Source organism: Magallana gigas, chromosome 5 (assembly GCF_963853765.1).
Source record: "Magallana gigas chromosome 5, xbMagGiga1.1, whole genome shotgun sequence".
Classification (NCBI taxonomy): Eukaryota; Metazoa; Mollusca; class Bivalvia; order Ostreida; family Ostreidae; genus Magallana; species Magallana gigas.
The window spans coordinates 13,325,305-13,386,252 of record NC_088857.1 but is presented as its reverse complement, the minus strand read 5'-3'; the positions used below and the strand labels follow the sequence as shown (position 1 = coordinate 13,386,252).

At 34.6% G+C, this 60,948-nt stretch overlaps 7 protein-coding genes across 12 annotated transcripts in view; 5 read left to right on the top strand and 2 right to left on the bottom strand.

Annotated features, from left to right (window-relative positions):
• Positions 1 to 264: 264 nt before the first annotated feature.
• LOC105343468 (atrial natriuretic peptide receptor 1) lies at positions 265 to 14,688 on the top strand. The gene is made up of 24 exons (XM_034471014.2): positions 265 to 600; positions 1,829 to 1,938; positions 2,564 to 2,698; positions 3,257 to 3,487; positions 3,701 to 3,912; positions 4,282 to 4,395; positions 4,528 to 4,660; positions 5,032 to 5,168; positions 5,328 to 5,439; positions 7,048 to 7,129; positions 7,390 to 7,486; positions 7,807 to 8,091; positions 9,347 to 9,451; positions 9,958 to 10,029; positions 10,131 to 10,296; positions 11,348 to 11,506; positions 11,813 to 12,011; positions 12,257 to 12,397; positions 12,495 to 12,618; positions 13,001 to 13,069; positions 13,165 to 13,327; positions 13,484 to 13,594; positions 13,733 to 13,824; positions 14,183 to 14,688. The coding sequence occupies exons 1-24, from the start codon at positions 392 to 394 to the stop codon at positions 14,504 to 14,506; spliced, it is 3,582 nt and encodes a 1,193-aa protein (XP_034326905.2). The 5' UTR covers positions 265 to 391; the 3' UTR covers positions 14,507 to 14,688.
• Positions 14,689 to 22,124: 7,436 nt separating this feature from the next.
• On the bottom strand, positions 22,125 to 26,408 carry LOC105348591 (M-phase inducer phosphatase). Of its 2 annotated transcripts, XM_011458105.4 has the most exons (10): positions 26,099 to 26,408; positions 25,061 to 25,110; positions 24,768 to 24,932; positions 24,618 to 24,680; positions 24,232 to 24,393; positions 23,622 to 23,780; positions 23,243 to 23,341; positions 22,956 to 23,077; positions 22,746 to 22,863; positions 22,125 to 22,608 (listed from the first exon to the last, which is right to left on the bottom strand). In XM_011458105.4, exons 2-10 carry the CDS (start codon positions 25,088 to 25,090, stop codon positions 22,477 to 22,479), a joined length of 1,050 nt encoding a protein of 349 aa, XP_011456407.3. In that variant the 5' UTR covers positions 25,091 to 25,110; positions 26,099 to 26,408; the 3' UTR covers positions 22,125 to 22,476. The 2 variants fall into 2 exon arrangements, with proteins under 2 accessions (XP_011456407.3, XP_034326782.2); XM_034470891.2 differs by lacking the exon at positions 26,099 to 26,408 and having other exon boundaries at positions 25,061 to 25,599.
• A 1,895-nt stretch (positions 26,409 to 28,303) lies between these two features.
• LOC105348590 (protein lin-9 homolog) lies at positions 28,304 to 37,403 on the top strand. Of its 4 annotated transcripts, none has more exons than XM_034470783.2 (16): positions 28,304 to 28,379; positions 29,128 to 29,163; positions 29,974 to 30,011; positions 30,156 to 30,257; positions 30,395 to 30,522; positions 30,671 to 30,796; positions 31,186 to 31,343; positions 31,585 to 31,718; positions 32,003 to 32,125; positions 32,308 to 32,409; positions 33,718 to 33,798; positions 33,975 to 34,085; positions 34,430 to 34,525; positions 34,835 to 34,918; positions 35,410 to 35,504; positions 36,826 to 37,403. In XM_034470783.2, exons 1-16 carry the CDS (start codon positions 28,361 to 28,363, stop codon positions 36,926 to 36,928), a joined length of 1,536 nt encoding a protein of 511 aa, XP_034326674.1. In that variant the 5' UTR covers positions 28,304 to 28,360; the 3' UTR covers positions 36,929 to 37,403. The 4 variants fall into 4 exon arrangements, with proteins under 4 accessions (XP_034326674.1, XP_034326639.1, XP_034326605.1 ...); XM_034470748.2 differs by having other exon boundaries at positions 33,972 to 34,085; XM_034470714.2 differs by having other exon boundaries at positions 33,960 to 34,085.
• Positions 37,404 to 37,486: 83 nt separating this feature from the next.
• On the bottom strand, positions 37,487 to 44,617 carry LOC105348588 (uncharacterized). The gene is made up of 10 exons (XM_034470617.2): positions 44,406 to 44,617; positions 44,081 to 44,229; positions 43,713 to 43,852; positions 43,469 to 43,590; positions 43,186 to 43,321; positions 42,617 to 42,702; positions 41,697 to 41,846; positions 39,092 to 39,194; positions 38,673 to 38,729; positions 37,487 to 38,569 (listed from the first exon to the last, which is right to left on the bottom strand). Exons 1-10 carry the CDS (start codon positions 44,595 to 44,597, stop codon positions 37,854 to 37,856), a joined length of 1,851 nt encoding a protein of 616 aa, XP_034326508.2. The 5' UTR covers positions 44,598 to 44,617; the 3' UTR covers positions 37,487 to 37,853.
• Positions 44,618 to 47,348: 2,731 nt separating this feature from the next.
• LOC136275438 (histamine H1 receptor-like) lies at positions 47,349 to 49,230 on the top strand. The gene has a single exon (XM_066084654.1). The coding sequence runs from the start codon at positions 47,442 to 47,444 to the stop codon at positions 49,161 to 49,163; it is 1,722 nt and encodes a 573-aa protein (XP_065940726.1). The 5' UTR covers positions 47,349 to 47,441; the 3' UTR covers positions 49,164 to 49,230.
• A 451-nt stretch (positions 49,231 to 49,681) lies between these two features.
• Positions 49,682 to 52,924, top strand: LOC105348587 (carbonyl reductase [NADPH] 3). Its single transcript, XM_034470541.2, has 2 exons — positions 49,682 to 49,822; positions 51,854 to 52,924. Exon 2 carries the CDS (start codon positions 51,855 to 51,857, stop codon positions 52,707 to 52,709), a length of 855 nt encoding a protein of 284 aa, XP_034326432.2. The 5' UTR covers positions 49,682 to 49,822; position 51,854; the 3' UTR covers positions 52,710 to 52,924.
• A 7,128-nt stretch (positions 52,925 to 60,052) lies between these two features.
• Positions 60,053 to 60,948, top strand: part of LOC105348584 (protein PIF) — a 7,157-nt gene continuing 6,261 nt past the window's right edge. Inside the window, exons 1-2 of one of the 2 annotated variants that reach the window (XM_066083985.1) lie at positions 60,053 to 60,488; positions 60,726 to 60,737. In XM_066083985.1, coding sequence (XP_065940057.1) covers positions 60,053 to 60,488; positions 60,726 to 60,737 — 448 coding nt within the window. The remainder of the gene's footprint in view (positions 60,489 to 60,725; positions 60,738 to 60,948) is intronic. The other variant, XM_066083986.1, reaches the window with a different exon arrangement.

The window sequence follows — 60,948 nt, the reverse complement described above, 5'->3', positions numbered from 1 at the left end:
CATATCTACATGTTCTGATGCCCTGCTTAACATGAGACGGGACTTATTTGTTTTGCTTGAGAGAACGATTCATCAATTTGACAATGGTTGTACCCGTACCATTAACGCGATACATTCTGTCATGGCGTCTGTTGACATACCGGATCATCATTCACCAAAACAAACAGCGAATAATCAAAATCTTAGCAGTCGTGTTTGATTTATCCAATGGAACTAATTTCAAATAACGTTTAAGAAGAGTCACATTTGAGCTAAAATTTCCATACTTGTTTGCGCACTCGCCAGAGTAAAAACTCTCTCCGCGAAAAAGAAAAAGTCCATCCCCCGATACATTCATGTAGTAAGAAAATGAAACCAATGTAAAGACATCGTTGCTTGATACAAGCGCGGAATGACATTCAAAGAGGTTTTGGGAACGCTGATGTTCAATGTTTTTGTGACCAGGGCTTTTTCCGGGAATGTCCAGGCGGTTTGGATGGCCCCTAGGGTCACGCCCCCGGGATCAGCCCTCGCGGTGAATGCCTCGACATCCGTGGGGGCCTTGGCATATGCAGTGGATAGCATCTACAGAAACGGCATCCTGGCCAACGGGATCTTCCAGTATGTACAGTGTTGTAGAATAGTACATGTATAATAATTAAAAAGGTTGGTGAAAAATCTCATACTTATTTTTTTAAAATGATTCTTTTATGAAAATAAAGGGAGTAATTGCCTTTTTTTGTAAAATTCTTTAAATAATTTTAAAAAAAAGATATTTGCATATTAAACAAAACATGTCTCTAAACATGGCAATGTTGTGTTTATACATCCATCACATCTAACATAAACTATCGTGCAATGAGGTTCACATCTGAGCTTAAATTTCTAAATATTTAGGATCTGTTTAAAAGGCTAAATATTCTAAAACACTCAAATTTTGTTCAAATATTAGTTTTATAAATTATGCTACAGAACAATTTATAAAAAAAAATTCTTTTTGTCTAAAATTTCATGGATCCCCCATTATGGTTTTACTCTTATCCATCGGGGATGTAGTGTAAGTTGTTCACTACAACAGCAAAAAGTGTATTTTTTGGTTAAAATTTGAATTTTCATATGTGTACCCTTTCAACCACTCGGAGATTATTGTTTGAGAAATAAAATAAACCCTGACTTCATGTATAAGTTTGCTCCGTCGTAGCCCCTTCATGATTCGTAGTCATCTTTTTTTTTTAAAGCACCCTCTTAGCTCAAATCTGCTTCTTCATCAATTCTATGTAAAACTGGACTTCCCAAACTCTTAATCCAAAAAACAAGACCCTTCTCTGATTTTGGTGACCATCTTATGAATGGTTATTCATTGTGTGACGTTATTGCAAAAGTCCGTCTTAATTAGCTGGGTCCTGAGAAATGAAAAAAAAATATAGATTAAGGAATATCTTTTGGACAAGGGGGAGGGTAGTGCACGGTCCTGTCTGCGAGCATCAATTCAGAAAAAAAATATTTTTTAAATTTCCGATACACGTCACAGATGAACAGCAAAATTTTCTAAGTCAAAGCTGATTATGAAGTTAAAAATTTCGCGCATGATTAATCCATACCATTTCAAATCATCAACATATATTTATGTTTATCGACCAGAGTAGCAAATAAAGTTTGAAAACGATACATTCTTAGCAGTATGAATTGTATCACGATAAATGGGCTGTTTGCGGGGCTAATTAATATGGTTAAGTAAAATTTCAAAATTATGTATTAGTTTAATTATATCCTTGGAATAAATGTTCTCCAAAACTATATTAAAATGCCTTTAAACACATCAGAATCTCAGATATATTTTTTTTTGTAGAATCAATTGGATAGACTCAGGATGTGATAGCAAACAGAGTATCGGCGAGTTCACGGACTTCTTGTTCAACAACAGAGTCGACGTCATTTTCGGACCACCCTGTACAAAAGGTTCAAATAAAAAAATCAAGGTGGTATGGGACATCTGTCGATACTAATTTGGTTTACAGTACACTATGATTAAAATACTTTCTCCGGTGTAGAATTTTTAAATTTTACAATATTGAACCCCAAAATTTTGGGAAGTAACATTTTTAAAAATCCCCAGCGAGATTCGAACTCATGACTTACAGATCCGTAGAAAACTCCGTAGCCCACTGCAGCTACGCAGTTAGATGACATTTTTAGGGAAAAACTGTTTAAAAAATTGTACTTGATTTTATTGTTTATTTCGATAAATAATACGTCACAACATGGAGATGTCCCATTCATCCTTAACCGATATTATGTAGAAACGTTCTTGACTTCTGTTAAATTCGCAAAAAGGGAGAAAACCCGAGGATAGTTCTATTTCGTGTGTTGTAATTATCTCGCATTCTATAGTAGCTGCAATAAATTGTAGAAACCTGTGTTTGTCGAAAGATTCTGAGTATCAAATTTTACTAATTTAAACAAGATAGTGTATCAAATTTTACTAATATTTAAACAAGCCTGTGTATTAAATTTTACTAAATCAAACAAGTGAAGTGTTTAATGTACTCTTTATCCTGATTGTGTTGGTTGGTTTCTTCGGTAGCCATGATTCCCATCGCAGAGCTGGCGGCCTACAGAGACATCCCAGTATTTGGTTGGCTGTCCAATGAAGAGTCTCTAGACGACAAAAATAAACTGCAGACTCTGGTCAGATCCATCGCTCCTCTCTCCGCCATAGGTAACACGAGACCTTGCTCATCATGAGAGCACTCAAATGTTACATGAGAGCACTCAAATGTTACATGAGAGACTTTCGAAAAAGATTTCCGATTTCTTCAAGCACACTTTAGGCCAATCGCAACTTCTCGGTCCTTTCCGGCAGGCTCGGAAAAAACTTCTCGGGCCTTTCCGGCAGGCTCGGAAAAACACCTCGAATGTATTAACTAGGCGTCCATGACAACCCCCCTTTTTGTAAAACTTGAAATAAATATAACACATTTTACGATCTGTTGAGATGTGAGCTATACTTCATTAAAGTAAACGATATACACTAAAATATAACACAGAAGCGACATACAAGACTGTCTAGCCGATACATATTTTAATGGGAAGCGACTCCATTTTGTATAAAATTCTAACATCCGGTGATGTTAATACATTCGAGGTGTTTTTCCGAGCTTGCCGGAAAGGCCCGAGAAGCTGCGATTGACTTTAGGCGGGACAATGTTACGTTTTGAATCATTATTGTCCTTTTGCAATAAAACATGCCATAAGTTTACGCTTTATTTTGAAACAGGAAGCATCCTCAGCATCTTCCTGTCTGGCTTTTTCTGGCTTCGGCTGATTGTGATATCCTCGGCGGATTCCGAATGTGAAGCGTACGCCAGTGCGTTTATTTCGGAAATCGAGACTCCATACTGGGCCTCTTATGGATTCTTTCTTGCTCATCACTACGCACGCGTGGAACTTAACGCAACTGACTCCACCATTGATACTATGTATTCCGCCATCAAATATGAAGGCAGAAGTATGTTCCGTTTTGTCTTAATTAAACAAATTATCAGTTTAATTTGTTTTTGTTTCTCGGCTATAACACCTATAAATTTGTATACTATCCAAAAGATCTCAACTACATGTACCAGAAAACCAGTTGAATACGTTTGAACATAATTTCATATAACAGAAAGAAAACTTAAGAATTAAATGTTTGACTAATCAAAAATTCTTCTAAAAATTTCAGTCATCATAATAATTGTTCCCGAGTCTGAGCTTCGCTCTTACATGGTCAGAGCGCATGCTCAAGGCATGGATGGCGGAGGATACCAATTCCTTTTTATCAAGACGACTCTAGTGACCAGCGAGGAGTTAGCAGACTTAGAGAGCACGGCATTGTGGGAACGAGGACTTCCTGATGACGAGGGGGCCAGGCAAGGCTTTGAAAACCTCCTCTACGTAAGAAATGTTAAAATATTGAAATTTAAAAATATTACAAATTTGCAGGACGATGCCCGAGGTATTATTATTATTGGTGGGAATCTTAAAAATTCATTTTGGGTAATTTTTTAATTGCTTTGATATTTCAATTTTACCTTCTTTTTTTTTAAAGGTAAATATAAGAATAGATATGTAAATAAAGAAATGTAACTGTTTAAAGTTACAGAAAAAATAACTTAAATAGTTACTCTACGTTTTTTATTTAACGGCGATTTTTTTATAACCCCCCCCCCCCCACAAAAAAAAACCCAAACCCAGCAGGAATTCATCCGTCATTCCATAATAGATAAGCTTAATCAATAAATAATAAACTGTTTTATTGCTTAGCTGTCATTTGGAGACACACTGCAGGGAAACGCGACATCTTCCTGGATCAATGACGCTTACTCCGCCTACCTGTCCCTCAAGTTATCATTCCCGTCCCTCCCCGACTGGGCAGAGGTACCAAATGTTGTTCATACTGCTATAAATACATCCATGTATGAAAGGAGCTTTGAATACTCACGCGATAATTCTATTAATTGATTTTTTAAAAAATATATTGGTGTTTTATTTGTTTGTTTATGATTTAAGCCGGACATCTACTCGCCGGCCCTGCATGACGCCGTGTATTTATATGCTCATGCTCTGAGAGACAATGGAGGAGATCCTGCAAATGTCAACGGCTCACTGATAAAACAGGCCGTAGAAAACACGCACTTCAAAGGTACAACATAGAAATAAAATGTGCATAAAAAGCTATACATTATACAAAAAATGCTGAAAAAATGAAATAAAATCATCGTAAAGCAGTCTTATATTTATCACCAGTTTGATATCAGTAATGTTCTAACGACTGTTTAATATTCTAGCAACTGTTTCAATTTTGTCGGGAAATGTTGACAGTGTCGTTCTATCGACTGTTTCAAGTCTGTCGGGACATTTTACCAATGTTGTTCTAGCAACTGTTTAATTCTGTCGGAAAATGTTGACAACGATGTTCTAGCGACTGTTTCAAGTCTGTTGGGGGATGTTGTCAATGATGTTCTAGCGACTGTTTAGGCCTGTCGGGGGACATTGTCAGTGCTGTTATTTTAGGTCTCTCAGGGGATGTCATCATGTCGAATGATGCCGATCGATACGCTTCAATCACCGTGTTCGATCTCACAGAGTCGGGCAATTTTACCACCGTGGCTTACTACCGGATGGCAATAGTCAATGGCACTATATTCCCGGTAAATTATCCTGTATATGTAAAATATTATCCTATCCAAATGCGTAATCCTTCATATTCAAATCATAGTATGTGGTTAGCAATGCAAGTTTTACTCTTTTATAAATCAACCATGTCCAGTTGAATCGCGCTGAGCGAATAACCATTATTTTCTCTCTAGGAGAGTGATCTGACCTACTTCCGTTGGGGGGACGGGACCACTAGCGATGATCGGATCCCCGAGGACACACCCAGATGTGGCTTTTTCAATGAAAAATGCCCACCAGCCTCAGGTAAAACCTATGGTGGTTAAATTTTGCCCCATTACGCGCAATTCATATGCCTACAGAATACAGTATATTTATGTCGACATGCAAGATATTGTCAATAATTATGTTGATGCATTTTCAACCTCAAATATACTGATCTTAGCTTTGAAATGAAATCTATGGTTGCATAATTTTGACTTAATTTTGACTTAATGCAACATAAATGAATAAAGTCAACATGCTAGAAAAATATGAACACATAAGACGCAACAAAATTTTCAAAACTTAACAAAACAATGGTGATTGTTTTAACTTATAAGTTAAATAAGTTATATAAAAAGGATTGATTTTCCGGTTTTCCTTATCATGTGATTTTGTAAAATACAATCTATTAATTTAGTGCTTCATTTTATGGGAGATTATATGGCCAGGTTTTGAATTAAGATAAATAATTCAGTCCTAATGAAAATATTATAAGTATCCAAATCAAATAAATTATATTCAATATTGGTTTTCAAAAAGATCTCGACAGAGGGCAAAGCATGGACATTTTTTAAAACTCATGTTAATGGTTATTAAAATTTAACGTTCTGTTTATTTACCAGGCGCAGAACAGTAATAACAACCATGGTCCATGAAATGTTACAAAATTGTACTCAAGTTCTCCATAATTAGTTGCACTTCAAAGTAGATGGCATAGTGTGTTGATCCCGATTTTGGCATGGTAGGTCACGTGATTTTCACAAAACGTTCATCGAGTTTGTCCATATATATGCAGGAAAAAAGCAAAAACCAACCCATCCATGTACAAAAGAAGAAAGAAGAGTTTGTAAAGATGAAATCCGGATTTATCAATTTCAGCGGACCTCTAAGATTACACATATGTTTCAAATGTTAATGAGAATTGTTATACCAATTTGATGTACCTTACAATACGCAAAAACAAAGTTTGCTGCATAAAATGACGCTCAATTTTTCCTAAAAAGGGTATTTTTTAAAAATGCCGTTGAAAAATATCCCTTTTTTAAGTGGAACTCTCCTACAGAGTTCCTTATCTCCGTGATAAGTTCCTGGAAATGGTGCATTAAATTAGAATAGTGTTGTGGTTTTAAGTAGGTCTGTCTATCTTGTTTTTGAATTAAAATATATTAATTAATTATATCTCATGACGAAATTTTCATTTCTTATTTCGATATTCAATGAATTGTTTATGTTGCTTGACGAAATAAAATTCGCCTGTCTGTTTAAATTTCCAAAGAACAATCAATATTTGCTCTCGTAAATTTTTCATCATTTAGTCGCAGTTTCATTGAAATAATCAAGATATAACATATCCTACAAAAAAGGACCTGCAGATAAGTTTGTATATACATTGTGCTGCACTTTCAAGACAGAGGTTACCTGTTTTATAAACAACAGCAAGCCACCCGATTTTTAGCATGCATGTATCCGATATTTGCAGCATTTAGAATACCAACAAAATTCTAATTGTCTGCAGTCTCCAATGTAGAATTGCAAGGAAATCAATATTGGAAATTTTATCGATCCTTCAGCCTGTGTCCCGTTAAACTTTCAAGTGCTTATAAAGACGGCTTCGTTGGATAATAATAGCCGGGTATTTACTTATTGTAGCTTCATCCGACGACCTCGCTGTATACATTGGTGTATCGCTAGCAGTCATGGTTCTTGCTTTGATGATGTTTTTGGCATACAGGTAAATCACACACCTGAGCGGAATGTTTTCTGTGTTACTCGTGCTTTTTCACCTGAGCAGGTATGTTCATTAGACTCATGTGTACTTGACGAAAAAGGAAAATACAATAATGTAATAGATTCTCGGAGAAGAATAGACCATAATGAAAAGCAACAACAAAAAGTCTCAAAAGGAAAGTTTGTCCTTTTCTTAAATTTGAGAATTTAAACTAAACGGTTTTTTCACTTTTTGCATTTAAATTATTTGTTCCTTTGAGACAGAATATGGAAAAGAGAAAAAGATCTGCAAAATGTTGCCTGGAAAATTCACTTCAGAGACATTGATTTTTTGGTGGGAAAACAGGTCCGCTCTTTTATGGTATGTAAATAAAATGATACTAGCTTGGCGCTAAAAATCGTTTCCTTCTAAATCTTACCCGTCAGTAGCAGTTAGATAGGCCAAAAAAACTGGTTGGAAGGATTTTTTAGGTAAAGAGAAATTGAAAATGTAGAAAAAGAGAAAACACGATTGCTGAAATATTAAAACCCATATTCAAATCTGCTACTTGTATTCTTGCAACTTGCCTTTGCTGCCAATGTTTTTTCTTTTCATTACTTAGAAATTTAAAAAGCGATGTATATTCGATATATTCATTGATACTTACAAAACTTCCCTTCCTCTCTGCATATGAACTACAGAATCTTTCTCGCCATGACACCAGCAGTGAGCTAGCCACCCGGAAGGGCAGCGCCGGGGAGTCACCATTACGTCACAGACGGCCGAGCCTTGGGAGTCGCTCGGACAAGGAAACGGAGTACAACTGCGGGACGACGAACGCCGACACCCTGTCCATGGACAACAATGTGGTACAGAGTACTTACATCACGGTGGCCCGCTACAGGGGCCGCATGGTCGCCATCAAGTCACTCAGGAAGAAGAAACTGAAAACGGACGGGGTCAAGTTCCTGAAAGAAATGAAACAGGTGCGGTCTTGTTCATTGAAAGGGTTTGTATCGGTGGCTTAGTTTGCTCATATCTTTGCAATAAAATCAATAAAAATATACGATAAAAGGTGTTTAGTAGGATCTGTCATGCTTTTTATGTGTTATTGAAGATGATCGGAACATATAATTTTACTTTAAAAATTTATTATCCTGAATAATGATTTTCGATAGATTGTTATCCATTATGGATGGTCAAATTATATGATAAACACATTAAATCCATAGTTTCACCTTATGCTGGTTACTTCAGCAAAAAAGTGATCAGGGCCGGAAACAGATACCATTCACTCTTTTGTTAATGGAGTCTGGGAAAATGCATTTTATTTTGTACGGATGTCTTAAACATGATGTGTAAGTCACAATACTGCATGCATCGTCGCATTACACTAGCTTTGTGTCCATTTCCATTTGGGAAGTAGGGTGGATGCAAAACCGTGGCTTGCTTTGATGGTCGTAATTTGTAAATGTAATGTTACCATAGTATATTTAGCGCTATTTAATTATTGAACTCTAAAATTTCATCTATTATATATGTTTTTAATATTGGATTTCTTTACCATGAAATTGCACGAAAATAATGTAGTATGCACTGCTGAAGTTTGTTTTGATTATTGATTGTATTACATAGGGATTGATTTGAAACTGCGTTCATTTCCAAAATACCGTTTATTAAATATGCATATAATTGACTTTGCATTCGCTTCTGTCTCATATGTATAGTGTGCACACCGTGCTTGAGGACAAAACCCAATTAATCGTGTTTTGTTGTATATATATCAATTATTTCTATTTGTATGAGAAGAAAAACCTTAATATATATTATATGAATAATTATACATATTGATAAAGGAACTGCACAATTTATGCAATCAGATTCTGTGGATGTACATGACTTTGTACTATCTTACAAGACGTGAACTTTTTCACTCATTTCTTAAAATTTTCAATGTCCTTGAAAAGAGAGTTCACCTAATTAAAACCAAGATAAAAGCAAAATGTTTATTCCGTCCGTTCAATTCATTTACTAATTATCTAACAAGCAAGCAATAAATTAAAGATATACTTACTTTAAGTAGAAAGACAAAGTATTGCTAAAATCGTGCTCATCATTACCTTTGAGATTATCCTTAACGTGATTTCACTGTAATGTTAAGGTACAACAACTCTCGTAAGAGTTTTCATTCCTTTGATTTTAACAAAACGTATAATTGTATATTCATTTTTTATCTTAAAGGTGATTGAGTTTAAGCACGGAAACATCGCCTCTATGCTCGGTATCTGTACTGATGCCGACACACCCTGTGTTATCTGGGAGTACTGCAGCAAGGGGAGTGTACAGGTCAGATTGCTTTTTTTATTGACTGTTTTCATTTTTCATATATTTGATATACCAATTAATACAGCAATTAAAGCGAATAATGTGTGTGAAAAATTGTCGTGGGATGAAATGCCATAGTTAAAATCTTGCTGTTTTTCATTAACTTAATTCTTCGTAAAAAGCGCCGAGTAAATGTTGATTCAAATCAGCTGTAAACGGTAAAATCAGAATCTATGATCATATTACATGTTCATTAATTGACTCCGCACTTTGTCATTCGATGTGACAATTCAAATCCTAATAAAACTTTTTTTTTCTAAATGCCAAAAAACTTGACAGCTTTATGCATTGTTAAAGATGAATTGCGTGTAGAGACACTCTAACAATGCCATATTGCACTTAATTCAATATGCTTTTCGTCATTTTCTTCACTAAGAGACTCTACAGCATTATCAATCCGGAAAACATAACCTTTGAGAACAATTGGCCATTACGAATTTGCATGTTATTTTATAACATTTTGACAGGATGTGATAGAACATGATGACATAAAATTGGATACTATGTTCAAAATATCAATTGCAGTCGACATATGCAAGGTAATGGAATTGTTCGTAGCGCTATGCCACAAAATTCTTCATTATATTCTATGCTGCATTATCAATAGACTGAGACATGATTGTTTTGGTTTTGTTACAAGGGACTGGCCTACCTCCATAAAAGTGACCTTCGTTTCCATGGTAACCTGAAAAGTTCAAACTGTTTGATTGACAGTCGGTGGGTGTGTAAGCTGACGGACTTTGCACCTCGTCATCTTCAAGGAGAAGATATTGATGACAAAGAGGGGGAGGATGAAAAATATGCAGGTATATAATAAAATATTACTCAATCTTTTCTCTAACGCGCAACCCGACAAGCCATTAAACTAACGCGCAACACAATGAGCCGTTAAACTAACGCGCAACACAATGAGCCGTTAATCTAACGCGCAACACAATGAGCCATTAAACTAACGCGCTACACAATGAGCCGTTAATCTAACACGCAACACAATGAGCCGTTAAACTAACGCGCTACACAATGAGCCGTTAAACTAACGCGCTACACAATGATCCGTTAAACTAGCGCGCAACAAGATGAGCCGTTAATCTAACGCGCAACACAATGAGCCATTAAACTAACGCGCTACACAATGAGCCGTTAATCTAACACGCAACACAATGAGCCGTTAAACTAACGCGCTACACAATGAGCCGTTAAACTAACGCGCTACACAATGATCCGTTAAACTAGCGCGCAACAAGATGAGCCGTTAATCTAACGCGCAACACAATGAGCCGTTAAACTAACGCGCAACACATTAAGCCGTTAAACTAACGCGCTACACAATGAGCCGTTAAACTAACGCGCAACACAATGAGCCGTTAAACTAACGCGCTACACAATGAGCCGTTAAACTAACGCGTAACACAATGAGCCGTTAAACTAACGCGCTACACAATGAAAGGTTAAATTCAAGTCAGAATAATCGATGTTTTTGCGGACTACAATTAATTTTATTAAAATAACGATTTCTTGCACATTTTGTTTTTAATGAAAAGTGGGTCATTGTTACAAGCTGTTGTGATTCGATTCTTTTCTTTTTCAATCATACCTGATATACAAGTACCGAAGCACTGGTTTATCATCGAAGTTATCTTTGAGATTTCTAAAAGAATACAGCCGTATTCATTTTTTTCACTCTCTTCTCTTTCTGTCTATGGGCACTTTTTCTGCCTTTGTAACCAAAGTTCATTTTTAAAAATCAAACGAACGTGTTTTATTTATTTGATAAGTGACTTAAATTGATTTTTAAAAATGAATGCGCATGTTGCATTTTTTGTATAGATAGTCTTATAATCGCATATCCTTATACAGCCTTGCTTTGGACGGCCCCAGAGCTACTCCGAAAAATAATTCCCACTGGAAAGAGATTCGGGTCGCCAGCCGGTGACGTATATGCCTTTGCCATTATTGCAAAAGAACTGATCTGCAGGGATAAGCCATACTCTATGGAGAGCCATCTTACTGATGAAGGTTAGTTTTACAGTTTAGTTTGCTAAATCTGCAAAAATAATTTCCAGTCCTGTGTGATTATAAGAATGATGCATGATTGCATGAATGATCATGGAGTGGTTGAAGACCTGGCGTTTCTGGAGAAGCTTTCTGAATTTTAGATACTAGTATGACAAATGGTAACAACAAGTATTTGAATCGGATCGATAAACAAGTATATGAATAAATCAAAATAAAACAATTCGTTGACTATTATTATACAGCTTAAATTTTTGCTTACAATACTTTACCTCGATCTTTAGCGATAAAATACTCATTTTTATGTAGAAATCATCAGTAAGGTGATGAGTGATAACGAGGTTAAGCGGTTCAGACCGGCCTTCCCCCCGGAACTGGACGGCATACAGACGGCTAAACAGAGCTACGCCATCAGGAAGCTGATACAGAGCTGCTGGATCGAGGACCCCATGATGAGGCCCACAATCAAAACCATATTAAAAGCACTAAACAGGATAAACCCGTACAAGTACGCCTGTACCTATTTCTTCAGTAGTATATGAATGTCTTTACTGATTACAAGGTTATTCAAAAGGGTTGTCGTATTTTCCAGTCACCTTTAGCCAAACTTAAAAAAAAAAGCAATGAGATTCACTAGAAATACCTTCATGTTACACATCATTGCTTGATATTACATGTAGTTTTATGGAAGTGTTTAATAGTATACATTGTCATGTAAATCTAATATTTCAATTATGATTCACTCACTTGTAGGAATTCGAATGTGATAGAAAACATGGTTGTGATGATGGAGAAATATTCAACGCAGTTGGAGGAGATTGTAGCAGAAAGAACCGAGCAACTGCAGGAAGAAAAGAGAAAGACGGATGCTCTTTTGTTTCGTATGCTTCCCAGGTATCCGTGGAAAAAATACTCGTGTAGTTTGATTTGGGTTTTTTTTTCAATTAACATCGCTTTTCGAAACATTGATAATTTGAGATTTTTCATGTAGAAAAGTGGCAGAGGAATTAAAGTTGGGAAGGCCGGTGGAAGCTGAGAATTTTGAGTGCGTGACGATTTATTTCTCTGATATCGTTGGCTTTACCAATCTCGCTGGAGGAAGCACCCCCATACAGGCAAGCAAACAAAAAATGATAAAACTGCAAAAGGAAATATTAACTATGCCTTGTGAAATCTATTTAGGATTCGTATTTTTTACGCGTTTTTTTTTGTTTCTACAACTCTCATAGTTCTAGAAGAATATAAATTATTATTACATATAATACTATTTCTCCTTGATACCTTTCTATTATCTTAAATTATTTTTTTTAATTCTAGAAGTAGATGCCATTTGTTGAACTTGTTTTTTGCGATCTTTTTAAAATTAGATGAATCTGCTACCACAGGTTCAGAACAAAATATGAAATAAAATTTTTAAATTTATATATATCAAAGAAAAAGTCAGTTTTCTTCCACATTTTACTTGTCATTATATGTATCCTGTGGGTTTTTTCACAGGTTGTTGACTTGCTGAATACGTTGTATACACTATTTGACGACATCATCGAACATTATGACGTATATAAGGTAAAAACCAAATTAACAAAGACTGAAACCAAACGGCACACTTCTGTAAATATCCTTACTATCTCTACTGTAAATTTTGTCCCGTTTTGTGATAGGTAGAAACAATTGGCGATGCTTACATGATAGTGAGCGGACTTCCGGAAAGAAACGGAAATAACCATGCCAACGAAATTGCAAAGGTGGCGCTGGAGCTCTTGGATGGCGTCAACCGTTTCCAGATTCCACATAAACCCGATGAAAAACTTCAAATAAGAATAGGTAATATTAAAGGGCTTTTTCGTGCATCTATTCAAAATCATATATCTGAGTAGATTTTTTTTAAAATTTCGATGTAAGGGTTATTTTCTTCAAGTTGATAAAACGTTCTTTCTTTTTACATATATGCTACAAAAACATAATATGAATTACTTTCAGGTCTACATTCCGGTCCTGTCTGCGCAGGCGTTGTAGGTCTTACAATGCCCCGGTATTGTCTTTTTGGAGACACCGTTAATACAGCCTCAAGGATGGAATCTAATGGCTTAGGTGCAAAACAAGTTGTTGGTTTATATTTCTTTAATATATTAATTAAATATCATAAAATACTTACTAAATATTATTTACTAAAGTTAGCTTTATGGTCTGATTGAAAAAAAATATATTTTTTCGTGTTTTTTTGTTTAGCTTTGAAAATTCATATAAGTTCGACCACAGCGGAACTGTTGCAGACAGAGAATTGTTACAGAATAGTGGAGAGAGGGAAACTAGAAGTGAAGGTATTGGACTAGACGACAGTATTGGAATTTTTTTTATTCTTTTTACCCGGAATTCCTTTAAAAAATATTACTATAGTAATGTCAAATACGAGGATGTTAGACGGTGCACTAACGGAGTATATCGATTATTGATATAGATACGCGGTCAACTGGAAGATAAACTAAACAAACATATGCGTAGTTGACAGGAAGTTGTTATTTCTGACATAATTCACTGGGTTTCTTTAATACTTTAAGGTTTCGTTGTCCAGTTTTAGAGAATTAAGTGATATATATATTTATATACTCTGCAGCTATTAAATAAAGTAAGACAAGTTAAGCCCTTAACGTTTCATAATTTCTCCATGTCATATTGCAGGGTAAAGGGACGATGACCACATATTGGTTAGAAAGCCAGACTGACACAGATAACCCGGTACCCGCCTCACCCGGCGGGCTATCCTTGTCTGACTTCAATGCCTTGAATATTCAACCCGAAAGTGAAAGAGACGGACAATCCGAGGTGACGTCAGCAAGTGACGGAAGTGACGAAGAGGCCGAAAACGAGGGACCTTCACCTAAATATGTGTCTTTCCTTAATATGCCATCCTTACCCAACGCGGCGGACATTATCAGCAACGATTCGGGATTGCTAGAGCTATTTGATAGCGACCCTGAAGAATCTAGCCCGTCTTCAACATGACCATTGCGGGAAGAAAATGCTGTTTTATCCCTGTGAACATGAATTTTATAAAATATTTAAAAAAAAAAATTAACAAACAGATAAGCTGAAAGAAATAGTATGACTTTTCTCGAAAGTCTTCAACTTTTTTTTATATTTACTTGGTTTTATTATTTCTTTCCTTGTATGTATCTTGATAAAAATACGATATGTTGTTGAACAGGCCGCATGAATTTAATTTGACCATAACCTTACTTTTTGATAGAGGCATTTTTGTGTCAGTTTTGCCGGAAACATTGTCAAGTGTTGCTCTGATCTCTAATTTGTAGAGAGCAATTAAACATGTGTCACAAATATTTCGTTTTCAATTGTACATGGTTTGTTTTGTGTACTTGACTTTATCTGTCTGGCACACATTTAGTTATCAAATACTAGTACAATGATAATAATGAAAGATAAAAATCTACTATGTACCAGATATATTTGAAATCATGAATGAAATTATTAATCAGCTCATTTCCGTGGGAATTTTGTGACGTTTTATCTGTTACCTATTCACCATTCCTTTTTTTCTGTTTGCACAGTCTATAAGCTAGGCCATCTGATATATTAATGACCTTTGATTGGGGGAAATAAAGTGTATTGAAAGTAATTTTTTTGTTTTATGATTCACAATTATAACGTTCCTACAAACAAATATAGAATGTTAGAAAGCTTCTTAAAAAAGAATTGTTAACTTGCATCTTGTTGTCATCAAAACATACATGAAGACCAAACTAATTGACCTAATCTTTATACTCTCAAACTATAATTCTTGTTTGACGGACAACTTAAAACGAGGCTTGAAAACCACCGATTCAGTGACAAAGCACCTATAAGGCTAAAAAAAGTGGGGCGACTTAAATGCATGGAACTTTGTATATATGTTAGTTATCGGTAATGTTACCTAAACCAAAAAAAACATGAATACTGATTGAAAGCAAACACAAGTTTTAAATATAAAAGCATAATATGAAGCGGGTAAGCAAACATCATGCTGAACAAGCCTCTTATTCGATATGAAGACCAAAAAGCCATTTTTGTTTGAAGGGGGGGGGGGGGGGGGTTATGATCCTATACACTCCCAAAAGATATTGAACAAACAGCAAACAAAAGCAAATAAACAATCTCTAGTAAAGCATTAAAGCTAAGCAGAAAAACGATAACTAACCTCTAATCAACATATCTTCAAAACAATGGAATAATTACAGTACAGTAGTACAGGTTTTTTTTCATGCAAAGTTGGCCATACCGCACCCGGTTTGAAAAAATTAGGATGGACGACCTCTGACATTTTCAACCCGGAAACTAAAGACCTGCAGCTGGCTTTTCCGATAACAACCGCGACTTCGTATCTTACTCCCCCACCCCTTACACCCATTGCGCGTAAAACATCTTTAGACTGCATTTTTAATCCAAAAAAATATCATTTTATCACTTTAACACGTTAATGATTTTCTTGGTGCATACAACCGTTTAAATACAGAAAAACACTTGGCCCCAACACCTCCCCCTCTAACTTTTAAATTCTTTTAAATGAATACCGTTTGTCGAATTTCCACAGAGATTCGTCTGAATTTAAAAGAATGCTGCTAGACATTTAGTTTTGGGTATAATCATAGGCATTGTTATACTTAATATGAACATTTGATAATAAAATAACTTATCAACTGAAGGCTACTACACCTGTGGTGCGAATAAACACATACATTTGTATAACGATAAAACACAAACACGGCCTGATTGGTAAAAACAATCTTAGTGAGTTCTTCATGACCAATGTCTTTCAGCGAGCACTCCATATTTCCGATTCAAAAGTTTCATCATGGCCCAGTTCTATTTCATGTTTGACCTATTCCAGATTTTGATACTAAATATAGATTTACATGATTCACTCTGCAAATCGGACCAGTTCGGAGTCTGGACTCAAACGATAATTGAAATTCCCGAAGTACAAATCCAGACGATGGGCATTCTACCTACTTTCGCTATTACACTATATAAGGGACCTATTCAACCATATTTAGTAAACCCTTCTGAAATTACTTATTAGACTACACGATCGAGTTTAGAGACTAAGAAAAATTACAGAGATATAGTGAGCCTTTGGAAAAGAACATGGCATTAGGTTTGTTTGGCAAGATGCTTTAAAAATCACAATATTTCTTTTTAAGTTCTATCATTTACTGGTATGATTTTAACCTTATTTCAATTCAATAAATATTGTGTACACTCTTTTTTTACCTTAGGAACAAAACTCAGTGTTTTTTACATGTGCGTTGCCACGGTCACGAGTTTCCTTATTGCTGACCAAGGCACAACGCAACAAAGTCTACTTACGACAACAAATCTTGGGCCCGTGAAACAGTTTTCCAAATTTTCCGATGCCGATTTAGAAAACATGAAGAAAATAATGACTTTAGCAACGCGAGTCATTTATTCTGCCGATATCGCTCTTCAAGAATATGTAAGCAAAGCTCTATATTGAAATCGTCCCCATTTTAATAATTTTAAAAAAAAACGAGTTAATAAAATTTTACGAATATATGTTTTTATAGGAAAACTCAGTATTATATTCAGCAGCTGAACACCTTGGAAATAAATTGGAAACAAAAGACGTGGTTTTTTCAAATGTAAGGGTTTTTTTATTATTTATTTAGTAAAATTGAACGATGAAAAACAGGCAATAACCTCAAAGGTTTGCTAGTAAGAGCTATTTATTAATTTTGATAATCATTTGTTTTCCTTTCAGCTTGAAGACATTCTTTCTACGTCGCTGGAATTAACTTGCATAGAGAGTCGGGTTTTACAAACCATCAGCAAAGGCCTAAAAATCCGAGGTGTTGTTAATGGACAAGAGAACGTAGCATCGGAAATCGTCGGTCGCTTTCAAGTCGTCCAGTTCCAATTGAAAACTTTACAAAATTTTGTTGATTTCTCAATTAAAAGCAGAAGAACAAGCCAATGTGAGCACTCGACAACGCAAGAACCTTTTCAACAATATCTGAATTTCGATATTGTGAAGGAAACACGACAAATCGTTCAAAATTTGAAAGATTTTGTATCAGGTGTGAACCGCACTTTAAATGACTGTGAAACAGTGGATATACTTATGACTCTTTTAAGTCGGGCCAAAAATCTTATACCTAATGTAAGTAATTTTCTTCTCTTCGCTTATTCAGTTAAAATACTTTCAAATGTGAATTTAAACGAAGAATGAGGGATCCATAGTAAAATAAGTGTGACAGGGACACTAAATTAAGCAAACACTGTTTATATAATTACAGAGCAACCATTTCTCCACTCCCCCTCATGAAACAACTGTAACTTTCAACCAAACGGTAAGAATAAAATTTGTCAAATTTAAATGAAAAGTTTAGAACAACTGAATAACTAAAACACTGATAATTTATTTTGAGTATCGTTTTATCATATTCTTGGTTTTTTTTCAGATTCGTTATGAATGGAATGATACCATACAAATCTTATGTGGCGTATTATCGGACGTAAAAACCGTTCAGAGAGCAACAGAATCCACAGGAATCAAAACGAGACAAACAGGTGCTCTAGATGACGTCATAACCAACATTCAAAAAAGTTTGTCGGCCCTTACCGGTAGCAGCGGAGTGTGTTCCGAGAACAACATTCCATTGACGGACGGGCAGGATGGGTTAAAAATGGCGAATAAAAAAATTGACAACATCTTGTTTGAACTGTTCTCATACAAAAAATCTCAATTTTGTCATTCTTGATTTCTTCCCGAAAATATTTATACAACACTACCTCTCATCTGTTGCATAATATTTGATTCCCCGTTTCTGTTTTTTTTTTATCGTGCATTAACTGTATACAAACGACTACCCTGCCATTTTATCATAATATTTCGTGCTATATGTACTTTCATTTTTTTTATAGTGGTGTGTTTCTTTTTATACTGTTATTCTTTTTTGTGACTAAATTTGTTTGAAATAATAAAACTTTTGCAAAGACATGGCATATATCTTTTTTATATAGAGAAGCTCCGGAATTGCCATTATTTATGGGGGGTTTTTAATTCAAAATTTAAACTTAAATGTATTTTAAAAGTTTTATTTATCATAATATTAATATAATTTTAACGATTATAAACATGCATTGTAAGATATTTTTGTCATTTTAAAACTTTATATAGAAGATGGAATTCTTTCTATATATAAATAACTAGGGGCTAATAATTCCCCCTTGACATACGTCCAGCGGTAACATAATACTCTAAATATTTATATACGAATTGCGTTATATAGGTGTAGTTGGTCAACACACATATCGCTGTACAGGCGTTTGTCTTTACGATGGACTTTGTGCTCCTGCATGTCATTTGAGCTGTGTCTATATTTAAAGAGAGGTACAAGAAATCACTTTGTCTAAACTTTGCGTAGTCTGGAACATTCGAATAATAGTTGTGTTTGTCCGGTGTTTCTTCAATTTCGTAGATTGTGAATATTTTGAAAACTTTTTGCATGGTAAAAGACTTATCTTTTGGTTACATTTTCGTACTTTAAGTAATTAAGAGATACCATTTCTCCGAAAAAACATTGATCAACAATCTATATATTTTGTAGCATTTTAAAATCACTTGTAAAGTGGACCATCAAATGTAACTTACTTTTATTCACGCAAGTGGGTTTTTTTTAATTTCTATCAAATGTGGCTATAATATATATGGGTGGCCTGTACATGTAAATGATTTCACTTGAACTGTGTGTCATATGTGTTTTAATGAAACTGTAAATTTTTAGCCCAGATAAAAATTTGTTTCTTAATTTTGTTGTCATCCATTTTTATTAACCTATGCTTGTTTTGTGTGGAGAACTGACAGGTGCCCATCCACATTCTCCTTGCATAGCTAATAACGGTACTAATTTGTGAGTTCTAAGGAATTCGAAATGCCGTATATAACGCGATTCTGAACTTGGTCCAATGAGTGAGAATGTTAATAACCCTAAACCCAACTACAGTAATCATTAACTGCTGCAACACAGCTGTAAAAAAATTCGAAAGAGAGAAATCTTTCAAGTTATGAATTTTTAAGATTAACGATCCTAGAGCTCGTCCTTCCGGATCTGGATACATTTTTGGCATTACTTTTGAAATCCCTTTTTATTCGTTGAATAAAACGCCAATATAGTTTTAAGCTGCAACATATTCTAAGCTTGTGTTACCCACACAATGTAAATGTACTTCTTTAATGTTTCTCTTTCGGAAATGTATAATTTTTTACTTGAATTGGCCAAATTACTTTCTTGATGCCATTTTCTACATTTTGTTAAAATCTAATTTTTTTGTACTTCAAAGTTGTATTTTATAGATATTTCTTAATAAATTCATTTTATCAACTATAGCGTATAATCTTTGTACATCATATCATTTATTATGAACAATTTTCTCGTTTTACAAGCCTTTTTTATTGTAAGGAAATAAGTAAGGTAGATATTGAACCTAGAGTGTGTTTTACAACTCTTCTGATTTGTCTCCATTTACCAAAACAGTTTGCATGCAAGATCCGTGGCATTATTAGACGAGGAATTAACATAATATGGCGATATTAGCCAAAATACTGATAAATCAGGGTTAGTGTACACTTTTCCCTGTCAAATTCTTTCCCTTTTTTCTGTCTGGGCTTTTTTTTTCTGAGCAAGTGTTTTTGCAACCCCCCCCCCCCCCCCACCTCCTCTCCTCCCCCCCCCCATCCCCCCCTTCACCCACTTTAGGCAATTTTAATATTCTTATATTATAAATATTTACCATTAACTCGTGCACTTAGTTTAGTTATTCCTATTTTTTTATTTATTGCTATTTGTTTAAGATATGTCTAAGTTGTTGTAATTTCAAAGTCTTTGTAAAAAATTTGCATTATCAAACATCCAATTCATTACAACCCCTTTAATGAACCGGTGTAACTGACGAAATGTCCTCATAATTTCCGGAAATGCCTAACACATGTATTTTATATGAACGGCTTGTTTATCACTAATGTGTTTATATAACCTACACAATACTTGACGTTTATGAATGTTCAATTCTATTAAAGTCAGAAATGTGATGGTACGCATTTTATGCACTTCACTTTTCATCTTTATAATAAAAATATTTTTTAAAATCGTGAAATTTCCATCCATTCCTTTACTGTTCTGTTTCTCTCCATCGCGTTGTGTATCGTCTGATTGTTTAACGATATCAACCATCTTGTAGGTTACTATATGCTATAATTTTTCAGGAGTGATTTCTTTAGCCTGTTTCCCTGGCCTACCCATAATGCTCCGCACCACTTCTGATGCGGATCATTATGGGTAGGCCAGGGAAACAGGCCGTGATTTATTTTCTTCAAATGAACGATTTCCATGTACGGTATATATGCTCATAAAAGAATGAACGGACGTTAATCGACTTTTATTTTGATTGCCAAAATGCCAATTTTGTAGTTGTTTAGCCTATATGCATGATTTTTTCGTGCACATCATGTAATATATTTATATAATTTAAAGTATATGTATGTAAAGAAAACAAGTAAAAACTAACAGAAATAAGCAAACAATAAAAAAACAAATAGTTATTCAATTTTGGGGAGTTTAAAAAAAATTATTTCTGACAAATGTGAGTAGTCGGGGATGTAGATGATTAATAACCAGTGCCATGCATGGTTGTTGTTTTATATTTGGTAGAGAATAAGCTTTTCATAAATTATTCTCTGAGAAGTGATGAAATACAAAGTGAATGTACATGCAACTATGCATCTTCAACTTTCCAAAATCGACCCCTTCAGTACTTTCATTTCTTTGATTATGTGCTTTTCGTTTAATTCACATTTGCTAATGAGCATACATTTTGCAAACGTATCTTTATAAACATAAAACTTCCTTATTTAAATTATCAATATCTAAATTGTAAGGACTGTCGTGCGATTAAGTTTATCGGCCTGTAGTTTTATCTTCCATGGGATGAATGAAAGTTGTAAATTATTTTTATGAATGAACCTACGCATCTTACTCGCTCATGTTTATTTAACCTACTATATGTGTGATTGTACATTCGGTATCATAGATAGCATAGATAGGCATATATCTACATGTACTCTGTATTTTTATGTAGCCTTGGTGTCACAATTTATATTTACATAATTTCTAGAAATTGCTTCACAGCATGAGTTTCTGGATTTACCCATTTTTGTTTCAAAGGTACTGATTTAACCGAGAACTATATCAAAATATTCCTTAAAACTCAATTTAATATTTTTGTGTTTAGTTTGGTCTTTAATTAAAAGCAGCGTTATTCTCTGAGGAGCCATTCAATATTTATTACCTGGGCAGGACTGGTATAGTTATTTTTTTTTTTAGTTTAAAAAGGCTTGGTCCCAAACGTTACAGAACGAAAACTTCATTCAAATTTTATGAAAAAGTTAATGATAATTTTTGTTTTAAAAAATTGCCCATTCCAAGTCAAATCAATGCCAAATACTATACACTGTCAGGTAAAACTACTGACCAATCATAATTTGGCTTGTTTCAGCCCTGGTATTGTCAGGTCTCTTAGGTACTCCATTGCATTTATAACGACATACAAGTAACATATATTATATACTTTATTACGATCGATCAATAACAATAAAATTTATAAATTACATATTAAATTATCAACCTGTAAAAAGAAAATATCAAAATTAATAAACATTTATAAATCACAACAAAATTATATAATCGTTACCAAGACAACGCAATGTATTTCCAATACATGTCAACAATAAATACTGTTTAACAAGAATTCTTATGAACACATCAAAAAACATTTTAAATAAATCAACCGTCTTACAAAAACAAGAGACACAGAACACATATCACAGAGCAATAACAAAACAATCATTAAAGTGTAAGGTTCAATGGGGTTATCACATTTATATTCTTTCATGTTTACGGTATTCAAAACAACAATCGATGTGGCACATTCTTCTCACTTCCGGACCACGACTTTGATTTGATACGGAAGTGACGTAATTCATTTGAGTGGTCTTTATGAAGCATTGGTTTGTAATCCTGTGGCGTGCAAAAGTTCTGAAAATTGAAAAACGCATATATTACTTAAATAATTGTATGTAAAGATTTGAATTTACAATAAACATCAGCAGCTTACATTGTAAAAATCTTGTTATATGAGTTAAAAATGATGAAAAGATTTTGTTTTAATTTACCTGGTGATGTTGATAAAATGATTTATAACCCTCGTGCATTAAATATATTTCTGGGTAGAATAGATGAGGATAATTATCTTTGTTAACTTCGCGGTCAGCATTGCGTAACTTCCGGTACCTAAAATTAGAGGAAAGATAAGATTGTCATGATCAAACTGGTTGCAAAAAATAAAACAAATTTACGAGTTTTCGTTATCTTGATCTGCTTACATTTTAGGCCCACGCTCTGATGAAAATTCACAATAGAAAACAAGAATGTGACGTCCTCCATCACATTTCACGCTGTCCAAAATACCGGAAATATCTTCCTGCTTATAAATATTCTCCGACTTCTAAAATAGCAGATTTGAATAAAAAGGTTATAAAAATTCATTTGTTCAAGAATGAAAAAGAGAAAACAAAAATCAATCGAGTATATATAGTTACTTTTCTTTTTTTTTTAATTGTTTTTGTATTTTAAAATGTTTGTTATAAGTACTCATGCTCACAGTTCTTACCATAACATGACCCCCTTCATACTCATACGGATATCTGCAGTCGATGAGGCGGAAACTTGAAATGACGTCATCATATCGCCCGGAAATCAAATCAACCACCTAAGAAAATAATCGGCATCAAAATTATTACAAATAACTATTTAAATATCGGCATTTATAGGTACTTATTCTATTTTCGACATAAAATATTGTTTAGTAATTTAGAGAAATTTCAAATTTTGAATTTATCAGTTTGTGTTTACGTATAAACCATGAACTAGAACATTTAGATGTTTTCTAAGGGTGTTTGAATAGACGAAGCATAAAAAATCAAATCCACTATTACTTATAGATTATACTTTCAAAAGTCTCGACCACAATTTTATTTTAACTGACTTACAGTGTCTCCTGTTATGGATTTAAGGTCGCTGTGTTTCCCCCGGATAGTAGGCAGTGCACACTCCTGACTTCCGTCCCCTATCAGATTTTCTTCGTCAGTTAGCCGGGCCACTGCGGTCTTCACGTCCATTTCCCCTGACGTCGAGAATTGGGGAGAGTCCTGTATGAATTGTTTTAATTTTGTTAAAATTGAGTTTAAAATGTCGGTATTCAATTTTTAAGAATTCCAAAAGGAAATAATTTTATGATGATAATAAAATTATTTTGCCAATTTCAGTATTTGGCCTCAATATCTAAAACCTGAGAACAGACTCTAAGTCAAAATTTCAAAAGTGTAACTTTGAAAATAATTACGACAATTAATCATTAGTCATGCTTGTATATTGTATTTGTAAATTATACAAAATTGCAACTTTTTAAACAATTTTCAATAATAATTCAAAATATTCAAAACTTTTATTATCATAGACTACTGACATAGAGCCTGATTTGGCATTGCTCTTATGTATATTTTTAGGAAGGGGTAATTTTTCACAGATAAGTTTCAGATCTGTTGCAAACTTGGAATGTATTCAAGGACGGGTCTGATTCTTACTTTCACCTACACCTACCCCAAACGACAAAGACTTTTTGAGGACTGGTCCCCGGCCCCGACGCTGGTTTGCTCTCCCTTGCCTGGTTTTGCAGTACGACCCAGGGTCTTCTAGCTGGGACTGGGAAATCTGTCCAAATAGGGTGCGTCTGGTAATCGTCTTTGCTTCAGAATTCTGGTTCTTTTTAAGACAAATTAGGGATAGTGAGTTATATTTCAAAACTTCATTTGTAAATTATACACTGCACATGTAGTGTTTTTTTTCTTTTTGTTTATCAAAATTACATGTTGATATATAGATCTCACAAAATACTTTATCGTTTTAAACCTAAACATATTTTATACATTAACTTAGATCTGATGACAAAGTAAAAATTAAGGAATTCTAGATAATGATATACTTACGTCTCTCTGCATTGAGAATTTAGGTGTACTCTTCAGACCGTTAAAGGAGGATTCAAGTGAAATCTGTAAATTAATGCGATTATTAATAACTCTTTGAAAACATTTGGTATATGTGCCGTTTTTCGCGTAAAATTACGTGACATTCCTTACATTGTCAGAATCGTCACTGTCCATTCCAATCCCGGAGTCGTCGTCCATCAGAGGCGTCAGGGGCTGTTTGGTTCCCCGCAACCTGGAGGGGGTCATGACGTCAGCAATGTCGACCTCCATATCCTCATCGCTGTCATCGAAACAGAGCTGGCCAAAGGGAGGTAACTGCAAAATGACCCATCAAATTCAAATCCCAGTCATTTAACTTAAATATCCTTTTTATTTAATATTATTTATAAGATCAATGAAAAAGATTTTGTAAAACTTAGCTTGAATAGTATACATGTACTTACATTTGCTGGTTTTTGATAGGAAAATTCCATTTTGTTCGATGTCTCTACACCTGGTTAACAAAATGTTTGAAGAAAAGAATTATATCATGACGAATACGTTAACTTTCTAAGAAAACTGAACATCTAAGTTTGTGTAGCAGAGGGAGTGATATGAAATGCCCCGATCTGACAGTTCTTTATATACCCCGTATATACCCTACTCAGACACACATACTCAACCAACCTGTCAAATACTCATAGCATTTACCGGGCTGAATACAGGTAATCAGCGCAAATTTTCGCACGTCTATTAATTAACGACCTGTTTTTAGGTAGCAGCTCAAGAAAGGAGCTTTTTTGACCAGAGGAAATAATTGGGATATACTCCGATAGGCATTGTCTGTGTCAACTAGACGGGAAATTTGGATGAATATCTCAGTTAATTATTCCTGTTTTATCACCTGGAATGTGAGAAAATTGGTGTTTTGTCACGAACAAACAGATCGGTGCAAACTGGACAAGATGTTATTCCTCATAAGGACAAGACTATGCATATTTCATATGTATTTTTTAAATTTATTTTTTATGTTATTAATCACGTTTGTTTAATTAATTTAAGTTCTACAAAAAAGGTAAATAGAAAAATATTGGTAAATATTTTTTTCTTTGCGGGGCGGGGGTTACTTTGGGAAGTTTGGGGTTTGGGTTTTTGATTTTTTTTGGGGGGGGGGTACCGGTAATAATATTGTTTAGAATATTAATCAGTATGGTAAAAACGTTATTTAAAATAGAAAAACTTAAAATACCCTCTCCAAAATATATTATGCATATTGTCATACATAATTGCAATGTATCAATAATCTTTTAATATATATTTTAATTTCAAGTTTTATTGAAAAAACTGGTTTAACTTGTCTTCAGCATAGAAAAAAAATTCGTTAACACGTCAATCAAGATATCATCGATGACAGAAATTTATTTTTATCGTTTCAAATCTGAACTGAGAAAAATTGAAATTGAATTGCAATCTATTTTACCCTGCAGTTAAATAACACTTACCTGGAAAATGCCAGTTTCATCAAAGTGAAATAACAATCCAACCCTGTCTGTTGAAACAGTTCACATATACCTTCCCGTGGAGTTAAACTGTCCTTCGTCCTCGAATCGAATCGAAAGATCAGACGAATCCATGTAATGTATAAAAAACAAAATCTATCCTTTAATCTTGAGTAATGTCTGTAGGTAAATGGTTTGTAATACTATCGGACCATGGCAAAATTGAACGCGTGAAAATTTCTACGAAAATAAATCGGATTAGCTTAACGAGATCGGGCGTGTTTATTGCACGGGTACGGTTCGTGTGTTTGAGCGTGTTCTTTCATTCAGGTATTATAGTATTTCTTTTGTCTGAAGTGGTTTTACTGAAAATATAACTTTATTGATTCGATCCATGTCATGGATACCCTTTATAGAAAAAAAAAACGTGACAGCTAGAAACAACCTTTATAGCAGCAGAAAAATTGAATTGAATACAATAACGGTGTCTCAGTTTTGAATGACTGCATGTATTTATTACATAAGTTGTATGGATTTTTTTTATTGACAACCGTACTAAACCACGCTAGATACTTTTTTGCCCTCAAGAATAAATGAACAAATGTTAATCTTACTCTTTAAAATCATTATTGGGTTGAAATCCAATAATTGTTCCTCATACATTTTTTACTATTCAAAGTTCCTTTTGTTCTGTACGACCTGAACGTATCTAAATACTCTACAGTATTTTTTCAATTTGTGAGAGTTTGGGGGAGGGGGTGGTCATCGTTTTTTCACCTAATGGTCCATTAAATAATTATTATTCATTGAATAATAATTTTAGATTGAATAGCTGATGGTAATAATCAGCTCGCATTTCATGGTAAGCAATTAATCAAATAAGTAATTTACTCCAAATTAAAAAAAGAGTGTCATTTAAGTGGCTGATTAGTTCATTTTAAAACAAATGCATCCAAGAAAGAAAAACGAAATGAAATCCCTGTTATTCGTTATAAAAAAGGAAAACCTGTGTCCTGTCTTAAACTGTTAGGCGTTTTCGGATGACAAATATATAATAATTATGGTGTTTGTATACATGTGCCTAGTACTTAAAATATAACGTTTCTATTGATGATTGTTTTCAAAATCTTCAAGTACTTTTCTTCGGAGGGGGGGGGGGGGGGTTGGTTATCAAATTGACGGGGAGAACTCTATGTAGCTGGCAAGCTATGATATCTAGCGATTTAGAAAATTTCTGAAATATATTACTCCTCTCAGCGTGGTTTGTTTTAATTTCAATCACGGGCGTGCACGTTCAAACACATCTCGTTGATAAATTATGTAGCATAATCAAATAGAACCATTTTAAAATGGCCTTGGACTTTCAGTAGGATGTAACTATCTGTTTTTTGCGTAAAAACAAGTTAAAATAACGCTGGTTTCAAGCGAAATATACACTGATTGCGTAGTCTTAGCCCGAAAGACAGACAAATCTTATTGATTTCAAAGAGCAGTGACCGAGTGGCCAACGATGAAATAAACAGGCTTATGTCATATTGTTATTTGACACAACTTCTCAAAGTCCAAGCTCTTTTTAAAATGGTTCTATTATTTATTCATAATATCGATATATTTTGGCTGTACCAGGAACATGTGTCGACCCCCCTTCCCCCATTGTGGCCCCACCCTACCCATGGAGGTCATGATTTTCACAACTTTGAATCTACACTAGCCGATGATATTTTGTTTATCTTTCCTCATTAAAAAAAAATAAATCGAATACTATTTTGCGACTTAAAATATTTTTTTGTGGAGGTGTAGGGGTAAGGTTGCATCCACCCTACATGCACCCCCCACCCCCGAACCCCGATAAAATTCTACGTCCGCGCCTGCGTTCTCTCCGATCCGCTTCATAAAAGGGATGGGTACATCTCATCAAAAATGTTATCTAAATCGATCGACTTAAAAATAAACAAGTTGAATTCTCAAGATTAAGGAGGCTGAGTGCTCAACAAATTAACCATCAGATCTACCTTCAACTTTTACATGTTATAATTTTGGCCACACTGTAAAGTAAACAAATCCAAAAGGTTTAGCCTTAAAATCTAAGCATTTTCCTTTATCTTTATATAGAGTTCTTCTTCATAAGGAGTTAAATATTACTTAAAAATGGTCACAAACATTTAGCCCTCGTAATAATATGAAGTAAATGTATCTTGACGGAATGTTACGTTCCAATCATGTTTGGTTTTCCATTTTATATATTTCCTGTCCTATTTCAAAAAGATGGCGGATGATTTAGAAAGTGAGAAAAATATACATTTTCTTTTACCATAAGAAATTGCCTATAAATCTTATACTGTTTTAGAATATAAAGTTTTATGTAAACTTGGGTTATAAATGAAATGTTCAAATAGATTTTCTTTTTACATATTTTGAATTGCGATTTCGTGCATATTATTGGGCGCATGTTGTATATTGCGTATGTAAATGGGGAAGCAGACAGATAAAAGGGTCTGTAAATCAATTTATTATATTGCCAGAAATAAGCAAATCAATTCTGCATAATTAATATACATGTACTCAATAATTTTTAGCTACACTAATCGTCTATGGTATTATATAATTGACAATAATATTTTGATTTCAACATATTACTTTTAAAGAGTGTTTTAATAGTTCTTTTTTCCTCATAAATTCTGTAAAAGAAAGTCTGAGTCAAGTAAAGCGATGACGTAAGTAGTAAATAGTCTAAAGATTTTAATGGTACTCATCGTTTCCACAGAATTTATGTGGAATTTAATTTACCAAGTCCAAAAGTAGCATAAGTTTTTGTGCAGTAAATCGCAACTTTTTGTCACACATAGAACTGTAGCTCCCAAGTCTCAGATTTTTTTTTCAGACCGGGAGCTACAGACCTGCAGCTAGTAGGGTTTAACTGTGTTCAAAGGTGAATGACTTCCATTGAGTTTGTAACAAATGCGATGTGTGATCTATTATTATAGCTTTCAGTACACATAATCATTATGTTAATTGTTATTCATCTTTGTTAGGCTCATCTGCTGAAGCTCTGATAAGTTTCAGAGAGGGTAAGTGCTGTAGCTGCACAAAAACCTTGGCATTCTTTCACAATGCAGCAGCGAACAAGAACCTTTAGTTACATCTGTATTACTTTTCCTTAATTCTGGCTTTGAATCTGCTAGCATGATATAAGCATTAAATCCATTTATATTCTGGTGGTGTACCAATCCAATACCGGTTTTTGTTTTACGTGGAATACCTGAAGTAGGTTGCATGAAAATTTGATTTCCTGACTTTGGCTTTCTGATGTGATATTTTTATCCCTTATAGGTTGTGGGTTATGCATAGAAATCATGGCAGGGCCTATACAAGCACTTACAATACAGATCATAAATTATTTTTAATATAGACAGGGCTCAGCCTTTTAAAGCACATTTTGGTGCTGGGACCATTAACATTTGGAAAATTAGCAGCTTACTCTAAGGAAAATCTTGTATAGGCTACTATAATGCATCATATAAAGCTTTAAATTTAACTTTTTCAATACATGGATACATGTGCATGTATTTTTCTGGTTTATGGGTACCTGGGTAATTAAATAGAGGTTCCCTTTTCATATTTGGAACAGGGTCTTTCTATGGCCCTAGATAAAGACAGCCGAGGGATTGCATGCATCGGAAAAAAATTGAGGCAAAACTGTGTAAATTAGTATTGATGAAGAAATTATATGAGTATCCACTATTTTAAAGGATTGTAAAAATATACATGTGGTCTATTCTAATATTAAAGCATGTTGAATATTCTTTGTTGATTAATTCACTTGGTGAATTATAGCAAAATATTTTGTCACTATATATATTTTTTTCTTTTGTCTTCAGGTAGCACTGACTACAAATCTCCATCAAGGCAGAGAAATGTAAGTAAAAATGTGTTTGAAGTTAATTGCCATGGTGTCTGTATATAAGCCTTTAATGTTTTGGTCTATGAGGTCAATTGGTTGCCATTACCATCTTTTTTTTTTTAATGATTAGTTTACACTAAAATGCTGTTTTCTTTGTAGCCAACTCGTATCAGAAAGAAAAACACAAAGTTTTACAATGAAGATGAAGACACTTCATTCTCGCTGCGGCCACGAGCCCCCAAAAAGAGAGAGCGTAAACCTGTAGGTTTAATGTTGTCTTTGACAGGTTAAGGGGTTTCACCACATGATAAAAGATTTCATAAACAATTTGTATTTTGAGAGTGTTCTTTTTTTTGTATGTATATCTACTTATCTACAACAAGTGTCCTTTTATTCAGGGTCTCGGATTGACTGTTCATGACAAAAAGATGGCCCAAGCCATTGGAGTACGACTTCGAAACCTACTGAAGTTACCTAAAGCTCACAAATGGGTCTGCTATGAATGGTTCTATTCCAACCTTGACATGTGAGTAGCAGCAAAATCGCAAAAATGCAGCGATTTTCTTGTACATGATGCAATTTATATATAATTACATAAAAAACAAATAAAAAAAATATATGTGGTGTGTTGTTTCTTTCATGTTTACATACATGTCTCCTTGCTTATTCCGCAGACCCCTATTTCTGATGGAGAATGACTTTTCTATCTGCATGAAGGAGTCTTTCCCACAGCTAAAGATGAAGAAGCTGAGGAGGGTGGAGTGGTGTAAGATCCGCCGCTTGATGGGAAAACCTCGCAGGTATTTATAGCTTTCTGTATGTCAGTATGCATGTTGTTTACCCTACATAAACTATTTGGAGAACGATATACTTTGTTTACATCTGTATTGCTGTAACTGATTGTCATACTGAAAAATGTTGGATCATGTTCAATTCATCAGTATGGATGGGTCACATTAATGTTATTGTAGCTTTTAGTTGATATTTATTTGTTCATAGTGTTTATCTTTGTTCTTTTTACCTTTTTTGTGAGCTTTTATTTTATGCTGGGTCAATGTTTTAAAGTATTTGGTCCATAGTTATTATGAAAGTGTCATCCAGACTTGCACAATGACATTGACAACAATTTTGATATTCCCTTAACATTTGAACCTGCTTGCATCAAGAGGCCTTTGTATCCCTTTTTTAGATGTTCTCCAGCATTTTTTGAGGAAGAGCGAGGGGCCCTGGAAGCCAGACGTACCAAGATCAGACTTCTACAACAAAGGAAAATGTCAGAGCTACAAACCTTCAAAGATTTACCTGAGGAGATTCCCATGCACCTCGTTATTGGGACGAAAGTTACAGGTGAGGTTTGGTAGACTTGTACAGAAATTTTCTAACAACATCTCTTGTAGAAATAGAAAAAAATCTGAACATTTCACTAATTAGCATTAATGTTCAATTAGATAGAGTTTTGAACAGTATTTAACAAATTAGAATGATATTTATAAGGATCTGATGTTATTACGAAAATTTAAATACCGTTATAACTATTTTTTTTTTCTTGAAAAAGAATATGTTTACAAGATATTTTACTTTATCTTAGCCCGTCTGAGAAAACCCCAGGACGGGTTGTTTACAGGAGTGGTGGATGCGTTAGACACGGTCACCAACAGTTACAGAATCACGTTTGATCGACCAGGAATCGGCACCCACTCTATCCCTGACTATGAAGTTCTGGTAAGAAAAAGTGTTTGGAGTGAGTCATATGTGCTCATACGCATACATGATAAGATGTTTCTCTGACACATGAATCATTTATTTTACAAAAAAAAAAAAAATCAAATTTGATTTTGTTTATAATTTTGAATCTTTCTAATGATGAGATAATATGTTATGGCATGAAGCAATGATAATTGAAAGATTTTCCTTGTTTTTCATAAACTGTTAGAAATATTAAGAATTTTTGTTTGTTATATTGTTCATTATGAAATAAAACTAAAACCTATGAATTCCCGTGACAGAGTGTGGAGCCCCAGGAGACTATCCCACTGTCAGCGTTTCAGCAGAAACACCGACCCAGGCAGCCCACTCTGTTCTCTCCTCCCAAGTTTGTTCCTAGTCTCGGCTCCCCCAACCCAGAGCTGGTGAGATACTCCATCCAAGGGGGTTCTTTTTTAAGTAGCATGGGGAAAATTCTATGATATTTAAAGAAATTTCTATCAGTGTTTACGAATGTACACAGTATTAGAATTTTCACAACCATCATTATTTCAACTTTTTAATGCTGTAGACATACACATTCAAAGGATGAATATATCTTTTACAGGATAACGACCCGCTGCTGAGTGGTTCAACCTTCACAGGGAAACTCCTCAGTCTGGAGGGCGGCACCTACGGGGGATTCCCCATCAAGTTCCTGGTCCAAGTGGTAAGTTCAAGGTCATTTATGTGGTGTTTAATAGGTCAGAGATACAAATATAAATCTAGTAGTTATGATAAACATGAGTTTGAAAACAGTAAGGCTATGAAATATGTAGGCTTTACTGGATTTATTACACACCTTCAATCTAATTTTAAATCTAATTGGGGGCCCATTATAACTTATGATAATTATTAAAAAATGAAAGTTGTGAATTAATGTCAAAGTACTTTAAATGCATATTTATTGTTTGCAGTATTTAGTTATTAAAGTAGATTCATAAGCTTAAAACATTGATAAACCCTTATGTATTGCTGTGTAAGAAAGGTAGATTAACAAATACACATGTACTTGATTTATATGCATTTATATGCATTGAGCATGAAGAACATTGTTTCAGGTTTCATAAATTTAATAGTGCTTTTTATGTATGATTAATTCAGAGATGTCTTGACACACCAATTAGAATAATGAAGGCATGACTGGCACCTTGATAATCCCCAGGTACATTAATTAGTGTACTGGTACCTGTATATGCCTGCTTCTTAATTGGGGTTAATTAGGTGTTACATGTGAATACAAGGTTTGATACTGGACATGTTTCTTGTTTAAAATTTATGCTCTGCTCCTATTGAATAGCAACTGTCAGCATCAGAATCTTGCTAAATATCAGCAGGACAAAGAGTCTCATTTTTTCCATAGTTTGGCCAGTGTTGCATGTTTTCATTGACAATTGTTTCATTTTTAGTGCAAAAAGTAAATGCTTGTGTTTGCAAGCATGGAAAGTTATGTTTGTGAAGATTATAGATATATTTATTCATTTTATTGTACAAAAACCCCTTAAAACTCTCTTTTTAAAAAAAGTACATCTGCACAAATGGCCTTTTAAAGTTAAAGTTATATTAGGTAGACAGAATTGTATATTGAGAAGTCATCTTATGGGAAATCTACTTTTATATCATGCAAGTAAAATCAAATGATGTATGAATGTGGGGCTTTTGCAAATTAAACATATAATTTGAAGTTAAAAAGAACTGTTTTGTCTTAGACACTAACTAATTTGTTAAAAGAAAGAAATTAATTTGTTATTCAAGTCTTCCTGGAAAGGTTTTTAATATAGATATTTCCGGAGTAATTTTGCATTCATGCTCTTTCTTTGACCTATATCATGTTACTTTATTGTTTATCATTAAATAAATATCTTCAAATGACTTGAGTACCATTCCATGGTTTAGATTGAAAATGTTAATGTCCTCTTTTTTAAAACGTTGTCAAAAAATGACTAAAAAAAAACAATCTATTATTTCTCGATTGTAGACAAGACTTTCCAAAATCCTTTCACTGAAGAAAGACTGGATAAACCAACTCAAGAATTTAAACACAGAAGCAGAAAAAGCGGTAAGTGGTTATGTAAAGTCAACAAGTATTGAACTGCATGAACCATAAATCTATTACATATCCTGGAGACAGAGTGAAACTCAATTAGCGACTGACATGTGTGGCTGTAGGGTGTGTCAGGTAGAGTAGATTTAGCTTGAAACTCTGTGTTTTATCATCAGAAATCATTCCAGCAGCCCATCAGTCGAGACTTTCAGAAAAAGTATGCGACCACTGTCCTGGAACTAGAGCAACTTAACAAACAGCTGAGCGACTGTCTGGGAGGGGTGCAGAACTACTGCAAAGAGGTCAGTATGCTCAGAAAAAGTGATCAAGTGTTATTACAATAGTTATAAATACACTTTGAGAAAACATTTTTTTCCTCCAAAAAGAGATGGTTAGCATTTTTAGCCTTTCTTCCTCATAAAAGGAGCTCTTAAAAAGGTATAAATATGCTTTGTTTGCTAAAACAGTTGAATTTTTCTTATTAAGATGATATTTTATTGGTAAAAAAATCATATTATGAATACTTAGGTGGAATAGGATGGATACAAAGTACCTGTATTTTGAAATTTGAACACTAACTTTCTTATTGTCTTGTACTAAGGGTAATTGCTAACACATTGCTGATAAGTTTCTTATGTTGTAACAGCTGGCTCCAGACATGGGTATGACCCCGCTTGATGAACCCTCACAGATCAAGACCAGCTGTGATGAAGAGGCTGCAGAGATTGTCAACAGGATTAGTGTAAGAGGGTGTCACAATAATAGCACAACTGTTAGTTATCAGTAACAATACTTCAACATAGTATTAACTTGTGGTGAATTAGTAACTTGGGAAGAGAAAAAACTCATTGCAAGTTGAAATTATCAATACATTCAAGTACATGTATTTGAATATTTTCACAGATTTAGACAAAAGTCTGATAAGGTATTGCATTCATGCATATATTATATACCGTAGATATTAAACATGTACCATTGTGCGTGCATATAGAATGATGTACATCTAGTATTTTCTGTCAAATTATGACCATGAGAAATTTTTCTCTTTTAGGGAATGTTCCATAAAAGGACCTCAAAGAATCACAGAGTGATTGACTTGATCTCAAGTTTGACTTCACTCATGCTGCAAGTTAGGGTGAGTCACACAGCCATTCTAAGTGGCTATTACTGTTAATACATGTTCATGATAGACCATCAATAACAATATGAATGTATTTGTAATGGGAGAAAGGGGAGTGTTATTATACTGTTGTTTTAAGAAAATTATTTTTGATACCTTTTCCCAAAAAAGAATTTCCAAAAAATCTGTATCTTTGCACAGCTTTTGACATTTTACACCCACAATATTTTCTGTTTGTAACAATAACATAGGAAAGCTAATGAGAATTTACTTGTTGTAAGACTTTCTTATTTACTTCCTTTTTCTTTGGCAAACCTAATGTAGATGCTTTTATTTGCCATGACAAATAAAAGTAAGAGTGGACTCAGAAGAGACTTTTATGTTTACTATGGTAGTTTACTAAGAATTGTAGCAAAGTATTATCTTAACCAGCCAATGCCATAATGATCTGCTTCAACTATGTGTAATACTAAATACTTTTACTATGAAACTTTTATACTTTTCAGACTTTTTCTGAACGAGAATTTAACTCCTTCGAGTTCAAGTGTCTACAAGATACACTTAAAGAAATAAAAGATAAACTAGATGGGAACAGCATAAAGTAAGTACCATACATGTACTGCATAAAGTAAGTACACGTACCATACCTGTACAGCATAAAGTAAGTACCATACCTGTACAGAATAAAGTAAGTACATGTACCATACCGGTACAGTATTAAGTAAGTACCATACCTGTACAGCAAGTGCCATACCTGTACCGCATAAAGTAAGTACCATACCTGTACAGCATAAAGTAAGTACCCGGTACCATACCTGTCCAGTGTCTGTCCTTTAAAATTGTCTTGTTTGATGTTATTCGTCTTGCATTTAAAATATTTTTCAAATATGAAGAGACTGATACCCAGAAAGTCTTTATTACAGGCTGCCAGAAGGCGGTCTGTTATTTGATACACATTTAAATATTGTTACTGCATTTCTGTGGGATAGTTCTTTTTTAATAGAATTAATATTATGAATATTTTTATGAATTAAAAGTAAATTTGCATGTTGAAATATGTTTGATGCCTTTTAAAAAATATCCCATATTTTTTGTTTTACTCGTAAATGAAAAACAGGTCATACTTAGTAGATTGTCGTGTTTGGTGCGTTTTTATGGAGACTATCATCTATTCGGAAAATTCTGGTATGCGGGACATACTAAAGACCTGAAATACTTAAGACCTGAATGTCATTAAATTTTATATAAATGATATATTTGAATTTTTATGTGCCACGTCAAATAAAATGACTTTGTGTGTGTATTTTTTATATTTCCATGTAAAATGTGGTAGAAAATATCATGAAATGACATCCATATCAATTAATTACGCAAAAATATGACAGAAATGAAAATTTGAATTGACTGGAAAATTGGAACTAATCAATTTCTATTTTTATCATGGGGTCCCTTGACATCATATAAACTAATGCATTAAGTTTTCATTCAATACAATGCAACAAAAAAAATGGTTTGAAATACATAATCTCCAAGAGAAAAAGATGAGTTGAACTTTGTATTGTACAAATCAATGTGTTTTCCATTACTTCATACTATGGCAATGATCAAACAATTACCGTTAGAAATGCTTACAGTAACGAACTCGATTCTTTATGATAATAGTAAAATGTTAAACTTCAAAACAAATTGCTGAAAGTATATTTAAAATTACCATAAAAATTAGTACAACCAACTTTTATTTTCTTCTTTGTGGTGTGTTTTTATGTAAACAACCAATGATTAATACAGCAATTATATTTTTGCGGCCCATTTGACGCTTGCGTCAAGATGATTTCTTGACGTCAAGATCATTTCCTGTTTTTGTGGTATTTCACTTGTTTGTCCTGTAGATGTACATGTATAGTATTTATGAATTTTTACAGTGCATTCCAGAACAACGTAGAAATCCATATCAATCACATACAGAGTGGACTCAGTCAGATGGGGAACCTCCATGCATTCTCTTCCTCCACTTACAAAGTCTGACCGGGTGAAAGGTCAAGGCCAGTTTGATTGACACTGAATGACCATGCAGGGTCTCGACTACTGAAAGCATGCCCCATCTTGTTATGGATTAGAGGCAGGTCTTGTTTAGTTACATTAGTGAAGGAATGTGTGCATGATTGTGATAAAGCAGTTGCTGTACTATGAAGTTGTTAAACAACTAGAAATTTTAAAATGAGACCAGTGTTGTGTAAGATGATCAAAATAATGATTTAATGATGTCAAGCATTGTATACAAAACATTTGTTGTTGATCATTAATGAATATCTCTGTGAATACTCTTAGAATTATGTTAGTGAATGTACATAAGGGTTTTAATGCAATTATGTATGTATGCATGATACATGTTTGTACATGTAAGAAAAATTCAAGGATGAATTGTCATATCATATTGATAGTTCAATATAGAGACATTGTTTTCGTGGAGATACAATAAAATTGTTGTAATTGTGTTAAATGTATCTTATTGATGTATGATTTTAGCGGTACATGTATTATGTTGGGGTAATTGATCTAAACATAGATATGGTATTATCAAGTTGGTGTCAACTACAATTTCATGCAAGATTGCACTGCACATGTGTGTAACAAAGATCAGTTGTACAGGCTGAAAAGAGTTGTGTTTTTTTATGTGGCTGCGTATTTTAGTTATAGTCTAATTTTTTGTTTGTTTTTATGCTGACTGTTACAAAAAGGCTTTCTCAATTTGCACAGATTGTATTTTCTCTTTACACACACAGTAAATATTAGACATTCTGTTTATTTCTCAAAGTAACAAGTTTGAAGTCAACACACACAAAAAATCTGGCTTAGTTTGGCAAGCAATATTTAGACTACAAGTCTCATAATATAAAGCATAATAGTCAATGCATATAATTATGTACATGATATACCCAACTTCCAGTTTTTATTTCCGTTGTTCTTTTTTTGATGCTTGACACAATTGTCTCACCATCACACATTTGATGATGTACAACATGTGTACTACATCCGACGACACTACCCAACTGACGCATGCTATGATAATGGCAAGTCCAACATATCCCATGTCAGCGGCACTCCGGCGGTCGTCATCTGCACTCCGCTTTTGTCTGACGTAGGAGGAAAGGTTTTTCTGTGGCAAAAGAAGTTTGCTCCTTATTTCTTTAAGAGATATATTTACATTATTTAGTGTAAGGTGGTTGGTTATGTTCACACAAGTGCATGACTTGCATTTATTGCTTTGTGAGGGAAGTTTGGAAATTTCACCGCTTGGCTTTGGGCTGACTATATCAGTATGTGAACTTGTTCTCTTCTGTGATGGCATCTGCTTAGAAGTTGGGTGTGTTGGTACTGTATCACTGTCAAATGTTTGAATTGTGTTCCCAGTCCTTTCATACTGTGGAGAACTGAAATGTGTTGTAGATGGTGCCATGTTACTATTCTGATCTATTGATGTTCCACTGATCTGTGCTGTTGTGGTGCTATCTTTATTTAAACCAAGGGAAATTGATGATGACGGTAAATCTGAGGTTGCCGTTTTTGATATTTCCATTGTTCCCTGTGTATTTGAATTGATGGTATGGCTTGTTGTCATCCTCAGATCAAGTCCACTGGACGTGGAGTCCTCTGTTATTTGGGTATCTATAGCATGTCAAAAGTAATGGTCAGACTGTTTTGAACAGTTTTTAATTTGAATCTTCAAGTTGGGCATATACATGCAGTCCTTTGTGTTGGAGAAACTTACTTTGTTTGGTCCATTTTCCTGAGACAACCATGCTCTGGGCAACCAAAAAATTTCCACCTTAAACAAATAGAAATTTTAAGTTGCAATTTTTATCTCTTTGAAGCCAGCGACTCGATGAACTGGAATTGTTACTTCGTATACACATGATACAAATGCGCTCAATCTAGCCAAGCAGTAAAAGTTGCATTATGCTGTTTGATTGTGTTATAGGGGGCAACAACATGATAAAAAAAAACCCTCATTGGACACATATCAAAGGGGACAATTAAATTCAAACTAGACTTGTAAAATTGTTCATCAACAATACTTGTAAAAGTATAAAACTTAAGTCTAATTCTAATGAGAGTCAAAGGAGTGATTCAATTTTACTAGGTGAAATAATCTCAAATGGACATTAAACAATATTTAAATAAACAAACCGGTAGGTACTGGTATCCTTAAAGTAAGATCAAACGGCAGAGAGCGCTGGTGAGTCAACTTAAGGCAGAACACCGGGACGACAACACTCGGGTCGTTGAAGTACTGCAACACAAGGAAACTGGTATCACCGACTGACGAGGTAATATCAGATTATTTTTATTGATACTGTATCGTTACATGTATTTGAAATAAGTAAGGTAACCTGATCTTATGCAGTAGTTGTTAACACCCCCCCCCCCCCCCAAACACACACTTAAGATGCAACAAGTTACGTCTGATAATAAATGTGTCAACATGCAAGTATATAAAATGTAACATGTATAGTTAAACTGTAATGACATTCAACTCACCGGCAGTATCTCCTTAATGTTAACATAGATTTAGGTAAAAATGAATCGCATTGAACAGAATAGCCTGAACTGTTTCTAAGGAGAAGTTACCAGTTAAAATTCATTAGAACCATTTTAACAAGACCTTGGACTTTCAGTAGGACGTAACTATCTATTTCTTGCGTCAAAACAAGTTAATAAAGACGCAACTTCAAGCGAAAGAGCTAGAGCCACGAAGCATCAAAAATTGCCCTATCATTAAAAATTACCATATTTTGGTATAATATAGGGTAGAATCATAGCTTTTCATAACTGTTTTTCTTTTTTCGATATCTATCATACTTTTTTATGAACGGAGTTTACAATATGGCATTGTTTTGATGAAAAATGTAGAACAGACGTCATTTTTGTTAAGTAACGTCACGAAATGATAAAACTACGTATGACTTGAATCTAATGAAATAAACAAAAAAAACAAATAAAATTATGATGTAGACATTATAATTAATTTATGAAAATCAATTTATTGATGAAAATACCATGAAAAGCTTTTTTACAATAAAGTTTCAAAAATATTACAGGTACCAGTGCTGAAGGTCAATATAACTGCGGTACATTTAAATATGTCGGTGTGTTAAAAGTTCTTTTTTTCTGCAATTTGAAACTGCCTGAAGTAATGCTGATGATGCGCAGTGTATAACTGAGGATTAATCATTGAATTCTACCAATGTAATAACAAATTATTAAAATTAAATATATAAATATGACAGAGATACGGTAATTGAATTTAATAGAGATATATGTAATCTCGAATTTTGATGCATTACTGTAAAAGTCTGTGTACATTATTTTCATGATTATTTTACTTGTTTCAAGGCTTCAATATTTTCACCCAATCCTGGTGCTTTACAGCAGTTAGATGCCAGGGTTCAATCCTTTGAAATGTTTTATTTTCCCATTTTCCCGTGGGATCACCGTGCGTTCATGTGCGCTCACCTTGCGTTCACTTGCGCTCTCCGCTCCGTTCCCGCTCATCGTTCACAAAACGCCCACCGTGCGTTCACAAAGATTTCGCCTTGCGCTCACTGCGTTCGTTTTGTGTTCACTTATTGTTTAGTCAGATAATATTATATTTAGGCGTATAACAATACAAACATGTAGTTTATTGTTATTATTTCCTGATTACCAACGAAAATTACCTCCCAGGGCACTCCGAATAAATCGTTTATCTTGCGTTCACAGAGAGTACATATATCGTTCAACGTTCACTTTGCGCTTGCGTTTGCGCTCTGCGTTCGCTCACAGTTCACCGTTCATAAGCGCTATCCAAATTCGGCTCAGTGTGCACTCACCGCGTTCGTTTAGAGTGCACTCACTGTGCGCTCACCGTTCACGAACTGTTCAAGTGAAAAATAAAACCTTTTAGCGACTGTGTATATGTAATGGATATACTAGTATGCCGAAAGCAGTTCTGTATGAAATAATATAAAACAGTTTCGAGGCCCGTTATAGGGCCGAGAACTGTGATATTTTTGATACATAAGTGTTTGAGGCATATATCGTACTTAAATCACTCCATTGAATATCATTGTTGATTCCTGAGACAGTCCGATTTTAAAGAATAACAGTATTATTAAGAAGCTCTTTAATAATCGGACTGTCACAAGTAAAAATTTTGACTGCTGGAACAAGGGAATGACATTACAGCAGTGTTTTAATGTTCATTAATTAACTGAAAAAAGAATATCGATTTCTTTAAAAATATTCTCATGAGTTAATTATTCCTTATAAATGCCATAACGTCTATTCATTCACATTTCATTTTTTCTAGTGATATTCATGTCTTTTGAGAATTGTTCCAAGTGATAAGCTATCCGTAAGAGAGAGAGAGAGAGAGAGAGAGAGAGAGAGAGAGAGAGAGAGAGAGAGAGAGAGAGAGAGAGAGAAAGAGAGAGAGAGAATGTGGGTTTACTATTTTGAAGCGAAGATAGGTTAAAATGAACATTTTTATTTAAAACATCAAGCAGTAGCACATAAATAATGTCGTAAAATTGTCTTGAAAAGTCGAATTCATAGCAAGCATGTAGAATTTGTGTTATCATTTATATAGATTGTGTAATCTTAGCCCAAAAGCCAGACAAATCTTGTTGATTTCAGAGAGCCGTGGCTGACAATGAAATAGACAGGCCTACGTCACATTGCTGTTTAACACAACAACCCAAAGTCCAAGCTCTTGTTAAAATGGTTCTAATTCTGACGCAGTAAGTACCGGTACCTCAAGCTTTTGATATGAGGAACAGTCCTCCCATGGGCTGTAGTACAGTTGTTGTTGACCATAGTAAATTTGCGGGGTGTGTACGTATACCCCTGTGGTCATGTAAAGTGGTGCGGCATTGGTCACACCACTGCCTAATAATTCAGCAGCCTGCAAATAATATATGCATTTATAAATGATAACTCGAGAAACACATTTAATTTTTTATTTAAAAAAACTCTTTCAACAGAAATAAATCACGATATTAATATACATGTTAGTTTTTTTTTTTCATTCCACCGGGGGGGGGGGGGGTGTCAATCTTGATCCATGAGGGGTTAGATGAAATGGACATGTTAATTTTACCAAAAAAAATCTTGAAAATATCAAATTCTATTTTAGATTGATGAGGAATAAATAATCGAGTTCGGAAAATATGTAAATCTTATCGTCCTTTAAAATTAATTATTTTTTGGTTTGGAAAAAGTAGCTTAGCAACGAGTATTCGAGTACCCGACTATTGCTTGGTCACGACGACCATAGACTAAAATTTTCTTATCCGATTACTCGCTATAAAGTGAATTAACTACGAATGAAAACAACAGGTTTCTTGGTCCGGACGTTACATTCTATGTCATTGTTGCCCCTGATGTATTTTTGACGTGGGTAATATATTGATGTCAAAGATATCTTTACATTTTGTTGATCAAAATCTGCTGGGTTTTTTTTTTTTACAGTTATGCCCTTGATCAAATACCTTGCTATTCATTATCTGTACCATTTTCAAGTAATTGGGGGGCGTGATGAATGTGAGCTTGCTCACTTTTTCTTTCATTATGCGTTATTGCAATATTCATCGAACTACACATCGAACATCATTTTGTACCATTTCAGTTGAAGCTATAATTCAGCACTGTCTGTATATACGTAGATGTACCGACCTTCCATACTTTTGTTGGTGTTTCTATCCGGGCGTTGAATATCAGGTTATAGGATTGATTGGCTATATTAGCCTCTGTACTCCTACCTAAAAAAAAACAGGTTTTTGTGAACAGTTCCATTTTGTTTAAGACGCTTGCAGCGAATAGTGTGTATACCTGTATTCATTAAATCCTACATGTATGTAAAGCGAAAAAAGAGATCATGCGCGGATCTAAAGGGGGTGATCCCCCCCCCCCCCCTTTAGATCCGCGCATGATTTTTTTTTTTTGCTTGTTTGATTTTTGTTTTGTTTGTTTGTTTTTTTATAATTGATTGACATCATTCATTAAGGTGAAGAGGAAAGAAAATCATTAATTATACCTATCATTTCAAAACCTATTGTAAAGTGAGCGCAACATTGATTTAATTATCAATAAGACCGTCTTAAACAAAGTAGATCTGTTCACAATAATCCAATTAACGACATCTTTTCTGCATTTAGGTCATAGTAAAATTGGAGCTCACTATATGAGAACAAGTTAGACATGTACATATGTATCTGAATCTGATGGCGTAAAATTGTGCTTACCGTTCAACTGGTACGCGGCGAATATGTTTCGCTCCGTCGGGCACCTGAGGGAGGACAACTCTTCACATACGGGACAGCTAGCGATGTCGGCCAAGGTGTATCTCTGAACCTGCCCGCAGTGACACGTCCCGTTGAACTGAAGGTGGATGTTCCAAGATTTAATCATTTAAATCTCTCAATCTTTCTCTCTCTATCTGACTGTGTATTCTCCCTCTCCATTCCTAAATTCCTAAACGATTTACTCTCTCTCTCTCTTTCTCTCTCTCTTGCACCCGTGCATTACCCCTATTGCCATATGGATTTCTCCTCTTGTTTCGCATAGCATCTGACAAATTCGCAAAGCATATTTAATTGTAGGTGGCACAAAGCTGGATATGTTGTAACAGCCCAAAAAGACAAAGGAATCTGAAAAGGACACACAATATCACATCAATTGATAACTTTGTTATTACTGGATTATTTCTGGATTAAAACAAAATTGATGAAATTTCGACACTCCGTGTTAGGGTTTGGTTATCATTATTCACCTGTTACCAAATCATTTCCCTTGGTTTTGCTTCCTGAGAATATAAATTTTGGATAGTTTGGGATATTTGCAAGATGAAATCCTTCATAAATGGCATACCAGATGCCTGTTTTGTCTTTCGCGTATTGCCAGTAATAGGAACTGCAAAAAAATGCGTTTGTGCATTTGAAAAACCACGTGGAAAGTACGAAACAAACTGAAAACAATTTACTGCATGCTGCACGTGGACATCTTTTCCCCCAGAAATAAACATACGCTAATACATACACAGTAATTTGGTTGTTTTCTTGATTTGAGAAATGAAAAATTGTTTGTTCGTTTTTCTTTTAGGTTTTTATTTGGGGGGGGGGGGGGTAGATCTACGTGTACCTGCGTTGTATCTCGCAGCTAGATTGGTCAATTCTGTGCGAGGAGCTCAGTAGCTGACTTTGGATTTTGAATCCCGACTTCACTGTAGGGTGTAGGTACGTTATCCAAAAGAGCACATCCCCAAATACGTTCAAAAGTTGTAAAGTAAGCTACCACAGAAAAACAAGAAAACATACTTATATTTTTTCTCACTGAGGGCACATTTGTCTCAATATGGTCACACAGTGAATGAATCTTTTTGATTATAAAAAAAATTAACAAGCACAACAGTGTGCAGAAAAGTTCTTTGGACAACAAATGTGTGCCTTTAAAATGATAGACTTACACTTTCTAACTGATCTGTGTAGATTCTATCCATTAATTGGCTTTTGTAATTCAATTTGTTCTGCACAATGTTAGAGATATTCAGAGTCTGGTTATAGTTTGTGTCCGAGAGAAATTCATCCATAGAAATCCCATCCTGTCCCTGCTTCACGAAGAGAACAATGTCTTCATTCTTGTAAGCTGTAGAAAACATAATCTTTGTATATCACTCTAACAAACGATTTAATTTCTTCTTTTCTCTTTATCCTTGTACTGTATACAGGGAAATATTCACCCCCTTTTTATTTTCGTCCCTTTCGCCCTTGTTATCAGCGGGCGAATTTAAAACTGGGTGAAGTCCAATATCAAAATTATTTCTCTTTAAACACAACTGTATCTGGGCGATTTCAAGTCTGGGCGAAACTGTTTGCAAGTGTAGAATTTCATAAGGGCGAAAATTACACGGGGCGAAATTAACCCTGTATACAGTATATATATTCCAGTTTATTTTAAAATATCATGTCATACAAAATATTTGAATATAAGTATTTTGTTTTAGTTTGCATTACGAAGTGTACCTTCATCGTTTTGAAGGTGTTTTTAAACCAAAAGGGTATGAATAGACATCAATATACATACCTCTTGACATTGTTAATACAGTGAACACTGTCATTACCCCCAAGAAATTCCTCATTGTCTCTTTTAGTTGCGTGTTCGTCAGATGAAGAAAAGAACCCCTTCATAACCATCTCATTCTGCATAATTTTACCTTGAACGAATTTTTCCAGTGACAGAATGATCCTCACAAATCTAGAAGAGCAGAGGAATAATTAACAGGAAATCATATAAGACCAAATTGTGGAAATTCGGGAGACATGGGAATTTAAGGATATTAAAGCTAAAATATGACGCCGTAGAAAATCTCAGTCCTTGTATTACATATCTGAGGAGAGGTATTTTGTCCCCAGAAACCAGGATTTATGTGATTATGAACGACTATTAAAAACTGTAATTATGATGAAACAGAAGGAAAGAATAAACAATAATGTTTATTCGATAAAAAAGATATTGGTGTTATGCCCAAAAATGCTTTCCAGACAAGTAGCGTCAATATTAGTTGGTCTTTCAATAAGGTACTTATTATTGCACAATTGATTTAATGTTATCTTTTAATTAATAATTTTTTCATATTTTTGTTTTTCACGGCATTCCGTTTGAAATGTCCAATCGGATTCAATTTGCTTTATCAAAATTGATATTTTGAAAGTTATTTGACATTTTAGGTTGTCTATTAATACACAGACACCCGACGTTTTACAATATTTTCTTAATTAAAAAATCTTCATTCCATGATAAGTACATCACAATATCACAAGGATTTTTTTTTCAGTAAGAGAAAAGTGTAAAACGTCAGGAGTCTGTGATTCAATAGAATATGCCGTAAATTGTCTTCTTTTTACTATTGCAATGCGTTGTATAATTCACAATATGCACGTTCGTATTCGGTAACCAATTACCGTGTCGCAAGTATTATTGTTGCTACCTGTAATCCAACGTAGATTTAATTCAATACAAGCGTTCATATATTATTACCGTATCACTAAGCTTAATATCTATTTAGAATTAACGCAATAATTATCTATATCAATGTAGATAAATAGTAAAATTAATTTGCAAACCACATATTTTTATGTCAATAATGTAGCTTATAGTGAAATATATGACCATGTCTTGCAAAAATAGGTTTCTTTACCACTATATATGATTTCTTATTTCTCGGGGGTTTGGCGGTAGCAAACACAAATTACTTTCGAATTTCAATTTGCATAATACTAGTACATATATATCTAATTACAATGTAATACAGTCTGATTTCTATCAAAAGAGATACTAGTAGATAGTATAAAAATATTCATCTTTACGTTCGGCGAATGTTTAGGTTTCTCTAAACTTTAAACATGTGATTTTACATTTTTCTTATTAGAAATTGAAGTTGCATGTGATTATTGTTACATACCGGTAATACTTGAAGGGGGGGGGGGCTTAAAAGTGCAATATAAAAAAAAATGATCGATAATGATGCGACTAAACTTTATCTGTGTTGTCAAAACGATGTCAGTCAGAACACTTTCAACACCACAAACCAAATGGGACACTGACTCAACACAGTAGACCAAGGCTTTGAAAGGAGAAGAGCACAATGGCGCTTTATAATAACGTAACTGAGTGCGCTTCATCAGACAAACTTTGACCATTTTATGAATCTTTCTGGACAACCCATTGCATTCTCAGTATCAATGGCTTTTTGTATAAAACATTCATATCTGTACTGCAATTTGATTTTTAATCAAGTTGAAATTTACTATTTTTACCATTTATTGCTATATTAAATATACATGTATTTGCATGAACATGAACGTTATCGTAATTGTAAAAAAGAAATTTTCATTTTTTTGTGATTTTAGTAGGAATAATATTTTAAAATTTTCGTGTTTATTCTTCTTGGAGCTAGTATGCATAGAATATCAAATATTTTTTTCTTCACAATTTAAGTGAAAGGGATTAAATCTATTAATTTTTCTCTCTTGACAGAGACGATTTGTGGTCCTAATACAATTAATTTTCTCCTTTTACTTTTATTCATAATGAATTTGTTATACCTACAATGTATAGAAGTTGACTTAATCCTTATTAATTTTAAAATTCATTAATGTATATTGTTGTTTTCTTTGTTAGATTTTCATATCTTAACATAAAATAAATGTATGAACAAGTAAATGTACACACGTGAATATGCACTGATAAAGTACATGAGATTGTTGTCACGTAACTTCTCCCTTAAACTCATCAAAAGTACAACATTGCCAATCAAAATAATCGGTTTCGCGGAGACAAAAATAGACCTGTCCTGTGTCCCCCTTCGTAACCCATCGTGTAAGAAAGAAGGATGCGAGTCAGAGCGATTTGAATCACCACTGAACCCGAGCATAGGATGTTTGAATCATTACCATCCTAAAGCCACCACATCGACCACGGTGTATAAAACAAGACGAGCGCCATGGCGCTTCATCCTGTTGACGAAGACCTTATTCCAATGCTGAACCACAGCACTCATGGGCCCGAACTCCTGGCCCAGCTTAACGCCGAGGAGAGCATCAACCGCCTGCCTCTTCTCTTGGTCCTCTCCATCTTGTCGTTTGTTGGAATTTTCGCTAACGCGCACGTGCTGTATGTGTTTGGAACCAAAATCAAGCGGTCCACCTACCGCGTGTTTGTTCTGGGTCTTGGATGCATTGACATGCTTGGCTGTACTGTTTCCATACCTTTCCAGATTATTGACGAGACGCATCCCTATACCTTTTTTGATGCAATCTCCTGTAAGATTTTTAGGTTTTTTGATACCAATCTAGCCATTGCGGCAGCTTTGATGCTTGTGGTGATTGCTTCCGAAAGATTTCGGAAAATATGTCGTCCAAATGGACTGCAAGTTACAGAAAAGAGAGCCATTCGTTCCATTATTGCGGTTATCATTGGATCGTCCATAGCGACTTCCCCAGCCTTGCTTATTTATGGCCGCCATACTGTTTTCATAGAATCCAAGTACGTGAACGGAACTGAATGTTCATGGACAGATGAGGCGTCAGAAACCTATTACGGTTATGTGTATTATGCCGTTGAACTTTTTATAATAATTTCTTGTATGGTTAGCTTGACTATTCTTTACTCTTTTGTCGGGAAAGCGTTAAGAGCACACAACCAACGCATGCGATCAACCAGGATTGTTAAATTCCATGCCAAACAATCTACAAATGTCAAAGAACCGCAAAATTACCCAGAGGATCTGAAACTTCAACAAAGAGGGTCTATTGAATCAATAAAGACAGACAGGGATTCGGGCGTTGACTCGCCGATCCCTGCTTCCAGCGATTCCCAAGAATCGGTGGAGATAGAAATTCAGTTTGAGGTTTCGGAGGATAAAAAATTATCAAATTATAATGAAGATGACAGTGTGTTTACAAACCCAGGAGAAGACAACAGGAACAATATTGAAAGTACTTCGAGTACTTGTCAGTTGTGTGAGTGCAATGACTCTCTTCAACAGTCGTCATCGATCAGGCGCATCTTCACTAAAGTAGTTCAAGTACCGGAAGCATTAAAAGGGATAATATTGAACAGAAGAGGAACTTCCGAGGAGTCTTGTGCTATTCCGGATATCATTGTCACCGACTGTAAAAACAATGTTACACGTATCTTGGGCAAAGGGCAAAGCAATCGAACAAAGGACAGAAACATGACATCAACCGGCAACAACGACCCGAAACTTTACGTCGATGTCGATCCTAAAAACTCAAAGGACAAAACATCTTCAAACAAATCAATGAAAAAGTTCAAGAAACCGCTGACGAAAATTTTCAGAAAAAGAAAGAAATCTAAGGAAGCAGAAAGCATACGCGAAAGACGCATTACTAAACTTCTGTTCTTCATAACCTTGACCTTTATCGTGACCTATTACCCCTATATCATTGTTCTCGTGATTTATTCCATCAAGCCAGAGTTCAAGGATAACTTGACTGAGGAAGGTCGCGTTTTCTACTTGATGGCCCTCAGACTTTATCTCATCAATAATGTCATGAATGCCTTCTTCTACGGGTTCTTTGACCTTGAATTCAGAAACCATTGCAAAGACATTTACAAGAAATTGTACAGAAAGATCACAATGTCAAACTCACAAACTTTTGTATGCAAGAGATGCGAACTTAAACAAAATCAGTTTGTATGACTTCTATGAGTTGTATTGAATATTTTTTCCAAAGAGATATACAATAAAGATATAATTTTATTTCAAATGTTTAATCATTGTTATTGTGATATTTTGTGAGAGGTATAGTGTGACAACACGACATATTTTAGCAGTAGTTGAAATTTTTAAAACATCCACAAATTAGACACCTGCACAAAAGTGGTTCTTCGCTTTTCCGTAACATAAGCATAAATATATTTTTGTGTTTTTCCAGATAACCCCACTCCAATCTTCTCTATTCTATCGACTATTCATACCTGAATTCAATTTTTTTTATAAACTATGTTTCCAATTTCATACATTTTACACTGTAAATTCATCTGTTCATGACAACAAATTCAATGTTTTATAAGAGTCATTTCCCCATAAACAACCAAATCCTCTAAAGGAAAACGTTGTCTACATGTAAAGCATCAAGGACGTATGTTGAGGGTGCAGACCAAACATTCCCATGAAGTGCTCTTCAACATACATGTATATCGATATCAAGCCACCTTGTTTGTTTACATTCTGAACCAACAAGATTATAATGAGGCTATTGAAACATGGGAAAAAATCGAACCTGGACTTTAAATTCTATAAGCGTATCAAGTCGAGACCTGATTCAATTCCGAAGTTGCTATTTGTGTGACATTAAGGTAAGTTTAATTAATTTACATATGAATCTGCGAGAAGTTAATTCGTTGTTTGCATGAATGCACACTTTACCAGTGTAAATAAGTACAGCAATTCAGAATCTGATCATAGAAGCGTCGGTTTAATGATAAAAATGGGTGAAGTATCAGAGAAATTTCGAACTAGTTTATATTAGCAACAACGTAGCGGTGGTCATCTTCATAGTGGCTATAGATGTTATCATCTAAAACAATCGTTATAGGAGACGGGCCGTTATGGTTTTGACATCAGTACCAATTTGCTGACTGTTCGATATTAATTCGACTTTAATCACAACAACATATATATGTTCCTGGCAGATAATTTAATATTTCAGTGATGTTATCAAAACATACAGCAATTATAGTATTCTCTTTTGAGAAGTGGACAGGCATAGCCTACATCCACTTCTCTTCGCAAGCCCTCATATTTTGATTCTGGAAAACGTGTAAATGTCGGAACCAAAGACGGTTTACGCTTCGACCCAATTTTCGTACCAAACCTATTATTTCTACACTTGAAACAATAATGCATCCATATATCACATACAAATCAACACTAACCCGCTGTCAAATCATTTTCTCAACTTCTTCATTCCGGGTTTAAATTATGTGATCGCTCGCTATAGGAGGTTTAAAAAGTATAACATTTAGAGTCGGAAAAAACGGAAAATATTGTTCTGATTGAAGACATTAGATAAAAGGTGTTTTTATTTTAATTTAAAGAGGTATAAAGAATGGTTTTACATTCTAAGACAAATAGACAAAATTCATACGATTAAATAAATAATCATGTCACATAAAACAATAAAAACCCTTCATTTTAATCTTTCTTGTATGCTATATTAATCAAAATTCGTTTTAATGTTTAAAAACAGTTGTAGAGCAAAATTTGTCACCATCAGAGATGCTTAAAAAGGGAAGAAATATCACTTTGTATTTTTGTGACTCAGTATTGGTTTGTACATTGTAAGATTAACAGTTTTAATGTTTTAATGAGTAATAAACATCACTATTTTGTGATTTTTATTAAATGAAACATGTAAATAGTCTATGTCATTTGTAAAACTGAACACAGGAAGTACACACTTTCAAAGCATATTGTGAAAATACTATACATAGAATTTCAAATCGCCGCATACAATCATTAGTTTATTCCCTTAACTTTAATTCCCGTATGGTCTGGTGCTTGCATTTTCTCATTAAAGATATGCACGAAGCCTTTGAAATATACCCATGCTATCCTCCAAAAATGGAGGATAATTTCACCCACAATGCAAAGTGACTTTCCATATATGGTAAAAATCAGCAGCCATCTTGAAATTGAGCTATCCTCCAAAAACGGAGGTTGCCTAGACCTGATTAAGTTGATCAAGTAACATTTTTGACATTATTGTCTTTATTAGGTTTCCAATTTTACCCGAAACACAAACATTTAATCTGCGCTGACCTAGATAAACAATGTGATACACAAAATTTAAACCCGGGATGTAGAAGTTGAGAAAATGATTTGACAGCGGGTTAGTGATGATTTTTTGTGATATATGGATGCAATAATGTTTAAAATGTAGAAATAGTAGGTCTATCACGAAACTTCAGGGAAACTGGAGTCGAAACATGGGTCGAAGCGTAAACCGTCTTTGGTTCCGACATTTACACGTTTTCCAGAATCAAAATATGAGGGCTTGCGAAGAGAAGTGGATGTAGGCTATGCCTGTCCACTTCTCAAAAGAGAATACAATTATAGTAGTAGTAGTAGTTTATTGGCGTATACATTACATACATTGCCATAGCATACAATTTAACAGTACTTTACAATAATTGTAGGTACATATACGTGTTATATACGAATTATAAAATCATAATTATAGCATATGCTTTTGTGTTTTTACATATCTTGAAAATGAACATTTTGATTGTAAATCAGATAAGATACAATGTCTGCATGAATGTGTTTATGAAGTGTTTCTTGAAATAGAGTTAAGAACCATCAATGTAAACTTGTATAATTTTCAGAATGGGGAGAAAAGTAGCAGTGGTCACCGGCGCTAATAGAGGACTCGGTCTAGAACTCGTCAAACAGTTGTGTTCGGAGTTTGACGGAGATGTCATCCTGACGTCACGTATGACGGATAAAGGTCAGGCTGCTCTGGAGAATCTGAAACTCGAAGGCCTTCGTCCTCGATTCCACGAGCTGGATATCACCCAAGCTGCCAGCATACGTATGTTTGAGGACTTCATTAAGTCGGAATATGGTGGCATAGATATCCTCATCAACAACGCCGCAGTCACCTACAAGAAAGGTGAACTAGTTCCATTATTTCGACAAGCACAATTGTCCATAGAGACCGATTTCAAAGGAACCGTTAACGTCTGCAGAATTCTACTCCCTCGCATGCGTCCTCATGGCCGCATCGTTATCCTTACAAATGGATACATTGGCAAAAGGAAAGAACTGGGAGAAAAATTGCAACAAGAACTGGACATTGAAAAAGCAGATCTCTATAAACTTATTACTCTTACAGACGAATACATGAAAGCGGTGAAGTATGGGAACCACAAGAATTATGGCTGGCCCGACTCCCCGAGTGTGACTGCTAAGATATTTCTGACGGCATTAGCTCGGGTGTTGACCAGAGAACTGGCCGGGGATGTCCGACGAAACATTTTAATCAACGCATGCTGTCCAGGATGGATGACATCACAGGGCAGCGCCATCTACATGGACGATGATGGTACTTGTCAAGGTGTAAAACCAAAATCTGTGGAGGAAGCGGCTAAAGATGTCGTCTGGTTGGCCACACTTCCCGCGGGAACCAAATCGCCAAACGGTCAACTCGTCCGCTACAGATCAACCATACCTTTTGAATGACGAGTGTCATATAGTGTCATATTAAACTGTGATATTTCGTGATCTTAGTGAATCTAACGGTTAGTTTTCTCAGGATAGGTGTACCTGTTAGGGTCAAACCAGGCTTGATATATGACGGAAGTTGATATTTTGTATTTGTATCAACGGCGAAACGCAGTGCATTTACTAATTACTAAAATGGCAGTTATCGATAGTAGATGATATTATTACTTAAACGATTCAGAGTGGAGAATAGAAAATGAAAATGAATCGCATTTTATATTGTTGATTGTGATTATCTTGTTATATTTTAGTACTAATTATAAAGTACTCTACAATTAAATTTTAGTTTTCCAAATTTTTTTTCTTCTTCTATTTGCATTGTTGAAAACTGTAGAGAATGGTAAAAAAAAAAAGAGAACTAGCATAAAAAGAATAATATTCCCGACATACAAATTATTCTACCTTATGATATATCGACCCTAATTAAAATGTCACATAAATTATAGTTAGTTTTTATAACTAGCATCATAAACAATATTATTAAATTTTGAATTATCGCCAAGTTTTCGACTGATCATACTTTTAATCAATTAATTGAGATATGAATATTGTAAACAAGTGCAAGAGACTTTCATATTTTTAGATTTAATGTTGGATAACCATAATCGATTATATAGAAAATTTATATAATCATTTCCCCCTGAAAATTATCTTTCACGTAAAAGTGGAAGCATACCATATAAAAAGCTTTTTAATTATGGAGGGTAATTGTGTTTAAAAATCCAGACATGTAAACTTGTAAATCCGAATATGCTATTGTGTTGATGTGTGAGCCTGAGTATGAATATGTGCAATTCCGATCGTGTAACCTATAAAACTCGGGCAAAAACACGTGCAGGATTTGACGCAGTTCCTTTGCATGATGCACATTTTGCAACTTTATTGTTTACATTAGTTAATTAAACCTTCAACTTTGCACACTTTCAATCCGTAGTTTCTGCATTTGTAACTTCAGGCTCGGCAATAGCACATCTGGCATGATACAAATTGACAAATGTAAAGTCTACAAGATTGTCGACATTTTGACATGACCTTATATGGCAATCGCCTTGCTGCGGGAAAAGGCATGCCGTAACCGCCGGAATGGACGAAAAGTAAACATAATATTCAGCTAAAATGTTGCAATAAGCTTTTAATGAACGACACCTTTTCTATCGAAAACACCGGTATTATTTTTAGAAAAAAATTTGAGGTATGATTGAAACTGGACTAAGCAGGAAGAGGTTCATGTAGAAAAAAAAATCGTTGCCGATGTGACGAATGCGCAAATTTCCGTGATATAATTTTCATGGTATTATAAAAGGAAATGCCTAATATCTTATTTCTCTAAAAAAAAAAATCTGACGTGTAATTTAAACTGAGAAATGAATTTCCAAAGGGGGTAAATATATTTTGAGCGGCATGGGGTTCGAAGACCGCCGTGAGGTCCCATGTAACTCCATTGCTTCTGAATTCTAAAAATTTTGAGAGAGAATTTTTAACCGGGTTTCCGATTATTGAAATAGTAAAAATGGCGGGCGGGCGAGTGGCTGTCAAAAAGGTACCCTTATTGTACCGATAACTCCTCGAACAGTTTTCAAGATAGGAAGTTGTTCTTTTGCAGATCAATTATACATATATCAGAGGTATGCACATTGCTAGGATTTTGATTTCTGATAATTTATGAAAAAAATATCAGCTATTGAGTCATTTTAGGGCAAAAACATTGCATAAAGAGTACCCCATTTCTTTAGATAGGTAGTATTTATCAAGTCAGGATTATGGATACTGTCACACAAAAGAAAACCCGGTTTGCTGTCACATTGACAGCTTTACTCTTGTTATTTTTCTGAATTAGTTAAAATAAACGACCTGCAAAGATTTGGTAATTTTTCGCGGAAAAATTTATGTTACTTTACATGTATTTATACTTCTTTTTTTTTTAGCTCACCTGAGCTGAAAGCTCAAGTGAGCTATTCTGATCGCATTTTGTCTGTCGTCCGTCCGTCCGTCTGTCTGTCCGTTTGTAAACTTTTTACATTTTGAACTTCTTCTCCAAAACCGATTGGCCAATTGCAACCAAACTTGGCACAAAGCATCCTTATAGTTAGGCAATTATAAATTGCAGAAATGAAAGACCGATCTTTATCCAAAGCAGAGAAAACCTCGAAACTGTAGGAAAAGGGGGGTGCATTTTTAAAATCTTCTTTTCAAGAACTACAGAGTCAAATTCAACGTAGTTTAGCATAAATTATCCTTATGGGAAGGAAAATATAAATTGCAAATATTAAGGGCTAATTCTGTTTCAAAGTTGAGTAATTTACGAAAATAATAGTAAGACAGAGAGAATGGGGGTCAATCAGTTTAACTTCGGGGTCGGTATTCCATATCTCAAAACCTCTTTGAAGCTAGTCTCGTTCAACCAGACGCTCGGCTGTCTCCGTAAATCTCTGCTCGTCGGAGATTTACGGAGACAGCCGAGCGTCTGGTTGAACGAGACTACTTTGAAGCGGCCATTTTGAACGTATGAGGAATCTGTCAATCTGACAAAGATGAATTTGGTTGTTGTGGAACAGTTTGCGTGCGAAAGGAATATTTGAAACATGCAAGATACATTAATGCCGATTTTGTGTAGTAAATTGAGATTAAATATTCCAATGTGTTGACATTTTCACCTTTGACGGTGGTTTAGCTTGTTCTGATTTTGGTTTCGTTTTCATGAATTACGGTTTATAACTGGGGAAAACTATCGCCTGTATTTTGTAATTTTTACGTATCAATCAAATATAGACATCGGAAAATAAGACAGTTGACTGTTACTTGCGGAAAATAAGATACATTAACAGGTACGGTACTTAAACAACTAAAACATAAATTCTAATGGTAATACGGTATGGTCTTTGCGTAATAGTTGATTACTGCAATGTGTTTTAGGCTAGTTGTCAGTATTTTCTCTAGTCTATTCAGTCTAAACGGAGATTAATTTTACTGATGGAAATACTAAGTTTGTGGACATGTAGCAGAAACATGAATAATTGTTAGCTCACCTGAGGTGAAATATACAGAGAAATATCTTTAAAAATATTATTCTCAAAAATCAATCGGCCAGAAAACCTATAACTTGTGTGGAAGCATCCTCAAGTAGTGTAGATTCAAGCTTGACCAAACCATGATCCCCGGGGGTACGGTAGGGCCCCAATGGGGGATCAGATTTTTAGAAACAAATGTATAGAGAAAAATCATTAAAAATTTTCAAAAAACAGTCAGCCAGAAAAGCTGTAACTTGTGTGGAAGCATCTTCAGGTAGTGAAGATTCAATTTTTTTCAAATTATGAGCCCCGGGGGTAAGGTGGGGCCACAATGGGGGTCGAAGTTTTACATAGGAATACATTGAGAAAAATCTTCTCAACAAAAACCAGTAGGCCAGGAAAGCTTTAACTTGTTTGGAAGCATCCTCAGGTAGTGTAGATTCAAATTTGTTCAAACCATGATCCTGGGGGTAGGGTGCGGCTACAGGGGTGGGTCTAATTTTACATAGGAATACATAGCGAAAAATCTTTAAAAAACTTTCTTCTCAAATACCAATTGGCCAGAAAAGCTGTAACTTGTGTGGAAGCATCCTCAGGTAGTGTTGATTCATTCTAGTTTGTTCACACCATGATTTCAGGGGGTAGGGTGGGGCCACCATGGGGGGGGGTCAAATTTTGTTGGTGCGTGTAATTCGGTACGATCTCTACGTAATGGTTGATTAATGCAACATGTTCTATTAAGATGCTCAGCAACTTCAATCTAAACAGAGATTATTCTCGCTGCTAGAAATATACAACTAAAGTATACCGGTATATATGATGAAAAATAAATTGAGTTTTTTCTTTGTTTTAGTGCAGTTTTCTCTTGTTTTTATTGTTTACAAATTCCTATAATTTTACTAACCTGAGAGTCAAGCTTCGAATTATAAGCAAGATACAGTGCTTTGCGCACAATGCTACTATATGATTGTACACAAAGCTGAGATCATGCTTTAGTTTGTTTATATTTTAAATGCAGCTATGCTGAATAGGAAATAACAAGTTTAAAAATCTTAAATTGAATGTAATAAACTCATGTGAACAAAAACATGACTCAAACCAAGCTATATATATATATATGTATCTTGCTTATAATTCTACGATTGACGCTGAAATTTTGATTGATCAATAGAAATGTCTTGCTAAAAGGATGATATGCTGTAACTACTTTCTGGTGCCCCTTCTTCAACGATGAATTGCATAAAATCTACACAAATTTTTGATAGTTTTTCGAACACAAGTAAATGAAAACGACGCGTTTTAAACAGTTTCCATAGTCCTGACATAATAATATTATTATAATGAGGATAAAAGCATTATCGCTGTTCTTAAAAAATTATTGCAATTGAAAATCATCTTTGTGTGTACACATTTGTTGTTTTTAAATACAGATGAAAATAATGGATGGGCCTTGGTACAATAGAGCGACATGCCTGCCAATACATTAATTTGAATTATAGCTCTTTAACATATGTGACATCTTTTTTCAGTTAAGTTTATTCTTCAATCAAGTGAATAAGCGTCATACGAAATGAATTTTAAATGCCTGGTAAATGACAATCGCCTATAATGGAGAAGGCCAATTAAATTTTTCAATGTTTTTAATATGAGGAATTGAGCGCATTCATTCTGGTGCATTGGGGTACACTTTTCTTCTTTTACATATAGAATTTTTTTAAATACAATAACTAGTAAGTAGTGGAGGGAGAAAATGTACCTTTATGCTCTCATGTATTTTAATCGTTTTATAAAGTGATGGGGGGGGGGGCTAAAATAAAGGGAAGTGGAAGTTAACCATGAACCGAAAATTTAGTTATTTTATATATTGTATATGGTCTTATTTTCGACGAAAATGGTATTCCATAAAGGTAAATATCTCAAAGATTAAGTTTATGCAAAAACAAGTGAAAATTCGGATATTCATTTTTGGTTAATCTACTGAGGAGCCAAATGGCACAATATCCTTTGAACGCCCATATAAAGCCAGTGTTGCTCAGGTGAGCGATGTGGCTCATTGGGCCTCTTGTTTGTTGTGTAAGTGAAAGATAAATAATAGCACAATCTTCAATGTTAATAAAAAACTAGCGCATATTTTTGTGCACCGTAAATTGAAGTTTTATTATGGGAGGCACTGTAGCTCCCAGATCGTCCATCTGAATTTTTTCAGACCGGGAGATACAGACCTGCAGCTAGTTCACAAGTGGCTGTAAAGCTGTATTATAATAAGCTTAGCTCTCCAGAAAATTTTAATCAACCAACTTCACAAAGTGAGTCTATATTGAACCGACATTCAGGACGTCATACTCATATCCCGTAATAATTGCTTGAAATAATAAAAAAAATGCCAATTTTTACCTGCATGATAGGCTTTTTTCCCTATATATTGCAGACAATGCAAAGTAACATTTCTTAAAATAATTACAGACAATGCAAGGAAAACTTTCTTAAAATAATTCATACACATTTTAATTTCACGACAGTTAACCTTATGTTTGGAATTTTTATTCATTTTTTTTTTGTAAATAAGGTGTCGCTTCTCATATTAATCACAATCTCAAAACCAATGTCTTTAAATAGTTTGTTTTTCTTATCGATAACTTTGCAATTCAGCTGACCGACCCCGTGTAAATTTTCGCGGGGATGTCGGGGGGGGGGGGGGGTGGGGGGGTGGGGGGGGGGTCTTGTCACAACTTTGTGGTAGCGATAAGGATGCATTTGGAGATATTCTCTTAGTTCAGCCGAGGCCTTTACTTTAACAATTCGTTGCATGTACTCTAATAACGGTGGCGTCGGAAGCAAATTGAAAGGGGGGGGGGGGGTTAAACTAATCATAAAAAATCTTGACAAGAATTCCCAAAATCAAGAAAATCCTAATCAGTGGGGGGGGGGGGGGGGGGGTATATCTATAACCCCAATATTACCTGCCCAATTTTTAATTCCAAATCATGAATTTCCTATTCCCTGATGGTGGTGGTGAGGTTTAAGAGGATATCTGAAGCCGGTCAAATTCTTTACTCGCATCTTTTAAACAGTCTCTGTGTTAAAATGTACACCAATCTCATAATTTAATTTTCCGAAAAATAATACTTCCAATGAAATGTTGTTATCCAGAGATAATATGATCATAGGCCTACCTAATATATTTTTTTTAATTTATTCCGTCCCTATTCCGGCATTACGGCATGCCTTTACCTGCAGCTAGCCTTTTTCTATCAGTGACGTCACTGTTTCCATATATGGTCATGTCAAAATTCGACAAACTTGTAGACTTTACATTTGTCTATTTGTAAGATGTCAGCTGTGATATTTCAGAAAACGGAAATACAAATGCAGAGATTACAGATGGAAAGTGTATTATAGTAGCAGGTTTCATGTAAATAACAAACAGCATTTTACAGCTGCAACTAAGCATCTGTAGGGAAAATTAGATTGAAGGTCTGTGGGGTCAACTCTAAAGTGTTTATCCCTGAGTTGTTTAGGTTATACGATGAAAATTACACCCATTCATACTCAGGCTCACACATCAACACGATAGCATATTCGGATTTACAAGTTTACATGTCTGGATTTTTGAACACGATTACCCTCCATATTAAATATGTTTTAAATAAAATTTTCTAATCATTTCATAGATAATATACTACTATGTATTTATGTAACATGTCGTGTAAAATATGCATATGACAACGACACTTATATCCATGTTTAAACGAAATGGTGAAAATGACCCGTGACCTTAAGATACAATTAACAAGCTTCAACAGCTATTTATAAGTTCGATTCGGATGGCCAACTTTCAACACATATTTTTTCATTTTCGTACGTGTTATACCTAAAATTACAAAATAAAATCCATTGTTCAATTTAGAAACAAACCTGGATACAAATTACGCACATTTACAATACTAATGCACGAGTCGCTAATAGCACTCGCTGTGGCGCGAGAGTCAAAGACCATGTCCAACAAGCGAGGAACACAGCAAAATATCGTCCTAGTCCTGAAAACAATGCTTAACGAACCTGTAGTGTCCATTACCTCTGACCGCTAATTATGACGAACATTAATTAATAACTGAAACCTGTAAAAAGGTAATTGCTTTAGGTTGTAAGTGTTGACATCAACGGACCAAAAAGCCCGCGTGGAGTGCTAGGACGGACGTTATTTTACCACCGCGGCTCAGAAAGGAAGCACGTTTGGTTGAGGCCTATGGGAGAAGTGTAATTTTTCCTAACAAAACTTATAAGAACAAAAAAATGAATTTAGTTTTGCTAGTTTGTTGCCTCATTGGTTTTTGCCGATCTATTCCGAATCCTGGTGGTATTCGAGTACAGCTTCCGGATTCGCCAATAACGATAAATATGGAGCCTCAAAAAATCAATGTGGAGTCTCCAGTGTCAAGAATAAAGCCACCAAAGGCAAGGTTCGAGGCACCGAAGACTGGATTGGAACCAGTGAGAGCTAGACTGGAGCCACCTAAAGCTAGGATGGAACCACCAAAAGCTAGGATGCAACCACCTAAAGCTAGAATAGAGCCATCAAAAGCTAGGATGCAACCACCAAAAGCTAGGATAGAGCCACCAAAAGCTAGGATAGAATCCAGGATAGAATCACCAAACTCTGTAGTACCTGGAATAGACTCTTCCAGATCTACGCTGGAACTAGCAAAACCCACATTTGAATCAAAACAAGGTATTTTTTTCTCATTCTTCTTAATAAAACTTATTTAAACTAAATCATGGTTTAAAAATTTAATTTCAAATTACAATTTTTCTTCTGACTATAAAATAAGAACTTTGACGAAAAGAAACGAAAATGCACATATATGTAATTTTCTACTTGAGAAATGTAAATCGTAAAATAAATAAAGAATTATCTTTGCACATTAGTTGTTAAGTTTTGTTTATGATTTCGTTTTAAACATTAAAGCAATTAATCCAGGTATGTATATAATTGTAGAAAATTGTAAATAATTCACAGAGACACTAGGTTGTCCTATAATATACATGTAGATTTAGCGCGACGGAGGAAAATGCGGCTTAAAATGTAGTAAAAAGATCTCGAAAAGGTGTAGCTAGAGTATTGGAGCTTTGGCATTCTCTCGAATGCTAGGGATCACCTAGAAAGAACATTGAAACAGCCAATTTTCTTT

Coding starts and splice junctions, on each gene's coding strand:
- LOC105343468 (XM_034471014.2), top strand. CDS start 392: ATGACATTCAAAGAGGTTTTGGGAACGCTGATGTTCAATGTTTTTGTG. Junction 13,070..13,164: donor AACATTATGACGTATATAAG/GTAAAAACCAAA, acceptor GTTTTGTGATAG/GTAGAAACAATTGGCGATGC. Junction 13,595..13,732: donor GATGGAATCTAATGGCTTAG/GTGCAAAACAAG, acceptor TTTTTTGTTTAG/CTTTGAAAATTCATATAAGT.
- LOC105348591 (XM_011458105.4), bottom strand. CDS start 25,090: ATGGAATTTTCCTATCAAAAACCAGCAAAT. Junction 24,681..24,767: donor ACAGTGACGATTCTGACAAT/GTAAGGAATGTC, acceptor ATTAATTTACAG/ATTTCACTTGAATCCTCCTT. Junction 22,609..22,745: donor CATTTTATCAACATCACCAG/GTAAATTAAAAC, acceptor TTCAATTTTCAG/AACTTTTGCACGCCACAGGA.
- LOC105348590 (XM_034470714.2), top strand. Junction 30,012..30,155: donor CTCCATCAAGGCAGAGAAAT/GTAAGTAAAAAT, acceptor TTTTCTTTGTAG/CCAACTCGTATCAGAAAGAA. Junction 35,505..36,825: donor CTAGATGGGAACAGCATAAA/GTAAGTACCATA, acceptor GAATTTTTACAG/TGCATTCCAGAACAACGTAG.
- LOC105348588 (XM_034470617.2), bottom strand. CDS start 44,597: ATGTTTTCTACAGCTTACAAGAATGAAGACATTGTTCTCTTCGTGAAG. Junction 43,853..44,080: donor AGCTGCGAGATACAACGCAG/GTACACGTAGAT, acceptor ATTTTTTTGCAG/TTCCTATTACTGGCAATACG. Junction 41,847..42,616: donor CACCAACAAAAGTATGGAAG/GTCGGTACATCT, acceptor TATTATTTGCAG/GCTGCTGAATTATTAGGCAG.
- LOC136275438 (XM_066084654.1), top strand. CDS start 47,442: ATGGCGCTTCATCCTGTTGACGAAGACCTTATTCCAATGCTGAACCAC.
- LOC105348587 (XM_034470541.2), top strand. CDS start 51,855: ATGGGGAGAAAAGTAGCAGTGGTCACCGGCGCTAATAGAGGACTCGGT.